Here is a 63,978-nt window from a genome sequence, read left to right on the forward strand (position 1 = left end):
AACTCTACAAACTGCTTACCCTGCACAGCAAGGGCTATGATCTCATTTAGTCCTACCCCCAGGTGCAGTCAGCCATTACTCCCGACCTACTGACGTATCGAGGGCATTCATAACACTGTCCCAAGACTGTATAGCAGTCACAGCCCTGCACAGTTTCCCTAAGTTAGAAGTTCCATAGATTCTATTATTTGATTGCCTGTGGAACTTCTAGACTAAGTCTTAACCTCCTGAAGAATTCACTAGTTTACTCAGTCCAGCAAAGTACTAAAGTCAGCGCTATGACTTTCTGTCACTGATTTTTTTTTTTAAGATCCCAGTAAGGAATCTGAGTGCAATCTGGAGTCAATTGCCAGAGCTTTAACCTAAATTTACCACTAGATGGAGCTAATCTCAACCATCCAAGAAACTCTTGTCAGAAACTATTAAGTTTTTTTCTACAATCATTTTAAAGAACTAGACAGTGTGGTATTAACACAGGCCTTTGCACCTTCCTAAAACTGTTCTGAAGCTCATGATCACAAAGCAAAGGTGAAGCTTTGCATTTTCAGGCTTGTAGCTCAGTCACAACCCTCTAGTTCCTACCTCTGCAACTGGCCAGATGCCTCATTTTATACTTAACCACAGTCAAGACACGGGAGCTCAGACTCCACCCTAATTAAATACTAACTGGTCATCAAGCTAACCCACAAAAGTAGGCACTGTTGTTTAATCCCTTATGGCTAAAAGTCAACCCTACACCAGGCAGTGGTGGTACATGCTTTTTAAGAGGCAGAGGCAGGCAGCTCTCTGAGGCCAGCCTGGTCTACAGAGCAAGTTCAGGACAGCCAGAGCTATAGAGAGAAACCCTAACCCAAACAAACAAAATCAATCCTAAATAATCAGAAAAAAGGGGGGAGACGGTCAACAGCAGAACAAAGTAACCATTGTTTCTATACTTTTCCCAGAAGCCCACCTTAGCTTATTGGAACAGTGTCCAGTCATATTCATCTCTAACACTGATCCATTATCACCTGGAATCTGTGACTGTGTTCCCTCAGTAATGAACTGAACTATTACTGAGGAGAAAATACACTGACTTCCAAGAAAACTCTAGACAGCACTACGAGTGCTTCTGCTAAAAGCCCTCACTTCATACACGGTCCTCACTCTACCCAGTTTCCAGGTTTTTAAAAAAAAAAAATGCTAAACTCTATTTGCAGGCACCTCAATCTGTCTGACCTACCAGTGACACCTATTTCATTCTCCCTTGACACAGAGTAACTGAGACACCTCACTGTCAGCTTTTTTACAGTGTCCTGTTAAGGCGCCTGGACATCTTCAGTCAATGTCTTAAACCAGCAGTTACTTTGGATGGCAGACCATCAGACCCTGCCAAGCAGATCACACTGAGATGAGATCATACCCAGCAGGAGCCATCAACTCGGCAACCAGAATAGTGCCTAAGGCAGTAATTTCACCAGATCACCCGGCGGAACCAGACTCGCTGACCGATCAGTCCACACCTTGACCAGCAGCTCAATTATGCATACCTTCCTACCACACCCGATTCTTCCTCTACTTTTTTTTTTTAAAGCTTCAGTCATTACCCCCAAGGATGGACTTGGAGTCAATATACCACCTTTTCAGTATTTACCAACATGGCCTTGCTAACTAAATCTTTCTTTTGGCACTATTCCTACCTTTGGCCGATATATGGGGGTGGGGGTGTTGGATGGCTAAGATTAGCACATTGGGCCTCCTGGTATCTGATAGAATACTCCAGTGACAGTCTCTCTAACAGTAAGCATGCAGAGAGCCAGGAACTCAGATACTCCCTCCAGAGGGCAGCTCACTGGGATCAGCACTTCAGAGTCAATGCAAGGCAGGCTGCACTAGACTGCCTGCAGGCAGAGGCCGGGGAGTAGAGCTCACAGGGAATACTGCCGGACAGGAAGCCTCTGATTTGTGCTCTATCAGGTAACAGTGTATTCACCTTTACCTTCAAAACCTGTCCTTTCCATTTCAGAAAAAGAATGCCGTGAAGACCCATGACACCACATTCACTGCAGGGCTTTCCTTACCCTCTGGCCACAATGATCTGCCCAATTATCTTAAAACTCCTGTCAGACACAGGACTCTAATGTATCTTTAATAGGCATGTATCTACGGTCACAAAAGTTCTGATGGTGTACTTCCGTGAAAGCAGTCTCTCCATCAACAGCATCCTTTACAGGCCACACAGTCCTCCAGGGGGCAGCTCATTAGGATCATGGAAAGAAAGGCTTCTATGTGCCTGAGGGTCAGTGACTGCTACGGAAAGCATAGTGGCCAGGGGCGTTCCTATCAATAGCCTGCTCTAATGTCCACACCACCCACAGGCAGCAAGACAGTATGACAACAGTCCAGGAAGAAGGCCTGGAAAGCAGCGCTTGGCACTGAGGAAACTAGGATGGGGCCCTATCACTCAAACCTGGGGCCAGTAATGTGAAGGGAAACCCTGGAGAGGGAAGGTCGGAGATGTGGGCCCAGCTGTCATACAGTTGTGTGAGGAAAAGATGAAGAAACTGCCTCATTTTCTTCACCACACACAGAACTAACAGATTATATGAACTACTTTCAGTTCTGTGATTACAAAATACAAGGACTGTGGAAGGACCACGGGACTGCTTGTCCACCTAGCTGTCCTTAGCCGGTTTTAAACTCTCCTTCCTAAACTGACATAAAGTAAAAACCACCTCAGTAGAGGTGGAACTTTGCTCAGTAGTTTGAGCACTGGCTACACCTCCAGGAACCTAGGTTCAATTCCTACCAGCCATTCCTCCAGTCCCAGGGGATCTGCCGCCCTCTTCTGACACGCCCAGACACCACATGCATGTGGTGCACAGATATGCAGGCAAAATACCCAAACATAAAAATATGAGAAACTCTTCCAACCCGCAGTCCCGCGCACGCGCACCTCCACGGCCAGGTCGCAGCTGAAGTGAGGACTCGCTATGCGGGGCCAAGCCAGGGCCGCAGGGTTTCCACAGCTGCTCGGGAGGGGAGTATTTAAATAAAACAAGAGGAAGAGAGAGGAGGAAGGGAAAAAAAAAAACAGGAAAAGAAAATTGATATCTATGCTAACCTCTCTGATGAAAAGGCCCTTTTTTTTTTCAGGTGCCTTGGTAGAAATAGAAAAATTTATCAATTAAAAAAAAAAAAAAAAAGATGAGAAACTGGATGTGAGAGTGCATGCCTTTAATCCCAACAATTGGGAGGCATTCTATGCCTTAAGATCAGCCTGGTCAAAAACAAGCAAGTTCAAGGCCAGCTAGAGCTATACAATAACTGTGTTCCCAAAATAAGGAAAGGAAAGAAAAAGAAAGGGAAGGGGAAGGAAGATTCAAAGTCCCATGGGGGTTGAAAATGGCCTACATACCAGTCATGCCTTCCTGATGACTATGGGTACTACAGCACACACAGCAAATAGAGTGAACAAAGCAACCTATGGGGTATCCAGATGGAAACCTTTTACCCTGATAATGGGTCATGGTATGCACACAGGCAAGCCTTTGACTGCATTAGGAGCAGTTCAAAGTAGGATGAGGCCAGGTGGGGGAGCACTCTCATAGAGGCAGGGGAAGAGGGGGATGGGATAGAGGGATTCCAGAGGGAAAACCAGGAAAGGGATAACATTTAAAATAGGATGAGACCACATGGTTATTCAAAAGGAGGGAGCTGTCAAAACTGTAAGGGAAACTCCAACTAGCAGGCAGGTGTCAGCTACTTGATCCAATCCTATATTCTACAGTACATTAAGAGTTTTATTGGTTTCCTTTAGAGTCTATGTAGACCAGGCTGTGCTGAAACTGTGTAGACCAGGCTGCCCTCATACAGAGATCTGCCTCCTGGGTACTGAGATTGAATGTGTGCACTGCTACACCCAGCACTGCTATACCCAGTATAAAGTGCTTTTGAATACACTTAAATTTACCAAATAATTGAGAATGAATGAACAGCATTTTGAGCTAGCTTAGTGTTTCTTGCATCCTCCAAGCAACAGAATGAGAAAATGTATTTTTGGATGTGGCCCCTCCCACCCCCAACATGCTGCAGCCCAAGAGAAGTCCACTCCTAGGCAGTCAGTGCTCTCTACAGCTGGGTCTGGGATGAGGAATAAGGCTCAACTTGAGTACAGCCTGAAGCCGGAGGTGTGCAAATGATGCGACAGCAATTAACACAACAGTAAATGGCTGTCCTTGTGGTTTGTATAGCACATTACTGTGGCCATGGCTATAGAAATGAAGAAGTAGGACACTTTGCAGACTCACAGTAACTCACAGTAACAGCAGTGGAAAGAAAACACACATGTAGATGTCCAGTTTTTCTGTGTAATTTTGTCCTACGTGCTGAGGCTGGGTGGGCACGAGGAATGGTTTGCAGAGAACAAGGAAACCTAGGAGGAGTGGAACTGGAAGCCCCTTTTCTCACCCTCAGTCTGATGAATCATCACTCCTGATAGGTTAGAGAAAAGATGGCACTTTTCCCAATTACACAACAGATTTCCATCTAAGGAGGAAAGCTAGGAGCAGCAAGGATCAAATTTCAATCTTGGTTTTTCACTCCTTTGTTTGGGGAGGGGGCTCACAACGTGCTGGGGGCATGGGTGAGACTTTCCTCAAACTTCATATATACCCAAGTATGACAGAGAACTTCTGATTCTCTTTGCCTCTAATTACCAGGCACTTAGATTATAGACACATGCCACTGTTCTTGATTTTCAATACTTATGAAGGACCACTGTGTACATTTTGTTTTTGAGACCAAATTGTGTAATCCAGGCAGATAAAGATGACCTTAAACACCTCATCTTCCTACTTCTATCTCCTACATTGAAGATGAAAAATAGGGCTTTAAGCATATTCAGCAAGCATTCTACCAACTGATCATCCACTGCCATATGTAAACTCCCCTAACATACACACACATACATACACACACATCCCACATACACTTATACACATATACATGCACACTACATATGTACACACCATAAAAATCACACAATTTAAATTGTCTTTATGGTTGGGCATGCCATGAGTCTAACTCGCCCACACTACTGAACAGTATCACTCACCTACAAAGCCAAGACTATAAACAAGTTAATTGAGTCAAAGAAAACAGTATTTAAGTAGAAAACCACATTACCTCCTTCTATTTGCTACCCATGTCTTCTAATAATAAGCCAAAATGTAAAGTATTTAAATTTAACTTCAATTACCTGTCACCCTGGTTTTTCTAATATGTATACATCTGCCAGCACTGCCAGGAATGATGGTGTACACCTTTAATCTTAGCACCCAGGAGAAAAAGCAGGTATATATAGCAAGTTCCAGTCCAGCTGGGACCACACAGCAAGACCCTGTCTCAAAAATGTGCTGAGACAACCACATGACCCGTTTTTCCATATTCACTCTTCTTATCCACTGACTATTTTCAGAGCCAAATCTTAGGTTACGCACCATTCCAAGTCAGGCACAGAACAGTAAGGAAGGACTCCCAGCTACTATACTGAGATACTGGGATATAACTCTGTTACCTCTCCCTGGAATGGTCAAAAAGAAGCATGATGCACTGGTTAGCAGCAAGTTGACTCAACTGCTACCAAGCTTGAAGACCTAAGTTCAATCATCGCGACCCACCTGGTAAATGGGGATGAGACTCATACTGGTTGTGCTCTCACATACACTCACAAAATACAAAGAAGTGTAACACAACTGAGTAAAACTTCAATGTGTCTTTCTCAAGCCCCTTCACACACAGGCCCGCTTAGTTCTACTGTAATATGCAGTCATGCCAAGCTTGAATCCCTTAGGGAACCGAGACTACACACTGATCTGGATTGACGTTCTTAGCTTCTTATATAATCAGTATATGCAACTCAAGTCTAATGCAAATGAAGTAAATACATCATTCCTGCCAACCAAAGAAAATGGATCATACTGACAGAACAAATTTTGTAATATGAGACAAACACCAACCTAGGAGCAGTGGATCTCAAATGTGCCTACATTCTAGATACCCAGAAAGCTATTTCTAAGATTTTACTACACAAGTTAGACTTCAGTGCAGGCAGTTCCACCACACTACTGGAGCATGTGAACGCTGCCTCCCATGAGGTGAGATCTGCACGAATATTTCTGCACTTACTACTTTGACTACTCAGCATACAAGCTGAGGAGTTTCAGGGCTAGCTGTCAATTTTGGGAGAGAAGGCATAAGCCTATACATATGGAGATAAACAACTCAAGCTTACTGTCAAAAAATAAAAATAAAGCTTTAAAATTTTATACCAAAATTTGTTTGATGTTGATGTCATGTAAGAGTCCCATCCTCATTTCTAAATATCTGAAAAGTAAGAGACGGAGGAAAATAACCACCTTCAGGCTCACTTGTGAATGGTTTTGTTTGTTTAATACATCTGCAAAGAATTCATATACAAAGAGTTGAGACACAAGAAAGCATCGGTTCGGCACTAATGAATTCACAAGATCAGGACTGGGGAAGGAGATTACCTAAACATTTTTAAAAACTGGAACCTGCAAACAAAATAATCTGATAAAGTCTCTATTAACACTTATAAAGAGTCAACAAGGCTCTCACCATTTTTCTTGAGAGAGCTTCAGCCAGTTGTTCAAGGATTCCTTATAGGCATGAAAGAAAAAAGGGGGATAGCCCTGACTGGTCCCCATGTTGGTTAAAAGTATGCTCCCCACCCCACATGCTCATAGCTTCTTAATGAAGCAGGTCTGTAACCTCATCACCTGAAAGGAGATGCCAATCATCAGTAATGATGTGTTTCCTAACACCATCCCCCTGAGGAACCCTCTGTACCAGGTCTTCAGCTGAATCTAGGAACACTACACAGTGAGTTGTGAATCTATGCTAAGCATATAAGAAAATGACTCACAGGGGCAAAAGAACTTATTTTTTTAATTAGGAACTCAATCCATTTGGTGCATTTTAAAAGGTGCAATACTTTTTTTCATTTATCAATGAAAGAAGTTAGAAATTATTCCCCCTCCCTAAATCAGCAAATGGCAAACAAATACCCTTTAAAGTCACAGTCACATAGAGAGTGCATCCTAGAAAGAGGGGCAAGACAGCTTCCACCCACCTTCATGAGTTTCATCAAAGACTGGATCCACTTAAGGGTGGAGAGAAAAGGCAACTTTCAAGAAGGAGTACGTTATTAAACGAGGCATTTCTATACTCCTTCCTAAGAGCACCAGGTGGGGACATATTTGCTAAACTAGACCTAGGGAGTGGAATGTGGAAATAATCTGTCCTCCTCCCCCACAGGCTGTCCTCTGGTTAACAAATTTTAAAATACAAGTCTAAGAAACAACCCCATACACACCCCAAACGGAGAAAAGGGTTGATGAAAAAAACAAAAGACACTAAGATGCCCCAGATTACTCTCCAAAATGGAACCAGGGAGCAGCTTTGACAGTTTGAATTAGTCTGTTACAGTCAACACAAGCATGCCTTGCTTTTAAACAAAACAAAATGTTTGTGGGGGGTTTATTGTTGGTTTTTTGTTGTTGTTGTTTGGTTTTAAACAAGGAAACAAAAACTAGCACTCATTGCTTTTCAGACAATACATAATTACTGGAAATTAACTATTACTGGAAGGGCAAGGGGGGCCATACTAATGGACCTTGTCTCACATGAGTGCATGTGGGTAGGTGCAGGGCGTTTGTCATTATTGCAGAAACAAATTTTAATTTTTAATCTTTAGTTTGATTTAAACATTGCTTTTAGTATGATGACAACACCAGCTGTGCAGAAAGGGCTCTGGAGATGCGTTCATAGCAGCACACACCTGCGGCTCTTCTTCGGTTCTGGAGGCTCCAGGGCAGCCAATATTGCTTCATCAAACACATTCTTTAGGCCTTTCTGAAAAGGGGTAGAAAGAAGAAATGGGCAATCTGGTTTTCAGTATCACAACAGAACTGGAGTTCATGTTTAAAACAGTCAAACCCCAAAGACAGTGGGCAAAGAAACATTAATAACCCTGAAACCCAACCTAATAATCTTGCTTCACTCAGTGGTCTTGTCAGGGCACAGGAGATATTCAGCAATGCTGGCACAGATGAGCAGATATTCGTAAGTGGTCCTCTGAGATACTTTTTGCAAACCAGTATATGTCACAAGAAGCAAACAAGCACATGTCATTTGCTCACTCGATGAGTTGTGTAATGTGTTGCTAAAACAGTATATATAAGGAACAAGGGAAGCAGTTCTGCATTCAGATGGAGCAGCAGCACGTGAAACAGAGAATACACCTGGGCAGCATCCATGTTGTACGGAAGGCAGGGAATGGGCAGCGAGGGTATGGCAACTGTAAATATAATCACCTTGAACTCCCTTTATCCCATTAATTAGACAGAGTCAAGGGGATTCGAGGAAGCAGGTGGGTACCTGATACAAGAGTGAAATTAGAGCCAGTTATTGTAATAGGAATAAAGCTTCACCAGGCATTTATACAAACAATTGTATATTTTTAATTTCAAAATGTAAAGATAACCACAACTATATGTTTCCCTCACAACAATAGAATCAAAGGCAGGAAAATATAAAGGCAGTAGCTTTACATTTCAACATCAGCAAACCTTAAGTCAGTTGTTAAATGGATGCTAGGATTAGGAGATAATGTGTAACAATGAACTCATAAAGCAGTAAGCAGATACATGGATACCTTCCCCATCCCAGAATGACAAACACTCCACCTACAGCACAAACAGCCAAAGCAAGAGCAACACAAAAATTTCACTGCACACAGGAAAACCATAGGAGAATCCTCCCTTCCCCATTACACTCTACTAACAAGTCAACCCTTTTCATAGTTTGTCATGCAATTACAATTAACAATCAGTAAGAGTAGAATGATGTTTAGCGATACTTTCTCCATCTAGAACTAACATCTAGAAGTGTTAAAACTCTTATTTTCTCCAAGAAGACATCATTCTTAATGCCAGACCACATTCCTTTTGCAATAATATAATTCAACCCAAAAGCTCTGAGCATCAGGCAACTCAAGTAGCAGAAAGTTAAACAAGTCTAATGTGACTACTGATCACAAAAAAACATTCTAATTGCATTCATGATCAAAAATGAATACAGAGTTTGCTCTAAGGTGTTGAGTAAGAAGACGCAGAGGCTTTCAAACAGGATGGTTTTATTCCTTTGTTTTAAATGATCTTTCTACAATAGTGGGACAGGAAGCAGGAGCAAAGAGGGGAAGGAGAAAACAGTTTAGAATATACAGCACTTCCTTTTGGGTTGAGTTTCCGGAGGCTCGAGGGCAGCTAGGATAGCCTCATCAAACACATTCTTCAGACCTCTCTACAAGACAGAGGGAAGGAGAGAGAATAGCAGCCAGGTTAGAGGATTAGAGAGACTAGCAGATAAAATAGCAGTCTGGATTAAAAGAGCTGAATTCACAGAAGCAATGTGTTAAGGAGAGGAGAAGCCATAACGCTCATTCTTGAATGCGGGAGCATTGAGAGGATAGAAAACTGGAGAGATATTTCTGCTCAAAAAGTTAATTAAGCAAGAAAAATATAATGAAAATATACAGTATGTTAATTTCTAAATGAATCACATACTGAAATCTAATATTATATTTTGGTTTAAAATCAATTATATAAACACAAGATAGCTATTTTAGAAAATTGATATTCCCCCAACATTACTATTGATGATGATGATGATATACATATTTTGGAAATAAATTTATTAGAATTCCAGGCTTTTGTGAATTCAGCCCTTGAATAACTAAAGGGCACAAACAGCGACTAACAGGCATGCTACATGTTCAGTGACCTATCTGGATGGGAATAATCAGGATTTAAAAGTCAGCTTCCCAGCCACTCAGGAGTATTCCCTATGCAACAGTAGCATCAACCATAAGAAATGAACCCCAGAAACAGCATGCACTGAGCAATGTTACCAGAGCAAGGAACCACCACCCAAGTCATAAGGAAACAGAGAATGGGGTCTCAGAATGAGTCAGCAAGCAATCCAATGCTTTCAGATGTCTGCATGGGTCCAGCGCATGTAGCATGGAATGAAAACAGAACATCCTCCCATCTAGAGACCAGATGTGAAATAACACTCGCAGCTCTGCCAGAAACTCCAAGGGTACTGCAGTTCAGAGTGGAGCTCTAAGCCCAGACAGGTGGCTTACCCATGAGCCCACAGATTTACCACTCAGAGCAGTTTCACATGTTCTTTGGGGTCAGTTTGATCTTAAGTAAAAATGTTCCCCAGATCTCAGAACATAGCCTCCCAGTGGTGTCAGCCACTGAACTACCCACTACCCCAGTTACTGCCCTCTATGTAGCCTACACCTGAGGAACCATAGCCACACAATCCAACAGCAATCACAGAATAAGGTTTACACATTTTCTTCTTTTACATCCTTTTCCCAGTAGAATATGAGACTAATCCTAAAGTGCCTCTGAAGTCTATCCACGAATCTGTATGAATGTCACAGGCAAATACAAAAAGAAAGAGGGTGGGAGGGGAAATACTTTGTAAAAGCTCTAATAAGGAAAAAGGACTGTTAGAAAGTAGGGTATACTCGATTGAAGGAACTTTTAGCCAGGTGAAGGCAAACAGGAGAATCCTGAGCCTGAAGTCAACCTGAGCTACAGAGTAAAACTTGTCTCAAAACAAATAGACAAACAAACCTTTTTGTAATAATTTTTTTTAAAAGACAGTCTTTTCTTATGTATTTACTTTAGGAAAAGATCAACAAGTGTCTTACGAAACAAAGCTAGTCTTAGCTTCATTACTATCTTGTTACAAAAAAATTTAGCTATAGAGGAATCCACAAACTGAACCTGAAGTTTAAACTTCGGGGCTGGTGAGATGTCTCAGTGGTTAAAAAGCACCTGCTGCTCTTCCAGAGGTCCTGAGTTCAATTCCCAGCAACCACATGGTGGCTCACAACCATCTGTGATGGGATCTGATGCCCTCTTCTGGTGTGTCTGCTACAGTGTACTTATATAAGTAAGAAAATAAATAAATAAATCTTTAAACTTCTACATGTAACCACAAACCCCATTTTTCTATCTTTTATTTCTCTGACTTCTCCAAACTTCAGAATTTGCAAAGGAAAATGTTCCTCCTATATAACTTCCCATGCATCCAGCTCTAAATGACTCAATAATACAATGGAAATCTTACATAAAGCATCCAATTGTCTAAGACAAGCTTCACCAGGGACCGAAACTGAGTCCATGTGGCCTATTTAAGTCTATTTCTCCAAAGCATCCCATCTAAAAAACAGAGAGCATGTCTCAGATACATGCCACTGGGCTCCACATACTTTCTCCTGCACCCCCACTACACATGCATGATCATACCTGTCTGTACTTCTCAGGGGATAAAAATACTAGAACACTTTCTGGTTATTGTCCTAGTCTGTGCTCTAAGTGGTGAAGTTCTTGTCAAGTTTTAAATGTTTGCTTCTACAATGAGATCAACTGCTAAACTGGGCTAGCAGGATGTGGAACTAAGAAACCAGTCCTTAAAATTGTTCTGCAGAATCTGGTTAAGCACAAAGGCTTTACGTTTAAATACACAACCAAGCAAAAATGTGGGAGCTTAAATTATGCATCCAGTCCTTCACACACTAAATCCCTCATAAAAATCTAACTGTGTAGTTGTACATATATATTACTGAAATATATTTGATCAAGAACCCAACAGTATTAAAAATTGTATTCTATATATTAGTAACCTCCATTTTAATTAGATCAGTTCCACCAATGCCAATTATTACCAAAATTCTTTTTTTTCCCTAGAACCACGCTCATAACCAGGAATGGGCGATGTATGGTGAGTAACTACCAACATCCAGACAGAAAATGACCTCTGGGTATGCTTGTGGGGGAAGAACTTGATTACACTGATTGATGTGGGAAGAGCTATCTTCATTGTAGGTGAAACCGTTCCTTGAGCAGAGGACCTGGGACTGGATAAGGATAAAGTGGAACACTAGCATGCTCTCTCTGTTCTGTTTCTTGACTGGATGTAATGTGACCAGTAGACATTCTGCACATAATGAGCTGTACTTTAAAACTAAACCCTTCTCCTTTAAGTTGCTTCTTTGGAGTATTGTGCTAGCTAGAACAAGGAACTAAGAAAAGGAACTAAGACACAGTGCTATTGAATGTGTGTTCACTCTCACTCACTGCTCCCTGAACTCAGTTCCAAGATGACTTGTACAAACACCACTCAAAAATAGCCAGAGGAAAAATTCCATAAGGGAAACGATACCTTTAAAAACAGGAGACTGGAGGTAAGATATAAGACATGTTTTAGCAGACTATGACAAAAGTAGCCCACAGAGTAGCATCCTTTGACTCAAAAGCCTCAAATACTAGGCTTAATCCTACTTCAGTTGAATTACCCTAGAAATTGTGTAGTATCATATATCAGAACTAGAACTAGTAAGGATATCATCTTGACTGTCAGTTACAGACACTTCCACTGGGCTCCTCCCAGGGACCTACCATTAGCACCAGGTATTGGCTAAATATTAAAGGCTTTCAACTAGCCATGTGATTTCATCATCTTAAGATGACCACATGGTATAAAGTAACAATTATAAAACTTCTTAGTCCTAATTAATTCTGTTTATTATTGTATCTAAGTAACAAGTCTCCAATACTTTCAATTGCCATAGGTTTTTATTATAATAGAATATTATATTAACATCCTATATATGTGATTTATTAACATACTATGATTTTCTTATGATAGAATATAACATTATATATGTGATTCAACCCTGATTTAAAATATTCTTTAGATGATGATGAACATTCAAGGTTATAAAGGTCTGTTCTGATTAGCAAAAACTAACTTAAGATGTTTATAGCCACTGCATGCTTGTTTCTGACTGGTTTTGTATGCATTAATAAATGCAGTTTCTTTCTCCTGCTGCCAGCCACCTAAGCTCAATTCATGTCTTGGTTTTTTGGCCACTAGATCTAATAGAACAGGGATTCAGATATTACTTAAAGATGGGTAATACTAAAATTGTTTTATACTGTTCTCCTGCTGTTCTATACTGTTTTACTTCATTGCTGACTTTAAAAATGGGTTACCACTCACCCTTTTACAGACCCAGGCATGTTTTTAAAGCCCAGGGTCAAAAACAGGATTATTGACTTATAAATTATCAGGTATGATTAAAACTCATAACCAGGGTTAGTAATTCAAAGTTTGTACTTAGATATTCTTAAACCATGTGACATGATTCCACTCTAGAATATAAACAACACATGATTATTTGCACTCTTTGCTATGGGATAAAGAGGGTACAAGTCATGGCTTCATGGCCATCTTGACTAAGCTGCAAGCCACACATGTCACGAGCTGACCAAGAAAACAGGTCACCAAGGATGCTTTTCTGTTCTATAAAGATTCACCATATAAAGGTCAGAAAAGTTCCCAGTCTCTTTATAAACTATATAAATAGATTTACAAATTTTATTTTGATTCTAGAAGAGCTTCAATTCATAATCATGATTTTTAAATCTAAACCTAACAGGGATAATATACAAAGTCCTAGTCTTAAGAAAGCTACTAAATTATTGTAAACTGTTAAGGATAATTAAAAATGCAAGTTGAAAAAAAAAATGTAAGTTGATAGTAACAGTATAAATGACCAAATCCTTTATTGTGTTCAAAAATATATTTGAAGTCTTGCTATGAAGTAATGTAGTTAATTACAAGATTATGCTTTACTTAGCCCCATTTTATGTTTGCAAGGAACAGTTTAGAGCAGATAACTAAAAACAGACAAAGATTGTTTTAACTCAGATATGCTTGGTAGGTACTAGCCCTCAAGCCTGTCAGAGGGACAATTGTTTAGAGCGTGGACTATGGACTAGTCTCTGTCATTTTGATTGGTAAGTATACCATTCAGGTTGCAAGGTTTCTGATCACATTGACAGCTAGAGAACAGCAGGCAACCAGCTCCTTACTCAAGGTGATCCACCACTGTGCTAGTTTCTTAGTCAATTCACTCATTAGTTAAAACTACAGGTCTCTCATTAAAAAGACAAACATGTGGGGGAGGAAAAAAAAGATAAACATGTTTGCCTTGCTCACAGGCTTCATGTCTAAAGTTAAACAGATTTCAGATAGAACTTTTTACTATTCCTTTATGTAAAGGAACTCACTTAACAAAGTGATTGCTCCCAGTAATCAACCACCTGTGTCTCATGGTAAATAATTGGATAGGAAAAATATGTAAAGTTTATGTAAGGTCTGAAGATATGAAAGCTTAAATTATGAGGATCTAAGAATATGTTTTAGGTACTAAGGTGTTTAAGGTTGGTAAATGCAAGTGAAAGCTTAAACGGTGATTAGAAAGTGATTAAGGAATGAAAAATGCTTCTGATTTCTTCCCCTCACTATGATGGTGTTGTATTAGGAACACAAAAGTTAAGAGTCCTAACATTTATCATGAAATTCTGATAGTCTAATAACTCTGGTAAAGCCTTCCACTGTATGATCTACTAACACAGTCACAAGTTCAAGATTTTAAATTTCCTCTGGTTGTCTTTTAAATGTAGACTTAAAAGCATTTCTTTCTCACTGTGCTAAATCTATGTACACCCAGTCTTCTGAATAGAGGGAAGGAGCCCCTCATTCACCGTCTATAGTCATACTGAAAACCCAGATCAAGTGAGCATTTATTTGCCTTTTCTGCTCCATAGAAGGGTTCTTCTGTCTTCTCTAAGCTCACCTTAAATAGTGTTCATGCTTTTAACACAAAATCAGTTTCTAGGCCTCTACACTACGTCACAAAGATTTGTGTCTACTGCTTTGTTTTACAATGTAGATTTCAGTATAGATTACGAACAGTGGTACTGCTAACATGCCCAAAACTTTGATCTACCTATCATGGGTCAAATGGACTCTAGATCCCTGTCAATCAACAGCCTAAGTTTCCTACCCACTGCCTATTCCAGGGGGTGGGATCCCTTCCCCTTTCCCTGGTTTTAGGACTCAAGTTTCAAATGTACACTCAATAATAAATTCTCTCCCTGGCCTACTTTATCTTCCACTCCTAATATATATATGTGTGTGTGTGTGTGTGTGTGTGTGTGTGTGTGTGTGTGTGTGTATATATATATATAAAATATTATAGGAATATATATATTCCAGCATCCTGCCAAGTCCAGGTGTTTCCTCAAAATCTGTATCCAGGACAGCTCCAAAGCAGTTGCCCACAGGTGCTCTGATCCAGCCTTACAGATGCTTCAACTGGACCTGCACTTTCTAAGTTGCAAATTATCCCACAGATCCTGGACAGCCACAAACAGCTGATCTCCCACAACTTGACCAGCATCCCAATTTTCTTAGCCCCTCCCCCCAAAGATAACATCACCCCATCAGCAGAAGTAGTCTAAAAAAACCCAATACCCTTACCTAGAGGTAGAGGTGTTCTACCATCACCCCTCCCTAGTTCCTCATTTTTAATTAAACAAAAGGGAGGAATGTTAGCTTACAGGCAATTCCACTAGGCTAATCCCAGAGACCTACCAACAGCTTACATCATCTACTACCAGGTGCTGACTGCATAGAAAAGGACTGCCCACCTACCCCAGCCCCATCGCCACTCCACCAAGTGAGTGTTCAGAGTGGTCTCTCTCCCCCTCTTTAGACCCTCATGCCTCACTCACTGCCTCTACCCTTTCCCAGGTCCTCACTCTCACTCTTCCCCCAAACCCCTTTATACCAGATCTGTTGCATGTTGTAATTACTAATGGGCACCCCTTGCCATGGAAGTCATGGTACCCCTCACTACACTCTATTTCCTAACACTAACCACTCCAAATCATTCAGCAAAAGTACAACCTGTAAGGTAAGCAATGCAGGCCTTTAAGAGACTAACCAGGCTCTCCATAAACAGTCTTCTCACAAAACAACATATTGAAATCAGGCATGTCCTTCTTAAGCACTACTGCCAAACACCACTTCTTTAAAGCCAGGCTTGGTAGTGCAATTCTGTAACCCCAGGATTCAAGAGGCTGAGGCAGGACTGACACAAATTCCATACTAGTCTGGGCTATAAAACAAGTACAAGGTCAGCCTGAGCTACATAGCAAATTAGTAGAAAGAAAAGAGGAGCTAGAGAGACAACTCAGTGGCTAATAATGCTTCCTTTTCTTCCCAGCAACCATTACAGGTGGTTCACAACTCCTGTAACTCCAGTAAGTGCAGGTTGGTAAGTCTGAAGAATGACTTATTGTATATGAAAAATGATTTTCCAATTTCTTTCCTGCTCACTATGCTATTGTTTTATTAAGACTTCAAAACTTCAAAGTTGTAACATTAATCAATAGAGCTCTGATAAGCTATTGATCTAGCCCTGGTAAAGTACTGACTATCATCATTAGGCACAGGCTAAAATTTTTTTGCTTTCTTTTGATTGTTTTCTAAATATAGACTTAAAACTGTTTCTCACTGTGCTGGAGAGATGGTTCAGTGGTTAAGAGCACTGACTGCTCTTCTAGAAGTCCTGAGTTCAAATCCCAGAAACCACATGGTAGCTCACAACCATCTGTAATGGGATTCAATGCCATCTTTTGAAGACAGTGACAGTGTACTCACATACATGAAATAAATAAGTCTTTAGCTTACAGACACTTGTTAACTGCTTTTTCTACAATGAGGACTTCAGTGCAGATTACAAATAGCAGTAAAGCCAATTTATTTAAAATGTTTACCTTTTTTGTAAACTTTGCAAAATTCATATAAGCTTTAGGAAACTGACAGAACCACCTGTCACAGGTCAAATAGACCCCAAATAAGTAGCTGAAATGTTCCTGCCTATTACTGCCTATCTCTTAAGGGTAGGCTCTCTCCTTCCCCTAATCTTGGGATTCCGCCCTTCACTATCACCCCCACCCAACTACCAGGACCACAGGCCTGGAAGTTTTAAGTGTATACCCAAGATAAAGATTTTTCCCTAACCTAATTTTACCTTTACATTCTGTTCTTAGTCTATATCTGTCCCCACAGATTTCCAAACACAAACTGTTCCAAACATGCCAGCCTCAGGTGGCCCTTTAAAATCAGCAAGCCCTTTACTTGCTGAAAGCTGATATAAACCATCTGACTTGAACACTTGCTTTGGACCAGCATTTCAGACTGCTCAAAGGACCCTAACCTCCCTCACCTACCAGCCTTAAACAGGGATCCCTGTTTCCCTGAGCTAAGACAACAATGTCTTAAATTCAGCTAAGAAGTAGTTATAGAAGAGATTACATTGCCCGTATAAATCAAAGACTAGATAGAATGTCAAGACCAAATTCTGACAGTCAAACAAAAGCCCTCATTCCTCAGGAAGCCATTTCCTTATCACTGGCAGATGGAAGAATGGCTACCTATGGTTCCTATTAGCATAACCAAGTGCATGCTGGCCTCCAGACTTGGTTACACATTTCAGAGTCCATGCTGGCATCCTAGCTCTCCTTACGCACTCCTTAACCTAAACTTCTTCAGCTCAGAAGCCCCCACCCCACCCCCAGCTTTTCATCTCCTTCTATTTCAGCCCTCTCTTGGTTCTTCTCTCTCTTCTCTCAAACCGCCACTACCACCATGGCCAAGTCATTTGGTGGCCACAGTCAGTCTACTATTTTCTCTCCCTTCTCTGGTTTCTTTCTGATGTCTCTCCCTCTTATCTACAATAAAAACCTTCCTCTCAACCATGCCTTGGAATGGTCATGTCATTTTATATATTCTACAGAACTACACTCACATAGTATACATTCACAGACAAATTTTTAAGGGAAAAAAGAATAAAAGGAAAAGAGCCTCTGTATCCTAACACTCAAAGCAACTGACTATACACAGACATGGGTTCCAAACCCTTACCTGTGTGAGGGCAGAACACTCCACATACTTGACAGCCTTCAGATCCCGCGCCAGCTTTTCAGCAGTCTCTGGAGTAATAGGCTTCTGTTTGTTCTTGGCAAGTTTCTCAATAGTAGAGGGGTCATCTCTGAGATCAATTTGGGTTCCAACAAGCAAGAAAGGAGTCTTTGGACAGTGGTGAGTTATCTCAGGCACCCACTAAAAGCAAGATTTTTAAATGCTTTGTTAAACCACAAGCCTGGGAAACTATAACAGGGCAACAGAAATTCTGTGCAGGTTTCAAGGGAGCAGAACCTGACTTACCTTTTCTTTCACATTTTCAAACGAGGATGGAGAGACCACTGAGAAACATACTAGAAAAACATCTGTCTGTGGATAACTTAGTGGTCGTAGTCTGTCATAATCCTCTTGCCCTAAAGAAAAAGTTAAGGAGGTCAGCAACTGAAATTTGGTATCTCTGTAGGTCAAGAATTACGGCTATAGCTCTTTAGTATGCAGGGTGATAACCTAGCATGCATATAGCCCTGAATCAATCCCCATACTGCATTAAAACCAGGCAAAGCTGGCACAAGCCAATTATCTCAGCATTAGTGAGACACAGACAGAAAGGCTAAGTGTGACATGAGATCATACATCAAAAAAAAATTATCTTAATCAAAGATGAGCATGGAGGAACTAGCAAGATCACTCAGTGGCTGCCAAGCCTAAAAACCTGAGTTCAGTCCCCAGAAAACAGATGGTAAAAGGAAAAACTCTCCCATGTTTAGCTTCTTGACCTCCACATACACGTTATGGCATGTGCTTTCACATAAATAAATAATGTAACTTAAAAGGAAAAAAAAAATATGGAGATAGTGGACTTGTCCATAAACCCAGCACTTAGAAAGGAGAGGCAGGAGATCACCACAAATGCGAGGTCAGCCCGGGGGAGAACTACAGTTCTGACAATACTTCAAGTGTGTGAGATTAGTGACAAAGCTCCTAATCAAAGGTACGGCTTAGTAATATGCTGTTTGAACAATATTCTGTGCTAATTCTATTTATACATGCCAATAACTTAAATAGCAAGGAAATTGGCATATTATATTCTTTTTACTTTTTTAAAGTTCTTTATTAATAACTCAGTAACAATGTAACAACAATAAACTATTGCTAGAGGTATGGTTTTAAAAAAAATCATACTTCTGACTACATAAAGATCACAGCAAGACCACCACCTAACAAAATATTCTATTGAAGGCATCCACTATTCATAACTACCAAACTAAGTACAATGCTTAGTCCATATATGCATGTTAAAGCCAGTATCTGTAACTGGAAAGGCCTAGAAAAAGTGAACTTGTAAGAATAAAATACTTCTAATTAGAAATTAACCACAGATGAAAGAATCACAAAATAAAAATAGCAAAAACTGCTGAACATAACAAGCCCCAAGAAATGGAAAGACATCCTATGCTCATATGCGAGATGACTTAAAGATATCAAAAATGAATGAATGAATGAATGAATGAATGAATGAATGAATGAATATGCAAACAAATACACACACACACACACACACACACACACACACACACACACACCAGTAGGATATCTTGAAGAGGGGTAAAAAGAACCATGATCTGGATGAGACAATATTAACTAGAAATCTAAGAGTTAACCAAATCACAAACAAATCCAATTTAAAAAAAGGCAGAGGGCTTAACATTTCTCCATAGAAAATATAATCCTCATGCATTATTGACAGGAACATAAAACAGCTACTGAAGAACTAAAGTTCCTAAAGTAACTAAAAACAGAATTTTCACACTATTCAGAAACTCTACTTACAGATATGCAGAGCTAAAAGAACTGAAGGGTCTCAAAAAAGTTTGTTAACTCACGTTCATAGCAACATTACTAACAACAGATAAAACAGAAGCAGTTCACTGCACCAATATTTATAATAGCTTAAAATTGGAGCCAAATGCATCAGCTCACATGTGAAAAACAATTGTGCTATTTTTGGTATTCAGTCAGAGTAGGATAGAGCATAGCAACAGAAGGAACCAATGGCTTATGTTTAAGAATGCTCTCTCGCAGATCAAGCATAAATGATTTATGAGAAATCCCAAGAGTAAAATTACAGAAACCTAGAAGTCCATCTATGGCTGCCAAGGTCAAAAAAAATCTGTAAAAGCACAACCAGAATTTTAGGATATTAAAAGTCGGATGAATGGACAGATATAAATAAATATGAATGGACAGATAAAGTAAGATGACAACGGTAGCTATATTGACTATGGTAAAAATCAATAAAATTCATCAAATCTAACACCAAAATAAATTTAATGTCATACTCAGTAACTTTTTAGCTTGGCACACCTGTAATCCCAGCAGTCAGGAGACTGAGGCAAAGAGATTTTATATTCAAAACTAACTTGGACTACATAAGGATATGGTCTCAAAACCATAAAATAAAAATAAAAAACAACTTTTGAAGAATGGTTTTTAAATACTTACAACTGGCCAGGTGTAGTGGCACATGCCTTAAATGCCAGTAATTGAGAAGCAGAAGCCAGCAGATTTTTGAGTTCAAGGCCAGCCTGATCCACATGAAGAGTTCCAAGATAGCAAGGCCACAGTGAGACCCTGTGTTTTTGTTTTCTTTTGTTTAAAAGACTACACAGAGAAAAACGAAGACGCATACCCAAAGTTAAAAACAAACAAATTAATTTAAATAGCTGATAAAAAAGGCAGTGCTCTCAGCTAAATGTGGTTTATGTGTAATAAGATAATCTCAACATCTGCATTACACAGACAAAATATACTACATAAATTTTCTAATGAAAGAACCACCCTAATAAATACATACCAAGTTTAAAGCATTGGTCGTATTTATACAACTAAAATTATTTCATCTCACTGGTGGTCTTATGTAGTTCAGCCTAGCCTTAAATTTGCTATAAGACTTTGAGCTTCTGATCTTTCTGCTTTTGCCCTGGACTGCTGTTGATTACAGACAGAAAAAAATTTAAGTAGTAATGCTGGGCCTCGTGCATACAAGGGGAGTATGTTACAAACTAAATTACATCCCTAGTCCCCAACTGTGAGACTTGAACAAGGGAGTGAAGGAAAAAAAGTTAAAAATAAAGAAAAAAAAAAAAAAAAAACAGGGTCTCTCTACAGCTCTGACTGGCCTGGAACTCTCTATAAACCAGACTGGCCCCAAACTCAAAGAGGTCCTCCTGAGGGATTTAGAGGTGTGTGCCACCATTATTATTATTATTATTATTATACAACCATCATTATTATTTCAACCCTGTTTAAATAGTAACAAAAGATAAATATATATACTAATTTCTTGGTGTCCAAAAGACACCCAGTAGCAGCAGCTGTTACAGTTACAGATCAAAACATTATGAGACATAAGTTTTCACCTGCAGTATCAAAAAGTCCAAGAGTGTATGGCTCTCCACCAATCATAACTGTGACTGCATAGTTGTCAAAAACCTAAAAACAAAACAAAAATGCACCATTGTTAATGGGTGAGATAGTACAACTCCCAGCCACTTCCTTCAAGAAGGAAATTCATTTTCCCTTAGTTAATTTCTTTTTATGTAACCAATCTTAATAACCATGTCCTTGAATGAGCTGAATGATTAAAACTCTGTCCTGGGATGCCTGTTTGACCCCAGCATAGTACACGAAGTAACCCAAAATCATAAGCATATCACAGAAGTCAGGACTTTGACTACAGAGGACCCTTCCAAGCCTCTTCAACAGGGTTGGGCAGTAAAGAAAAGCTGATACTCATTCTTTCTAACAACTAACGGTATTGAGAAGCTTTTAAATAAAACATTTTGCTAAAGAAAATAAATCAGCTTTAAAAAAAAAAAAAAAAGAACAAAGAAAAATAAATTAGGTACAGTAAAATACTCCACAGTCCCAGCACTTAGAAGGTAGATGCAAAAAGAAAAATAGACCAAGGTCACTCTGACTTACTCAGTGACTGAGGCCACTCTGGGCTATATAAGCCTGTCTCAAAAATAATCATTTTTTAAAATTCCTCTTCAAGTCTAAAAAATTTATGACAGTGCTAGGCTTTAACAATGTCCAATCTGATCTCTAAGAAATACTCATTCACAGACAGTTCCTTTTAACTCAGAACTGAATGAAACTCGGCTAGAGATATAACACAGTCGTTAAGAACTGAACGGTTCTTTCAGAGGACTCAAGTTCAGTTCTCAGCACCTACATGAGGAGGCTCGCAACCACCTATATAACTCCGGCTCCAGGGAATCTAACATCTCTAGCCTCTGTGAGCACTCCTGTGGACATGATACACCACACAAATAAAAATTAATAATAAAACAGGGCTGGAGAGATGGCTCAGTGGTTAAGACTGTTCTTCCAGAGGTCCTGAGTTCAAATTCCAGCAACCACATGGTGGCTTACAACCATCTGTAATGAGAACTAATGCCTTCTTCTGGTGTGTCTGAAAGCTACAGTGTACTCATATAATAAATAAATATTTTTTAAATTAATTAAATAATTAAAGAAAACAGCAGGAATGTGCCAGGTATGTTGGGTAGCATCTATCCTAGTTTAAGGCATAAGGATGGATCACTTGAGTCCCAGAAACCAACATGAACTACACAGTAAAACCTTGCCTCAGAAAAAAGGAACACAACAAAATCAAAATCAAAAAGCACTGAGCAGAGTCCTCGACATTCACGGCTAAACAGTGAGACCCAGTTTTCCAAAACAAAACAAAAACAAAAAACAAAAAAAAGTGTCATAAAAACTTGATTTCCAAGCCTCATCTACAAGTTGGACCTAACTTTTCTCCCATGGAAGATGTGTATAATTTTCTTCAGCTCTATTCTGTAACTGGTAACTCAGTCCACAGATAAAGAATCACTGTATAACAAATGTACTTCCATACCAACAGAGACACCATATAATTTACTTCAGACTATTTACTATTGACTTAAGCAGGCCCATCTAAAAATTTACCCTACTGCTATTCTTTCCCCAACAATACACATACATATAAAACACCCAGAAGCTCACTTTCAATACATCGTATCAAATAAAGCCATGAAAGACTTGGAAATCAAGTTTACACAAAATTCTCAATGGCTACCTCACCTTAAGACATGATCTATATCACATCTCATAAAGCCCCTTGTAACTTCCAAACATCATCTGATTAATAGGCCAACTCAAAACTGTAGTTTTATTACCAAATTACATCTTTAAGTTCTCACCCCTCAAAGAAACTTCATCTTCTTTCCTGTAGCCTTAGCCTTACTCCACCACCAGGTGCACCATTATAGAGGCTAACACTGTGTTAACCTGATAGTTCTACGTCTCTGAAGATTAACCTTAGATTCCAGACTCTTTTTTGACCAATCCCAAAAGATACTAGTCCCACATTAGGCACACTTTGGACCCTTATAGTTCCTAATATTAATCCCCTCCCAGCATTGAAAAGTCAAGTACATTTAAAACAATTATACAAGCCACTCCCGAATAAACACTGTAGCCCAAACAGTCAAAAACATTTCAGTGCAGGCAGGAAAAGTTTTTCCCAATGGACACCACATAATCTCTTTTACTATCAGAAAACCTTTATACTTACAGTTGGTACATATTCTGATGGGAATTTGTTTGTTGTGTAGGATATCAGGAGACATGTTTTACCAACAGCACCATCACCAACAACAACACACTTAATTGTCTGCATGGCGGAAATAGTTTTGTATCCACTTTTAATATGTCAAATTAGATGTTGACCTAAAAAGAAATTAATGACAAGTATTTTATTGATTTCTGCTTATATCATAATTTTTTCCTCTCAAATAGCAACAGATTCAGACACTCGAAAAACAGAACTAGCATTACTGTTATGGCTGAAAACCTCTAAAAAGAAAAAAAATGGCAACATGCTCAGAGCAGCAATTACAAGGGTCCATTTGCCAAGTTTCTGGACCTTGTTGTTTTAAGAATCACTTTTTAAAGTTCAAAGTAGAACAGTGACCAATATGTTTCTATTTTTCTTTTTCCCAAGACAGGATTTCTCTGTGTAGCCCTGGATGTTTTAGAACTCACTCTGTGAGTGGTCTCAAGACATCTATCTGTCTCTGGTAAGAAAGGTGCTATAAGGAAGAGTCCATGTGGTGTATGAAGCATAGTTTGTGAAAGTTGCTTTAGTATGAGCACACAAGCACACACTACATATGAGATTGACTGCAGACAAAGAACACTCTCTATAAATGATTCACTGACCAGCCTTAGAGCTGCAGTAACTTGGGACATAAGTAACAAGCAGCACAGTCCTCATCCAGCATCCTCAGAACATGTCAGCATAAGGAACTGGAAGAATGATCTCTAGTTCTCAGCAGCCGTGTCAGCACCAGTTACCCTAGTTATTACTCATGGGCTGAAGAGTTTCAACCTACATTTTTATAAAGAAAATATCAGCTCTTATAACTATAGTTATTTGTTCAAAAATATAATTACATGGACTAGAAACATGGTGCAAAGGGTACAGCACTTTCCACACAAGCCTGACAACCTAAGTTCAGATCCCCAGAATCATCTAAAAGTCAGGTACAGTAGCGACAGTGACAGTAAGTAATCCCAGGGGGCCCCATCAGGAGGCTGGAGGAAGAAGCTCACAGTATATATGGTACACTAAATAGTAAACAACAAAACCCTGTCTCAGAAAAAACAAGGTCTAAAGCAAGGACTGACATTTAAGGTTGGTTGTCCTCTGACCGCCCCATGTGCATGCATGAACACAATCAACACATACATACATGCCACGCACACACTAACACAAGCACACACATTTTAGTTTCTTTTACTACAGTTTTACAAACTAACAATTACAAATGCACCAAGAATTTATTGTTCTTCAACTTTAGATAAACTTTCCCCTCAAAAAAAATGTTTTAAATCTAGTGTATGTTTTGCTTATGTATATGTCTGTTGTGTGACTGGTACCCATGGATGTCAGAAGAGACAGCTGTGAGCCACAACATGGGTGCCAGAATAGAACCCAAGCCCTTTACAAGAACAAGCGTTCTTAACTACTGAGCCATTTCTTCAGTGAGCCACCCTACCCCACACTAATTTTTTGACCTGGAAAATATGGAATCTTCATGTGAATGTGTGTGTGCCTGTGAATAAGCACACATGCACTGTTTGCAGAAGTGTAGGATAGCCTCAGGTGCCATTCAGCAGCTTCCATCCAGCTTGGGTTTTTTGAACAGGGCTTCTCATTAGCCTGATATTCACAAAGCAGAATAGACAAACTTTTGTAGAAAAGTACCAGCTTTTTTATGTGGGTTCTGGAGATTGAACTCAGGTCCCTCATGTTCTTTACCAAATGAATAATAGCCACAAAGAATATCAAACTCAACAAATACTCTCAGCAGTATTTGAGGAGGTGGAGGCAGAAGGATCAGAAGTCCAAGGCCCACCTCAGCTACAAAGCAGCTTAACTTAAGGCTCACCTTAGTACAAGAGACTCAGTCTCTGGAGACCCAAAAAAAAAAAAAAAAAGCAAAAGCAGCATTTAGACTAGCACAGCAATTAATGAGAAAAAATTCTGACCACCAAGTCAGTTTCTAGTTCAACTTAAAATCATTCTTAGACTGTAAGTGTGATAATAAGCACCCAGTGCTCAGTAGATGCCTTGACTGTTCAACACACATTACACGTTCACTCTTTACTCTCCCAGCCACATTGAAAGGCAAAGATTCTCAACCTGTGGATCACAACCCCCTCAACAAACCTCTACTTCCAAAAATATTTGCATTATGATTCACAACAAGTTAATTAGAAGTAGCAACAAAGACACTTTTATGGTTGGAGTCACTACAACATGAGGAACTGTATTAAAGGGTCACAGCATTAGGAAGGTTGAGAACTACTGCTCTAATATGTCTTCTGCACATTTTTAAAGATGAGATGAGCCTCAGTGAAGTCAAATAACTGATTACAGTCATTCACCAGGTATGTGGTGAAAGTGCCATTTAAATTCAAACACCTAAGGCCCAAATTCTTGCTCTTACACATCACTGTTCTCTCTCTCCCAAAAAATACCATTAGTAAAAACTAAAGGGGTGACTACATTTTCACTTTGATAGTTGCCAGAAATACAAAGATGAGAGGAGAAATAAAGAAAACAAGACACAGGAGTTCATGTCCTGTTTCTTCACCCTGTAAACTGAACTTAAGTGGAGAGAGCAATGCAGCCGCTCTCCCTAACCCATCATCATCTACCTATAAAGTTCCTCTTTTCAAGTTTCACCAACCTCAGCGATTTTTGGAAACTGGTTACAGGTTCCCTGTCAAGAACCTAGGTTATATAATCAGACTGGATCCATCACACTCCATCTATGTAGGTTTGAATTTTTCAGTACATATGAAGATAATAAATACAGCTCTTTCCCAGAGAGTAAAACTGAATAGATGATAAAACTTAAAATGGCCGTATGTAAGGAGTTCTCAGCAAGTAAGAACTTGCTCTGTTCTTAGACGAAACCCCAGCTCAGTTTCCACCCTGTCCCTCCAGATCCAGAAAATCTGACACATATAACACATGTGTACATACTATATATAACTAAAAACAAATATTTGTTTGTTTGAGACAGGATTTCTCTGTGTAGCCTGTACTGTCTTGGAACTTGCTATGTAGGTCAAGCTGGCCTGGAACTCAGAGATCTGCCTGCCTCTACCTCATCAGTACTAGAATGCTCATGCCACCATGCTCAATCTTTTAAAAAAAGGCAGATACATACAGGTGCATGCTGAAGCCAGAAAAGGCCATCAGGTATCCTAGAACTGCTATTCTAAGTAGTTGTGAGGAGGGCTGTGGTGGTGCACACCTTTTAATCCCAGCACTCTGGAGGCAGAGGTAGGCAGATCTCTAAAATCAATGCCAGCCTGGACTATAATCTGAGTTCCAGGACAACCACTACAGAGAAACCCTGTCTCCAAACAAGTAGCTGTGAGCAGTAGGGTACAAACTAGAGTCCTCTGCAACAGCTGTATTCCACCTCAACTACTCAGTCATCTCTCCAGCCCTCGATACCAAAGCTTTTATTTTCTAGTTCCTGCATCTGGTGTTCCAAATACCCTTTGAGAATCTAGGAGTTAAAACCCACAAAGGGGCTAAAGAGATAGTTCAGTGGTTAAATATACTGGCTGCTCTTCTCGAGGACCCAGGTTCAATTCACAGCACCCACATGACAGCTCACAACTATCTGTAACTCCAGTTCCAGGGGATCCAGTACTCTCACACAGACATACATGCAGCAACCCACCAATGCATATAAAAATAAATAAATCTTTTTTAAAAAATCAAGTAAGAGAAGAAATAACTTTCAGCCCCACCCACCAACTCTACAGAAGTGAAAGTCTGAAGATTGGACTTACAAAACTACAGACCAAGGAGCTATGGAGCCCTTCCAAATTAGTGAACATACTGAGGTCTGGACAATCCAATCAAAAAGGGAAAAACTCCCATTCCTATCCATTACCTTCCTTTTTTTTTTTTTCTCCCCCATTTGGCTATTCTTGGTTTGTGACTTTTATAATTAAAGAGCAAACATGATGTTTCCAGAATTCTATGATTTGTTCTATCCAAACACTGAACTATAGTGACCACTAAATCCATAGTCAATGTAGCCTTGGTACCCCATTTGCAACTAGTGGTTAAAGTAAGATAGTCTTTTGAGATAGGCTGGTATGCTATCAAAAGTCACATTAACTGACATGGTATGACAAAAGACATTACAATCACACTAACCCAAAATATACTACTAATGTTGTTTTCATTAAAATACACTTGACCTTAAAGTACTCCCTTCTGTTGAAGATAAAAGGAAAGAAAAGACACTATAGGAAGCCAGAAAATAATTACTCAATTTCACAGGTTCTTCTTGACAATCCAACAGAATGATTAGCCTGGCTACCAGATTAGACATAAAATGAAGACTCTCCCCTGCCTAATCCACTCAACTTAAAGACTGCAGCCTAGGTTATCTAAATTCAGTTTTAAAAAAAGCAAAAAGCTCAGTGTACAGCAGTTGGCCAGTATGTGAAAGATCTTAGGTTAAATCCTCTACACAGAACTATGTGTGAATGAGAAGGTACATGTGTTTGTTGGGGTTCTCCCACACTGGCCACAAGACAACCTGGCCATCACTTATTAAAAAGGAGGGAGGGGAGGGGAGGGGAGGGGAGGGGAGGGGAGGGGAGGGGAGGGGAGGGAGGGAGGGAGGGAGGGAGGGAGGAGGAAGACCAGGTTTCTCCCTGACTGGCCTGGAGCTCACCAAAAGGGCTAGGTTGACTGGTCAATGAGCTCAGGGATGTGCCAGACTCTCTGGCTCCTTAGTGATAGGATTACAAGTGCACACCACTACCATGTCCAGCTATTTTCTTTTGGTGGGAAGGTAAGGGGGTGGAAAATGGTCTTCTCTATGTAACCCTGGCTGCCCTGTAACTCACTATGTAAAACAGAGTGGTTTAAACTCAAAGATTCCCCTGTCTCTGCTTCCCAAGTGCTGGGATTAAAGGCATATCTAGCACCATGACCAACTTTTTATAACATGGGTTCTGAAAATCAAACTCATAAGCTTCCTTGCAAGCACTTTAAGCAACTATCTCCCAAACCTCATGTAGTGATGGGAAGATGGCTCAGTTGGTAAATACTAGCAAACGTGCAGTCCTAAAGTCCTTCTCCAGTACCAAAAGCAGGCATATCTACACACAGTGGTCCTGGCACTGGGTAGGAGACAGAATTATCCCTGGAGTTTGCTGGACAGTTAGTTTAAATGAATCAGTGAGAGACCCTGTCTCAAAAACAAAGTAAGATGGAAAGGGAAGACACTGGGCATCTACCTCTGGCCTCACACATGTTTCTATTACAGAAGCAGTCCATATTTACATGCAGGTGTTCTAGCACATCATCCTATTTGGTTCAGATAACACATGAGCTAATACAAATAGTCTACTAAGAGCACAACATTACTTAGGAATTACTACCAAAAAGTCTGACAGAGTCTCATGCATCCTAGGTTGGCCTCAGAGCTAGGGATAAGTGCCAGAACTTTGTACATTCCAAGCAACTGAACTATATCCCTAGTTCACATAAAACTTTTCTATACCTACACCATAAATGCTTTCTTCCCCAAACAATACATTGCAAATGTTTTTGAACCATGGAATAAATATAACTTACTGTATTATTTCTCCCTCTATTATTCAAAAGAACTAAGACAAAGAATGATTAAGTTAGATATGGAAGATATTTTGATTCCAGCCAAACATTTTATAGGTAAGAAAATTATGGACTGGGTGTGGTAGCTCACACCTGCAATTCCAACACCCCAGAGGCAGAGGCGGGAACATTGCCGAAAATTCCAAGACAGTCTGTTATATATAGCCCTGAGGCTACATAGAGGAAAGGAGAAATTCTGACTTGAATACAAATTTGCCTCAAAGCCAGAAAGCTAAGATATATGTATCCTGACATTCTTTTCCAACTCTAACCTTTAAGCAAATGGTAGTACATTGCCTGTCATCTCAGCAAAAGAATCATGAGTTCCAAGTCCACCTGGGCTATATGAGAACCTATGTGTGTGAACATACCTGCATATATATTCCATTTATATAGAGTTGTTTTGGGTTGGAAAGATAGCTCAGCGGTTAAGAGGACCAACTGCTCTTCCAGAGGTTCTGAGTTCAACTCCCAGCAACCACATGGTGGCTCACAACCATCAGTAATGAAATCTGATGCCCTCTTCTGTTCACAACTGAACCCTGGTCCTCTGCTAAGGCAACAACTACGCCCCACTGAGTCAACTCTCCAGCCTCCTCCCACTATCCCATTGGCCCTGCAGATGATTCTCCCTCACAGCTCAGTCCAAATCACTCACCAGGAAATTTTTCAGACTATCCAATCCAAAATCAGTTTTCTCTGGTAGTTTGAATGAGAATGCATTTCACAGGCTCAGAACTTTGAAGACTTGGTCCCCAGTTGGCGGCACTGTTTGGGTAGGTTTAGGAGATACAGCCTTGCAGGAGGAAGTATGTGGGGGGAAGGGAAGCTTAGAGATTTCCTAGTTTCCTCATTCTCTACTTCTGGCTTGTGGTTTACGACTTGAACTCTGAGTTTATTGCTCCAGATAACATGCTGCCTGCAGCTGCCATGCTTCCCAGAATTCTTAAACCTTCTGGAACCAGAAACCAAAATAATTCCTTTCTCTTGTAAGTGGTGTTGGTCATATCACAGCAACAGAAAAGTAATAAATATACCTCCTCCTTACACTCTGTAGCACCCAGTTTATTTTCCCTATAATATGGTTGTAATTTTTAATTATTTTGCTTATTTGTGTTGCTTCAGTAAAGAAGACAGATCCAGCAAGATAGTTCAGTAAACATGCTAGCTGCAAAGCCTGACAACTTGAGGGTTGGGGGTGCATATTCACTCCCTATTCAACAAAAATGGACAAGGACTCTGCTCTATGTCCAAAATACCAGCCACACAGTAGGTATTCACCCACTGAATAAACCACACAATCAAGCCACCTTATCCTCACTTTTATTCATTCAAAGTTATGATCTTTGAAAGAAGTAGGCTTCCCACCCCCCTCACAGCATCTAATATAATATGAAGCAAGAAAAACCAAATAAATAAAAAAGTTTAATACCAGGGACTGGAGGAGTGATTCAGTCTTAAGAGCACTTACTGTTCTTCCAGAGGTCCTGAGTTCAATTCCCAGCAACCACATGGTGACTCACAACCATCTGTAATGAAATCTGATGCCCTCTTCTGTTGTATCTGAAGACAACTACAGTGTACTCATATAAATAAATAACTCTTTAAAAAAAAAAAAAAAACCTTTAAACATTGATATCAGCCAGGCATGGGGGCAGCACACCTTTCATTTCAACACTTGGGAGGCAAGAGGCAGGCAGATCTGAGTTCAAGGTCAGCTTGGTCTACAGAGTAAGTTCCAATAAGGTGAGAATTTTGATTTCTTTAAAAACACTAAAAAGTTATATGTGATTACATTTTTGTTTTCATCCCAAGTGTGGAAGGGGCTGCTTCAGACTGTTCACGGCAACAGACTGTGATTCCCCTCTTTGCTCTGGCAGGACTATGACTAAGCCAGCTGAAGAGAGTTTACATTTGGAATTCTGGGGACTCTTGAGATATATAAAAATGCTAGAACCCTGAGGCTGATGCAGCTCAGCTAAACCTCACCCCCACCCCCTGCGCGCCCCCCATCTCCTGCTGCTGGTACCTGATGAATTGCTGGTTGCTGACTAGAAATATCCTAACTACAAAGATCAAATCTGCCCCAAGAAACTCAAGGCTCTTAAGAGCAGGAAGTTCCTTTCCCCTTTAACCTTTTTCTCCTACCTGGTGTTGGGAAGAAATAAGGGTGGAGTAGGATGATAGTGGAGGAAAAAAAAACAAAGTAGCCTAAAGTATGGTTATGTTCCAAAACAGCAAGCACTACACAGAGAAAGCCTGTCTCAAAATAAATAAACAAACAAATAAAACAACAAAATTATTAATAATTAAAGTCCGAAAAATAAATAGAATCTAAGCAACTAAGAAATCTGATCTACCAGGACATAAATTAGGAACTAAACCTCTATTGTAATGGGCTTGTTATATTAACTACACAAGTCAGCAAGATACTTACATGCCTTAACGATGGCTTTTACTTTGGCTTTGTCTGGTTTTGTCTCTCTTAAAAAGTTAATTATTTTAAAATTCTAATTAGTATAGGTGTTTTGTTAGAAAAATATTAACTGACATTGTTCTAATAAGCTCTGTTCATAATCCTAATCTACAGCTTTAAAGTTAAACAAGTGTAGAGCCACTCTGCTACCACTCTCAGAGGATAAAACTACAATCATCCTAGATATCTGGGGAGATTGGCTCAAGGATCCTTACAAACCAAACTCTGAGGACACTCAGGTGCCTTTAAAAATGGCAGTATAGGCTAGGCTCAGAAGTCAAAGGTCTCAAAAACTGGACAGCCTAGTTCAACACCCAGACCCATTTGAACAAGAAAAGAGCTAATTCCCTAACTTGTTTTCTGACTTCCACATGTGCACATACACAGTAAATTAACGTGGTCTGCTGTTGTTGTTTTGGAGAACAAGTTTCACTATGTAGTTCTGGGTGTCCTGTAACTATCTATGGAGACCAGGCTGGCCTCAAACTCAAGAGATTTGCCTTTACTTCTCAAATGCTGAGATTAAGGCTTGCACCACCATGACTAACATGTATTTTTTAAAACTTATTCATTCATTCATTATGTATAAGTGCTCTATTTGCACATATGCCTTCATGACAGAAGAGGACATCAGATCCCATTATAAGTAGTTGTGATCCACCATGTGGGTGCAGGGAAATGAGCAGCCAGTACTTTTAACTGCTGAGCCATCTCTCCAGCCCCTCTTTTTTTATTAAGATTTATTTATTTTGGGGATCCACCATGTGGGTGCTAGGAATTAAACTCAAGACATCTGGAAGAGCAGTCAGTGCTCTTAGCCACTGAGCCATCTCTCCAGCCCAATTTTTTTTTAAATGGGCTATGTGCTAGGGATGCAGCTTGGTCAACAAAGTGCTTACCCAACATTCATGAAGCCCTGATTTCCAATACCACATAACATGCCTCTAACCCTATTATTTGGGAAGTTGAAAAAAAAAAAAAAAACAGAAATTGAAAATCATATGTAACTGCACAATGATTTCAAGGTCTGCTTGGGATCCAAGAGACCCTGCCTCAAAGAAATAAGTACTAGCTGGATAACTCAGAGGATAATAGTTTCTACTATGCAAACTCAATAATCTGAGTTCAATTGCCAGAACCCATATTGATAGCATAAGAAAGACCTGACAAAGTTGTCCTCTTAACTCCACATGAGCTGTGACAGGAACCCATGAACACACACACAATTTTAAATCTCTTTCTTACACTTACACACACACACACACACACACACACCACAAGCTCCGACTTTAAGTCATGTTTACAATTTTGTGTTGGGCCACAATAATAACTATTCTTGGCCACATCTGCAGCCCCTGCAAGTATTGGTTCTGTGACAGTGGAAAACAAACATCAAAAATGTAAAGGAGATAACAATCTCTGCTTGGAATTTTTTTAGGATTCATAAGTCTGTAGGAGGGACAGTTTAAAAATAAAATTTTACCTGTGAAATAAATACAGCTAAGGTCAAGGGGTAAAAGGGCCTAAGATATAGTAACAGTGAGAGCAAACACCTACACAGCTCACCTGCAGGTAACTAGTCTTAAAAACAAGTCATATATTAACTGATACAATCTTCCCCACTGTGAGGCAGGTGCTGTTACTAGCCTCATTTTTTTGTTCGGAGTTTTACTTGAGACAGGTCTCATGTAGCTCAGACTACCATCTAACTCCTATAGCCAAGATTTATGATGACCTTAAACTCATCTTCCTGCTTCCTCCTTCTAAGAGTGGGGATTACAGTCATGAGCTACCAACCAGGCTCACTAGCCCCATTTTTCAAAGGATAAGCTGAAGTCACAAGATGCTAAAATTGCATATGACTAGTAAATGAAATCAAGGATTTCAACTCAGTCTGGTTCCAGAATCTATATTTCTAACCATTTTAAGCAGCAGCAGCTCAAGAACACACATCCACAGAACTTGATGAAACAAATGGAAATGAAAAGCCTCAAGAAAATGATGTGTAAAAAATTAGAAAGTGTTAAAGAAAAATAATGAAGAACACAGCCAAGTCACAGGCTCTCATTCTGTGACAGTGTACCAACACTTAATGCTAAGCATTAAGTTGTAAAAGAAAATGATCATGTAATAGACGGACCTCTGTCAAGATCACTTGTTACTCTTGTAGAAGACTCAGTTAGTTCCCAGCTCGAACAACCAGCAGTAATTCTAGTGCCAGGAGATCCAACCACATCTTCTTACCTTTGTGGGCACCAGGCGCGTACACACACAGTACACACATACATATGCACAAGCAGATAAAATACTCATTCACACAAAATAAAATAAATCTAAATAGACACACACTAATTCTAAGCTGGGTCTGGTAGCTCAGGTCTGTAACCCTAGCTACTGAAAGAAACTGGGATAAAAGTAAGGAAAGTTCAAGGTTAACCTTGGTAACTTAGGAGACTCTAATTTTAAAAATTAAAAACTGATATTTTTTTTGAGACACAGTCTAGTAATTCAGACTAGCCTAGAACTGCATGTCACCAAAGTTGGCCTTAAATTTCTTCCACATCCCTCTGTACTTTCCAAGGGTTAAGATTATAGGGATGTGCTACCTTGACCAGCTTAATTATTCTCAACTGCAAGGAAGGACACCATGTAGGTGACAAAACATTTAGAGTCTCTTCATGGAATAAACAGTCTGAGACCAATGTCCCTGGGTAACTAGTGAAGAGAAACTCTTGATACCCTAAACTAACACCAGCAGTGGCAGACGAAGTGGAATAACACCAACAAAAAAAGCTTCAGTAAAAATACTTTGGACAGAGATGAGCAACTAAAAGTAGAAACTCACAAGGGGCAAAACATCACATGACCAGGAAACTTGACACAGCACAGGGGAAGAAGGGGGAAGAAATAAGCTACTATTTGCAAACACAGAAATACAGGAAGATTAAGTCTGGATTTGTTTTAGGAGAATAAAAGAATAATGACCAGATGACTTTCTAATTGATGGCAAATTTTCCAGATAGAACAGCTGCAGACAACACTGTACTAAACAGATAATAAGGTCAAGCAAGAAAAGCTTATCAAGTTTCAGTGAGTCCAGATTTGGATATGAATGATCGGGCACATAAGTAAACAAATCTTAGGAAGCAAACACAAAAGTCTATAGGATGTGTAGTAAATGAGTAACTCTCAGATATTACTACCAAATTCACTCATTCAACAAATATTTATTAAAGCCCACCATATGTATGGCAGTATCCTAGGTGCCAGGGATACAACTAACTATACCAAGTCAAAGCCCTGACTTACCACAACTTAACTTATGTTCTATTAGGGGAAACCGGCAGCAAACATTTTGCAAAGACTGAAAAGGCAGTATCACAGAAATAAAGAATAGTCCTTTTACGTTGAGGAATATAGAGAGCTGTTTATGGGAGAAAAATGCACCCAATATGAATTGTTCCCCTTCATAAGAGATCTTGTAGCCTAAAGTAATTAAATGCTCCTTATCCTCTTAAAAAAAAAAAAAAAAAAAAAAAAAAAAAAAAAAAAACTAAAACTAAAACTAAAAGGAGAACCATTTAAATTATAGCCCTATAAATCAAAGATGTTTGACCTGTGCTTTCAAGCCCCACCAATGCTCCTCCAAAAAGACGAAGTACATAGTTTTCCCCAAAAAAAATTTTTAGCAGTATATATATTATAAAAATAACTAGACATGTTTCATAGATCTTAAGACATCAAGTGTGTCAGTATTAGACTCAGTTAGTCACAAAAAAAGAACAAGAGTTGGGAAGTGGACAGGCTGAGGGGAAGGTTACAGGATAGATATAGGGATGAGTACGGTCAAAATATAAAATACTTTGCACACTTGTATGAAAATCTAAAATAAAACAGTCTATAAAATATTTCAAATACAAAAATACTTCCAAGAAAACAGATCTTTTGTAAAGATTTGTAAACTTTGTAAATTTAAGGATTTAGTCTTGATGGGCTTACATGGATTACTAAAGCAAGAAATGTGTTTATTCAGCACAGGTATTGTCTCAATATGAAAACATCTTGAATTTAAACAAGAGTCTAACAAAATATAAGGCACTTTTGGGTCTTGAACAAATTACTGTTTAAAAAAAAAAAAAAAAAACTCCTTTTAAATACTCAGTTACCAATCTCTTATGTCCTTGCCTTGGTCTAAAACTTACAAATTCTAACTAATTGTGTTTTTAATTTTTTATTATTATTGTGTGCATTCAAATGTACACACATGCATGCAGGCAAGAGTGTGAAGATCAGAAAACAGCCTTTATTTTGTTTTCAAGACAGGCAGTGTAGACAAGTGTGGCCTCAAACCCAGAGTTTGCCTCTGCATTAAAGGCTAGGACCACTAAAGTCCAATGGAGAACAACTTCTGAGAGGATTCTTTCCTTCTACCTTGGGTTCTAGGGGACCCAACTAAGGTAGTCAGGCCTGTCTGACAAGTGTCATTATCCACTGTACCATCTCACCAGCCCAAACTAGTTAATTAAAAAGAAAAAAAATACAAATTGGTGCACATATAAACTTTTAAATACAGGCTAAAAAAAGTAAGTATTTTATATTTTATATTTCCAATGTTATATTCCTAGATGTCACATTAAGGCTAACATGTATTTTGGAAGATTCAAGCTCCACACCTACAAACTACAGAAAGCCAATTTCAATCGACCACTCCAGTGTTTTTAACAATCGATACTGTTTTCTATACAAATGAACAATAATGTAAAGTCTTGTTCAAATATGAGCCACCCTTAAAGGGATGCACTACACGCTGGATCTCATTTGCTTTGCAATGTTGAAAAATAGTTCAACACTAGTGTATACTATAATCAAAGGACACACAATTCTAGTGATCTAAAAATATTACTCAATTTTTTTGGGTCATAAGTTAAAACCAAGGGTGGTAATTTAAGAAGCTCATGCCTGTAATCCCAGCTCTTGAGAGGCAGAGACCAGAAGGTCCCTCTAAATTCAAGGTTAACTAGAGCTACATATGGAGACCCTGTCTCAAGATTAAAAAAAAAAAATCCAAAAGCTGTTTTTAACGGTAAAACTAAAGCATGCAACTTTGAAGTTGCAATCCTAACAAAGACAAATCAGGTGTATAACTAAACTCTTTCAGCTCACTCTTCAAACCATGCACTGAATCTGGGTTCTTTACATCAGGTAAGTCACAAATGGTGTGGCAAAGAATTGCTTCTGCAATTCACCCGAGTACAGCCAAGGGGCCCTTTGAAGTTCATACCTACACAAGTGACTGCAGACAATGTGTATTCCCTGACCAAAAATAACCTAAACCTGAGATTTTGAACCTTCCATATTTTAGGTGCATCTCAGGCAGTCTGAAGACAGGCAACAGGATTTCAACAACAAAAAAAATTTTTAAAAACGCCACCTTACTCTGAACTGATGTGCTGGGTGGAGTGACCCACTAAGGCCAAAAGGTGCTGTCTTAATTTGGTGAGCCCTGACTTGTAGGAGTTAAAACTCTCACCCCTTTATGCTGCGATGACGTAATCTTCCACACTGAATTTCTCCCGGAGTTAAAGGGGTGGAAAGAGGAATTTAAAAAATATAATAACCAACAAAGAAAATTTCCTGCTAGTAATGAGGAACTGAGTAAGTGGCCAGGCGGGGTTTCGGGAGGTGCTTAGGAAGGTCCCGGAAGGGAAAGGGGCCGGCCCCGTCAGGAGAGCCCGGGGAGCCGCGGGGCAGGAGAGGACAAGGCGCGGGGCTGGAGACCGCCGAGGGGCGCAGGCGCAAAGCCGCCCGGTCCGTCACCTCGGCCCCGGCCCGGCCCTGGGGCCGCAGTTCCGTTCCCCTCCCCCGCCAGCCGCAACTCGTCCGCGGCGGAGCCCGGGAAGCAGGAAGTCGAGGCCCACAACGTAAGACAGCCCCTGGCCTCCGACCCGGGTCCCGACCATACGTTCCCCCACCCCGCGCCCCGGGGCCTCCGGAGTCCGCAGGCGGCCGGAGGGGGAGGGGAGCGGGTGGGATGGGTGTGCCCGGTCCTCTCGCCGCCGCTGACAGCTCGGCCGGGCTGCACCCTCAGCCGCCGCCATCCCTGGCCGCACCTCGCCGCCATTCAGGCTCCAAGCCCCGCCACGACCCCGCCTCGTTCCCCTCAGAACCCGGGCCGGCGGGAGCACGCGAACCCGGCAACCCCTCCCTCGCGGCCCGCCGCCCGCAAGCACCAGGATGCCCCCACCCGCGAGCGTCCTCGAGGACCGGGAGAGGACGGGAGGACGCGGGCAGGGGACCGGGCGGCACTGAAGACGCTCCCGCAGGGAGGCTACTCGGGCCCCGCACTCACCTCAGCTTCTCCGCCGGGGCGTTGGCAGCACTGCGCGGGGCCTCCTCGGCTGCCGGACAGGGGCACGCGCCTGACGTCAGCACGTAGAGGACGCATGGTTGGGTGACCGCGGAAGTGGGAGGGACAAAGAGAAAGAAGGGGCTGAGGCGGCCCGGGCTCCGCCCCTTGTCGCGCACGCGCGGGCTGCGTTCTTTGCGTGCTCAGGTTTGATCTCTGTACCTTTTACCGGTGATTTACTAAAACTGTGAACAGAAATGTGCACAGCTTTTAACTAAAGTTTATTTTGATTCTTGCAACTTCGTGAAGAAAATGTTGTAAATATATTTTATTTTGATATTTTTGTTTATTTTATTGAGAGATATGGTGTCATTATGTAGCCTTTGCTGTCCTAGAATGGCTGTGTAGACCAGGCTGTCCCAGAACGCACAGCGATCCTACTGCCTCTGCTCCCTGAGTTCTGATATTTCAAGAAATGTACCACCATGCTTGAGCTGTCTCTGGTTTTGTGTGTGTGTGTGTGTTTGTTTGTTTGTTTTGTTTTACGAGACCAGATTTCTATGGGTAACCCTGGCTGTATTGGAACTTGCTGTGGAGCCCAGGCAAGCCTGGGAACTCAGAGATTCCCCTTGCCTCTGCTTCCTGGGATTAAAGATGTGCCTCACCATACCCGGGCTTTTTTTTTTTTTTTTTTTTTTTTTTAATAACTTGATAGAGTCTCATTTAGCCCAGCCTGGCTTTGAACACAACTAGGTAACAGAAGTTGATCTTGAACTGCTGATCCTCTTGCCTCTGCTTCAGAAGTGCTGAGATTGTAGGCATGCACCTCACCTCCACGCCCTACCTCTTTTTTGCTTCTCTTGAGAGAAAAAATGACTTACTGTTCACAGCTTTCTGAAGTCCACAGGCCTCTAAAAAATCTGTTTTGGAGAGTTGAATATCACCCCTCAAAAAGCCCTGCATTTACCTGAGTGCTCTCCCCTGGCCCCTTGGGTGGGATCTAACCTCTCAGATTCTCTTTCCTGTCATCTTAACGTCCTGTTTGGTGGTGTCTTTTCTGGTGGCGTAAAAGCTGCTAGAGAACAGAGATGCTATCCTACTGTCAAAAGCTTCCCAGCATTAGAGGAAACTTCATCTGAATAAGGTTCATTTTGGGGCTGGAGATGTAACCTAGTTGGTAGAGAGCTTGCCTTGCAAGCATGAAGCCCTGAGTTTGCTCCTCAGGACCACTTTAATAAACCAAGCTCTGGGGTAAACAGCTGTAATCCCAGCACTTGGGAGGTGGAGGCAGAAAAATCAGCAGTGATCCTTGATTGCATAGAAGGTTTCAAGTGTCTTAGGATACATAACATAACACCCAACCTCAAAAAAAAAAAAAAAATCATTTAACTGGGCGTGGCACTGTATCCAGGAGGGTATGTGATTAGATGTCAGTAATCTTAGCATTTGGAAGGTAGAACTCCGAGACTACAGATGTGTGTGCTATTGCATCCAGCTTTATGTGGGCCCTAGGGATTAGAACCCAAGTCCTCATGATTGCACAGTGATCACTTTGCCCATTAAGCCACCTCTCAGCCTGCAATTTACTTCTCTCAAAGGTACAGCATAAACATGGTTCTGTGCCAAACGAGGCTCCTCTTAGGAAGGCTGCATTCTACCCTGTGAGCATTACCCTGTTGGGATCTAAGTTGTCTTGCCTTTCTCTGATGCCAGGCCCACCAAATGCTCAGCAAGTACTCTGCCACTCAGCCATACCCTCCACTCAGACGACCATAAATAGCAATTTGTGATTTAAAAACAACGACAACCTACATTAATTTCTTCGGCTTGAGAGAAAGTGTGGCTTTCTCTGTTCCCAAGGCAGGTTGGCTCTGTCCTTTCTTTAATCCTGCCTCACAGTCTCATGAATGTCCCAGACAATGTCTGGCCCTTCCACCGGCTGCTGTATCTTGATGGGATGTCACCCAACTGTTTGGCCTTTCCACGTCTATTCTGAGGACAAGGACTAGCTCAGTACTTTGTCTCTTGGGTTAAGTTTCTGTCAGAAAGCACCCTTGACCTTGACCTTTCCACCACCCCAAGTTGGAGTGGGATTACTCCCTGACCTCACTCTACCCTACCCCTTGCTGCCAGCCCAGACACCAGTCAGCCCTGCCTCCTTCCCACATTCCAGTCTTCCTAAATGAACAGGGTGGCAGCCTGCAGGGTTTCTATTGCTATGATGAAACCCCATGACCAAAAGCAACTTGGACAGAGAATGGTCTGTCCAGCTTATATTGTAGCCCATCACTGAAGGAAGGCAGAACAGGAACTCAAACAGGGCAGGAACCTGGACACAGGAGCTGATGCAGACACCATGGAGGCATGCTGCTTACTGGCTTACTCCCCATGGCTTGCTCGTCCTGCTTTCTTACAGAACCCAGGTCCACCAGCTCAGAGATGGCACACCTCAATGGGCTCCCCCATCAATTACTAATTAAGAAAATACCCTACTGACTTGCCAGCAGACTGGTCTTATGAAGGCATTTTCTCAACTGAGGCTCCTTCCTCTCTGATGACTCTAGCTTGTGTCAAGTTGACCATAAAACTGGCTATCACAGGGTTCCCGACTCTCCCTCACCTGTAGTTTTGGTTCAAGCATCTATTCCTTGTCTCTCATAATGACAGTATTGCCATTTCTCTTAAAGCAGCTCAACTCCAGCTTTAAAAAAAAAACTAGTTCATTTATTTTTATTTTATGTGTATTATGTTTTGTCTGGATGTATGTCTACGTGAGTGTGTCAGATTTTGGAATTACAGACAGTTGTGAGCTGCTAGGTAGGTGCTGGGAACTGAAGCCTGGTCCTCTGGAAGTCAGTGCTCTTAACCACTGAGCCACTTCCCAAGCCCCCTCAATTCCAGCTTTAATATGGTGCTGGAGATGAACCTGAAGCTGTTCCTACCTGTAGGGATGAAAGTGTAACCTAGGCTTGATCAGTCACAGCAATGCTGAATCAGCAGCAGGCATGGGGCCCAGTGAGACTGCCCTGGGACCTGGTGAAAACTGTCCGGCTAAATGAATGGGGACGCTGAAGACAGGTGTGGTCCTGCCCCAGCTGAATGAACCCTGATAAAACACTTTCCCATGATTCATAGAGGGTAGAAGTACAAGAAGAAGCAACCACTATCATAAAAACAGCATCCTAGGGGCTGTCCATTTGGAAGGGAATGGGAGATGCTGCAAGACAACTCGGGGCTTGAGGACCAGGGCACAGACATTTGCTTCATGATCATCCATCATCTTTGCGTATCTGTTTTCTAACTTGTACTAAAATAAAGTATCTTCTAGCCAAGCGCAGTGACAAGCACCTCTAATCCTACACATGGGAGGCAGAGGCAGGAGGATTTCTACTAACGCTAGGCCAGCCTGCGCTGGCCTTTTTAGATAGGTGAGAATGGTCTGGCGGTGGTGGTGTACACCTGCAATCCCAGCACTCAGAAGGCTGAGGCAGGTGGATCTCTGTGAGTGTGAGGCCAGCCTAGTCTACAGAGTGAGCTCCAGGACAGGCAGAGCTACAGAGAAATCCTGTCTCGAAAACCCAAAAAAGAGAAAAGAAAAAAAAACAAAAACAAACCCAGGATGATCGATAACCATGATTTCTACCCCATCAAAGAAGCTCCTCTTTGCAACAGATGGAGACCACTACAGAAAACTTCAACCAATCAAAACGCAGAGTTGTGCAGTGCCAGTGGATACATGTGTATGTGCCAGAGAGTCGGAGACTTTGCTGAGAGAATGTATCTCCTGATAACATCAGAAGCTATGCAGAAGCAGGTGGATCTCTGAGTTTCAGGCCAGCCTGGTCTATAGAATGAGTTCCAGGACAGTCAGGGCTACATAAAGAAACCCTGCCTCAAAACCCTAGCAAGCATGTGGCTCACTTGGTATAGTTTTAATGTGGCATGCACAAAGCCCTGGGTTTGATCCTTAGCACCATGTAAAACTGGGAGGGGAGATACTCTGTCTTAGCACTTGGAAGGGAGTGGAGATAGGAAGACCAGAATTTCAAGGCTATCCCTGACTACCCAGCCCAGGCCTTGCTAGGAGCCCCACCTTGCTGCTGGACTCCAGATGCTCTCCAGGAATGGTGGGCCATCCTATGTGGCTATGCAGCTGCTGCTGCTCCATGACCCAGGCATCCACGCCCTGTGCAGCCCCTCCTGCTAGCTTCCACAATCTGTGCCTACAACAATAGGCTTGTCCAGGGACCTGGACCTTTCCTGGAGTCAAAGGCATGAGGACTCACTGAACCTGTTCTCTGACTGACTTCCCTTTGACTGGCCCAGGCTTGCCCATTTCATCTCCAGATGAAACTAGGTGACCGAAGACAAACAACATGGTGGGCGAGGGAAAGCAAAGAAAAAAGGGGGAAAAATAGCCAAGCATCTCTGCCCTTATCCAGTAGGATTCGGTGAGACCCCACCCACATAAAGGTAGATCTCTAAGAGGAAAGCAATCTAAGAACTGTCTTATGGGCAGTTAATTGTCTTTATTCTGGAACGTCTGAAATACCTTCAGCATTCATAGCTCCTCCTGACCTTTGGAACAAAACCCGGAGCCTATAATCTGTAAGACCCTCAATAGCTGGCCTTGTGCACCCCGTGACCTCATCCGGACCACAGGCTTGCTCACTGAGCTCCAGCAAGCTGCCTTCTTTGCTGTTCCTCACACGGAAGTCCGTGCCATCCTCTTCTGTCACCCAACTGGCTCATCCCCTATCTTGGCCCGGCCGGAAGCTTGCCTCTTTAAGGACATCCATTCCTGACGGGGTGTAAGTAGCGCCCCAACCCTGCACCACACTGCTTCACTTCCCTCTAGGGGTTTATCACAATCTCCAATGATCTCACTTCTTTATTTTGCTTCTGCTTTGTCTCCTCCGGTTAAAAAGACTTGTCCGAGGACTTCCAGCCAGGCAGCCGCAGAACAGCGCACTCACACGCAGCCATGCTCATCTGATGTTCTGTTCGAGTGGCAGAGTCATGGAATCAGCTGACGGCCACCGGCCAGTGAATGGGAATAAAAATGTGGCACGTGTATCCAACAGAATATTGCTCAGGCATAAAGGGAAACTTGGAGAACATCATACTGAGATAAGTCAGGCTCAGAAAGATTGATACCAGATGCTCCCTCCTAAACGTAGACCCTCCCCTCTAGTTGTTACATGTATGTATATCCATGTGGGAATAAATGGGAGTGAGGGCAGGAGACTGTGTAGGAGCCTGTGAGAACTGAGGGAGAGAAAGACTACAGAGAAAAACACAAGAGGAGATACAACAGGGAGAGAAGGTGGAGGTGAGATGGGGCAGTGTTAGAAGCAGTTGCTGCCAAGCATGACAACCTGAGTTCTACCCAGGAACCACATGGCGCACAGAGAGAACAAACTCCTATCCGTTGGCCTTTGACCTCCACATGTGAACTGCGGAATACTAGCTATTTACAAATACGCCAAGTCACTGGGAGAGTTGTAAGCCTAGAACTCAGTGTGTGAAATATACAAACGAGACATTAAAAATAAGAAAAAAAAAAAAAAAACTAGCACTCAGGAGGCAGAGACAGGAGGATCTCTATGAGTTCAAGGTCAGCCTGGTCTACATACCAAGTTCCAGGACAGCCAGGGCTATGTAGAGAGACCCTGTCTTAATAAACAAACAAATAATTAGTTAAATAAGTTGATGACTTTGAAAGGGGGACGAAGAGATGGCTTAGTGGTTAAGAGCTCTTGTTGCTTATAAATGGGATCCAGGTTCAATTCCCACTACCCACATGGTAGCTTTTCCACCATCTGCAGTTCCACTGCCAAGGAATCAGAAGCCCTCGTCTGTCTTCCACAGACACTGAGCATGTACATGGTGCACGTACATCCACACAGGAAAAACATTCATACAAAAACAATAAATAAATCTTACAGAAAAAAAGGCTCTAGTTAGGGTGACACAGACCTCTGACCATGGCACTCAGGAGGCAGAGACTAGTAGATTTCTGAGTTCGTGGCCAGCCTGGTCTATGTAGAAAGTTTTGGGCCAGGCAGACTGTAATAATAATGATGGTGACGATGACAAATGCCAAAGAGGGAGGGGGAAAGAGAAAGACAAAAACAGAGACAGACAGAGAGAGAGACAGACAGAGAGAGAGACACACAGAGACTAAGACGGAAGCAGAATCAGAGGGAGAGAGAGGAGTTATGCTGTAGATTGCCTGGTTTAGGAGCTGCTCAGAACAGGATGCAAGAGGCAGCTGAGAAAGAATGACTTGGTCCTCCATGAGCTGCAGGCTCAGACACTACCACCTCGGGTGCTGAACTGAGATTCTCTGAACCTCAGATGCTATTCTAGGCTGCTCCTACCTGAGAAGAAGACACAGGAAGGAGACAGACAGAGGAGTTCAAAGAAGAGGCACAGTGTGTGTGAGCTCATATACCCCATAGACTTGAGCATGGGGCCCCAAGATGTTAAGCAGCTGGGTGTGGTGACTCATGCTTGCAATTACAACGCTCCAGAGCCTGAGGCAGGAGGATTGCCATCCATTGGAGGCCAGCTTGGATGTCATAGTGATTTCCAGAGCATCCTGGACTGCTGTTATGAAACCTTGTTTGAAAGAAAACAACAACAACCCCCCCCCCCTAAGTATCAGCTACTAGGGGGCGGAGTTTGTGGCCAGAGGAAGTGGCTGCTTGGGCTGAGTTAGTGGCTTCCTGCCTCGGAGACACACCCAGCTTCTGTGCTGGGCAGTCAGAGTTGTTGCTAAGTTGTCAAGAGCTCTCCAGCTTTCAGACAGAGAAGCCAAAGCTGAGAAGGAAGTAACCACTGGTGAACCCTCCCCCATTCTTCTTTTTCTTTTTTAAGATTTATTCATTTATTATATATAAATACACAGTAGCTGTCTTCAGACACACCAGAAGACAGCATCAGATCTTATTTCAGATGGTTGTGAGCCACCATGTGGTTGCTGGGATTTGAACACTGGACCACTGGAAGAGCAGCCAGTGCTCTTAACCGCTGAGCCATCTCTCTAGCCGCTCCCTCCCCCCATTCCTCTTCTTCTTGGTTTTCTTTCTAGCCCTATCCCCATCACAGGAAGCAGCAGTTTCTTTTACTTCTTGTTCCCACCCTAGTGTAACATTTGATGGTCACCTTTAAACTGAGGTTCTTTGTGATCGCCTGAGACCAGGGAGCATTAAACCAGGAGGATGTGCTACTGCTGCAGAGACAAACCTAGAACAGGATGTGTGAGGTAACACTAGGCGTACAATCCATGTTTGCTGAGAAGGGACTGAGAAAGAATCGAGTCCCACGATGTCACAGTAGCACACGGGATGGTGCTTCAGGCCAGAAACTACAAAAGGAGCCACTAGTGACTGTTACAAATGAGGGACTGGCCAGATGTCAGCATCACGTGCCTCTAATCCCAGTATTTAGGAAGCAGAGGCCATCAGATCTCTGTGAATTCAAGGCCATCCTGGTCTACAGGGAGAGTTCCAGGACAGCCAGGGTTACACAGAGAAACCCTGTTCCAAAAATCAAAACCAAAAAAAAAAAAAAAAAAAGAAAGAAAGAAAGAAAGACTGAGGGGCTGGTTGGGAGCTGTTGAAAAGGCTCAGCAGTTAAAAGCACTGGCTGTTCTTGCAAAAGACCCAGGGGTTTGGTTCCCAGCAACCACATGGCAGCGCACAATCATCTGTAACCTGTAAGCCCAGTTTCCAGGGAATCAAACTCCTGCTTCCAGTATCCATGGGCATCATGCACACTTGAATTACACACAGGTACATGTAGGCAAGACACACATACACATAAGTTCTAGATAGCATTGATAAAAGGAGCTGGCTGTTGCTCAGTGGCACAACGCTTCCCTAGCATGCAAGAGATCCAGGAGGAGATGAAGGGAGCCAGGCATGGCAGTAAACACCCGTAATCCCAGCTCTTGGGATGCTGAGGCAGAATCATAAATTCTAAGCCAGCCCACACTATAGAGTATGAACCAGTCAAAAGAAAAGGTGAGAAAGGGGAGAGAAAGCTAGAGGCACTGCCAGCACCTGTAATCCTAGAACAAGGCCGAAAGATGAGGAGTTTAAGGTCACCCATGGCTACATAGCAAGTTCAAGACCACCCTAAGGATAATATGAGACTGTCTCAAAAACACACACAAAAACAAGGAGCCAACAAAGAGTCTCATTGGTAAAGGTGCTTTCCACTGGCACATGCCTCTCTAATCCCAGTACTTGGGATGCAGAGGCAAGTGGAGCTCTGTGAGTTTGAGGCCAGCCTGATCTTCAAAAAGAGTCCAGGACAGCCAGGCCAGGGCTGTTTCACAGAGAAACAGTCTCCAAAAGCCACCCCTACCTCCCCACCGCACCCCGCACAAAAGATGTTTGCTGTATAAACCTGAGACCTAAATCCAATCCGGGGACCCCTGCAGAGGTGACAGGAAAGAATCAACTCCACAAAGTTGTCTTCTGACCTCTGCACACGTGCTCACAAACTAATCGTAAATAAGCATGAAAGCTAAAAGGTGGGATGGGAAGATGGCTCCGCGGGTAAAGTGCTTTCAGGCAAGCATGCGGACCTGAGCTTGCATCCCTGGTACCCAGGTAAAGACAGTAGCAGCAATGCTTATCTGTAATCCCATCATCTTATGGCCAGGTGGGAGCAGGAGACGGGAACTCTCTGGAAGTTCTTGTGCCCGCTACCCTGTCATACGCAGCAGAAATTCAGTAAGATATTTTGCCTCAAATAGCATGAAAAGCAAGGATAGGGGTTGTTCTCTACAGTATCATAGTCCATGAACAGCACATGCTAAGAAAGAAATCTTAGCGTAGCAACACAAGCTATAGTCTGGACGCACGGGGCGGGGGTAGGGGAGCGAGATCTGGCGCTGGGTCTTGAGTTTAGGAGCTAGAGGCTAGTATAATCATCATAGTGAAATTCCAGCTATTTAGAGAGAGAGAGTCGGCTGGCAGAACCCGTAGGAGGCGAAGTGGGGGAGAAATGTCCACTACGTGCATGGCAGTGGGCAGAAAAAGAATGTGACATGAAATAAGGCCATTCATTGTCCATCGCCTTGCTGAGCTGCCCATGGAAACCAACAACACGTGACACTTCCAGAAGACCATCCAGTGATCACGGTCCCATCGCCATGGTGGATTTCCTCAAGGCCACTCCCCTGCGACCCCTGGAGGTGGACTCCTCCCCCACAGGCAGCCGGGACCAGGCATCCACCTGTGTTCAGGAAAGTACCGACCAACAGGTTGTTTTCCAGGCACCAGGGCACGGGCCAATTGTGAAGATTCTCAGATGACATGTGACGGCAGCACTGGTTTTGACTGACGGTCATTAGGTAGGATTCGTTTTCAACAGTGAGAGACGTTTTAGAAACAAAAAACGTACAGGTATTTCTTCAGAGTTCTGCTTCCCCATCGCTTGCAAAGGTACACGTGTTTAGGGTTCTTTAGAACTGGGGTCTATACTGACTCAAGAAATGGTCTGAGGGTGGGCGTGGATGGAGTTCAGTCTGTGGGTGCAGTGCTCACCTGGTACCCACAAGGCCCTATTATCCAGCCCCAGAACGACATAAACTAGTCAGGGTGACACATGTCGACAGTCCTAGCACTTAGGAGATGGGAGATGGGATCAGAGGTTTAGTGCCATCTCCAGACTAATATTGAGTTTGCTTCTGGTCTGAGCTACATGAGACCCTGTCTCAAGAAATGATGTAAGAGACACAGGCAGAATGAAGTCAGTAGAAGAGCCATCTCAGGGATCAATGAAAATGTAAGGAACCCTGCCTCCTGAGAGGGCTCAGGCCACACAAAATAGACAGCCTCCTCATTCCCCTGGGGTGGGTTGAAGACTCCCTTGTAAACTCTTTTTTTTTTTTTTTTTTTTGCAAAGAGCTGGTATTACTAAGTTTCTGTGTGACAGCACTGGTTTCCTACTGTATGGAGCCTGGGCCCCGGCTCTCTGTCCTTCCCCCTATAGCCCCAGCTGGGCCTCAGAAAACTGACTCTGAACTTGTAACCTTATTTGTTCCAGAACTGAACCCATCCAGCCCTTTGAGCACACTACACAAGTCCTCTACCGCTAAGCTGCATCTTCAATCCCCCTTTTCTTCCATGAGACAGGGCTTACCTTACCAAGTTTCCTAAGCTAGTCTTGAACTTGCAACCCTCCTGCCTCATCTTCCTATGTAGCTGGGGTTAAGTACTAGCAATCACACCTGTGCTCACTTTACATTACTTACTAAAAAGGCACATAAGTGCTGTGGTGGCTTGAATGAGAATGGTCCCCATCGACTCATATGTGTAAATACCTGGTCTCCAGTGAGTGGAACTGTTTGGGAAGGATTAGGAGACACGATCTTATTAAGGTAAGTATGGCACTGTTGGAGGAGGTGTGCAAGTAGAGGTGGCTTTGAAGTTTCAAAGCCCATGCCAGGCCCGGTCTCACCTCTCTCTGCCTAATGACTGTGGATCAGAAATGTAGCTCTCAGTTACTTCTCCCCCACCATCCCTGCCTGCCTAACTCTCTAAAAGTTGTAAGCAAGGTCCCAATTAAACAGTTCTTCTGCCTGAGCCTCCTAAATCCTGAGATTATAAATGTATGTATGCTACCATGCATGACTCAAATTTAATTTCTCTTTTAAAAAAGCAAAGCTCTGCTTTGTAGTGGCACACACCTTTAATCCCAGCACTTCATAGGCAAAAGCAAGCAGATCTCTGAGTTCAGGACTAGCCTGGTCTACAATCTCAGAAAACAAAGCAACAAAAGCCACCACCAACAAAACAACAAAACTCAGAAAAGAAAGAAGTCAACTTTGAGCTAAGAATATGGCTCATTATCAGAAGTCTTACCTAGTATTTAGGAGCCCTAACTTCACACACTGGTAACACACACACACACACACACACACACACACACACACACACACAATCTGAGACCTATCCTCTATCACCTCCTCCCTCCAGTGTCTATTTTGAACTTGCCCTCCACTAAGCCAGAATTTTTTAAAATTTATTTATTTTATATATGTAGCTGTTTTCAGACACACCAGAAGAGGGCATTGCTTCCCATTACAGATGGTTATAAGCCACCATGTGGTTGCTGGGAATTGAACTCAGGACCTCTGGAAGAGCAGTCAGTGCTCTTAACCACTGAGCCATCTCTCCAGCCGAAGCCAGAAGTTCTTAACCAGCATTTTTTCTTTTCATGTGTGTATGCATGGTGTGCATGAATACTTTTTTTTTTGCATGTGGGTGGGTGCACATACACATGTTTATGCATGCATGCAAAGGTTTAAGAGGGTTGATATCAGGAATCATCTTCCAGGCTGTTCCACCTTATTGATCCAGGAAGGGCCTCTCTCTCAAACCCAGAGCTCACTGACAAGGCTAGTCTCTGTTGCCTTTGGTCTCTAACTTCTGAGACTAGAATTACAGGTGGGTTCCCATGACCACCTGGCATTTACATGGGTTCTGGAATCTAAGCTCCAGTTCCTATGCTTGCCTGACAAGGACTTAACAGCTGACTCACCTTTTTAGCCCCAGCAGGGGTAATTTTATGAGCCCAAAGTTGACAGTACTGGAGATATGTTAGGTTGTTGTATGTGGGAGGAAATATTAGCATGTGATGGGTATAGGTAAGAGATGCTACTGAACATGTTCACAAGCATGGGACAAGCCCCCATGCCAATCAAACCTTGTCCAAAATGCCAGCAGTGCTGGGGCTGGAAACAGTCCCCAGCACGACTCACTCTAGAGAAACCTTTCAGCCCCAGTCGCTTCTATGACTTATGGATCTGAAAATCTGCCGCAAGCTTGGCATCCCTTCAGGCTGGCTTTCTGCTTGGGAGTAAGGTAGCATTCGTCCTGCTGATGTCTGTGCTTCCTATGTTTCCAAGGTCCATTGTAGTCATGACACTTGGGAGGTAGAGACAGGAAGTTGAGTTTAAGCCCAGCTTGTGCTTCGGAATAAGACTCTGTCCACAATGCCCTCCCCTAAATTTTTGTCAACGAAAGAAACTTCAGTGGCCTAGCCATAAAAATTTCTGAAGGCTGGGGCTATGGGCTAGTTGACAGAGCACTTGCTCAACAAGCCAGAAGTCCTGGTTTTTGGGCTAGAGCGATGACTCCGTGGTTAAGAGGACTCATATGACAACAACAACAACAACAAGTCCTGGTTTCAATAGCTAGCCCTGCATAAATGCAGGGTGGTGAGGCTTGTAATCCCAGCACTCAGGAGGCAGAAACAAGAAGATTCAGAAATTCAAGGTCACCCTTGCCAATGTCCCACAGTCCAGGCTGACCTGGGCTGTGAAGTGAGATCCTGTCTCAACCAAGCAACTACAGGGTTAACCTGGAGCTGTGATCCAGCTGAGGTCCACTGGATGTGGATTGGAAGATGTCACTTCCCAACTTGGTTATACCCTCTTGTCCCTTTTTTTATTTTATGTATGTGAGTACACTGTCACTGTCTTCAGACACACCAGAAGAGGGCATCAGATCTCATTACAGATGGTCGTGAGCCACCATGTGGTTGCTGGGAATTGAACTCAGGACCTCTGGAAGAGCAGTCAGTGCTCTTAACCGCTGAGCCATCTCTCCAGCCCTTTCCTCCCTTATAAAAAAAGATTTGTTTAAAAACAAGAAACCTGTTGGGGGTCATGACCCATACCTGAAATCCTAGCACTTGGGAGGATCAGCAGTATAAGGTCATCCTTGGTTACATGGTGATTTCTAGGCCAGCCTGGGCTACATGAAACTGCCTCAAAACTTAAGATGAAGAAGAAATTTCCACACAATATCTGAAGGTTTTCTCTCTCCTCAAAAATTACTTATTCCCTTAAAACTGTTTTTTTTGTTGTTGTTGTTGTTTTTTGTTGTTTTGTTTTGTTTTTTTGTGGTGGTTTTCACTGTCAACTTGACCGAATCTGGAACTTGAGAAGGCAAGCTTCTCTTCAGCCTTTTGGCATACCGATGAGGGAGGGAACATCTAGATAAGGGATCTCTGTGGAGGATTATCTTGATCCGGTAAATTAGTGTGGGGAGACTCTTCTTAACTGTGGGCAGGATGCTGTCTGTGGGCGGATCCTGGACAGCGTAAACTATAGAAAGTGAGATGAGCAGCGGCTTCCATTCATCCTGCTGCGTTTCCTGGCTTTGATGGGAACAGCTGCTTCAAGTTCCTGCTGCCTTGACTTCCCCCATCATGATGAACTCTACTTTGAATAGTAGGCTAGAACAAATCCTTTCCCCTTAAGTTGCCTTTAAAGTTTTTATTGCATTTCTTAACGTATTCATATGAGCTCACATTTTTACTGAGGTACCCAAGTCTCTCCTTCCATCCCGTGAGTCCAGGCCATCAGGTTTGGTACACGTGCACTGGGGAGCTATCTCGAAGGCCCTCTTTAAGTCGCTTACGTCTGAGAATATGATCATATCCACAGGGACGGAAACCGAGACACCATGTGTCTATATCCTAGCACCTAGACAAGTCCTGGAAGCCCAGGAGTCTTGCAGACATCAGCAGGATGAGTGCTACCCCACTCCCAAGCAGAAAGCCAGCCTCAAGGGATGCTACACTTGCAGCAGGTCTTCAGGCCCAAAAGTCATGGCGGCCGCTGGGGCAGAAAGGTTTCCTAGAATGAGGAAGCAGCTACTGTCCACTTAGCCTGCCACAGTCACTGCTGTGTGGGCTGCTGACCAGAGAGCAGGTCTCCACACACTGGAAGACAAGGCTGCCCTGCATTGTGGGCAGGGCGGGGCGGGCGGGGCAGGGCAGGGCAGGAAAGCAGGCTTCAGAGCAAGTCCTCCACAGGAAGACAAGCAGAACAAAGGGATTGGAAATGCAACAAGAGCAAATGGGACATGCCTTTCCCTAGACTGCCTCACCTCTGGTGACCCTGCTTTCTGCTCTTCTCACTCAGAGAAACGTAACTGCTCCTAGTTTGAAAAACTAAGGCCAGGACTGTTCCTGTTGGCCAGCTAGAGCTCAGCCACTAGGGCAGCCAAGGCTCCTGTTTCCTGAGCATTCACCCTCTTTCCTCAAAGGCAAGAACTAAACTGATCTGTTGCCACAGGACATTTTCTGGTTTGCTTTGCTTGAGTCAGCGGTTTTCAGTTAGCCCCAGTTGACCTTGAAATTGCCTGTCTCTGCTGCTATGGAATTGGGATTACATGTATAAGGTACCAGTATCCATTAGGACATTGTAAAGGGCCAAACTTTACTTGGGAGGCTGAGGTAGGAGGATTCCTGCAAGTCTGAGGCTAGCCTAGTTTACATTAGGTATTCTAGGACAGGATTACATAATGAGACCTTTTCACACACACACACACACACACACACACACACACACACACACACACACGCACGGGTTGGGGGTGTGAGTGGAGTCTTAGTATTTTCAGGACACTTAAAATGAACTACTGGTGGGGTTACAGAAGGTTCCATCCATACCAAACACTGAAAATCATGAACTCCAAGTTAAAAGGAGTCAGCTAGAAAAACAGCAGCAGGCACACTGTCCTAACAAGAGGACAAAGAGACTGGGCATTCAGTCCCAAGAAACAAAGTTTCTTAGCCAAAAAAGTACAGTCACAGCTTGGTGGATTTTTATCTCAACCTTCAAAGCCAAGCTTCAAGAAGACAGCAGCTCAGATTTCTCACAGCCTCAGTAGGATCTTGCATCAAAGAAAGCCTTTGGTGTACCTCTCTGGAGCAGAGGCAGAGCAAGCTGAAACAAGCTCCTGTCAGAGAGTCTGACTCCAGGGCGACATCTTGGACACCTGAGCTCTGAGACAGAGCAGCTTAGAAACGGCCTCTGTGCCAGCATTTCCCTCTGTGCCAGCATTTCTCCCATCTTTTCCCTTGCTGTCGGCTCTCAGCCACTGTTCAGCCTATGACTTTACAGGAGTCCTTAAGGACAGTCCCAGGCGCAGCTGCAGAACCACAATAGACAGTCCTGAGGATGGGGGATGGGGGCTTTCATGTCATGATCTCAAGGTCCTCAGCAGTCTCCATTGAGGCTCCTGGGTGGAACCTGGACCCGGGAAGCCAGTATTAGGACAACTTCTGGCTCTTCAGCCACCTTGTCATTTGGCCATGACCTTATTTGACCATCTGGACTGCTCTTATTTCTTGAGTCTCCATCCTAGAACTGGGGCAGGGGTTGGGGGGGATGGGGGTGCGTTTCAGATTCCTGAGCACAGAGCAAAGTCAAGGTCAGCAAGAGCAGTACAGACAGACTGCTGAGCCACCCTCAGCTCTTGGATCTATATCCCAAGCCTAATGAGGTTTATTCACAAAACCGCAACAAAGTCTATTTTTATTTAGCTGCTTGCTGAATCATTAGAGACAGTTGAGAAAATGTGTTAATACTGGCTGAGAGCTGATTTTTTTTTTTTTTTAAATAAAAAGAAAGGCAAACGCTGACCTTTTTGTTAGTTTGTTTGTACCTTTGCCTTACTTAAGAATCCTGGCCTTGCTGGCAACTTGCACACATTTCTCCCTCTTGCTATGCTATGTTTAACACTAGGTTTAGGGACGAAAACAACAACAGAACAAACAAATGAACAAAAACACCAACACGGATAGAAGTGTTTAAACCAAAGCTAGAAACTGTGGCATACACTTTTGATCTCAGCACTCAGAGGCAGGTGGTAGATCTCTGAGTTCAAGTCTAGCCTAGGGTGTGTGTGTATGTGTGTGTGTGTGTGTGTGTGTGTGTGTATGTGTACATGCATGTGAGACACTGCACAAATTTGTGTGCATACCCAAAAAGGGCATCATATGCCCTGGTGCTAGGGCACCAGGGCTGGGCACTCTCTTAACTCTGAGCCAAGTCTCCATCCTGACCTTGAACTTCTGATTCTGCCACAAGCTCCTGTGGAACCCAGAGCTTCCTGTACTGGGCCAGTACTCACTCCCTGAGCCTCATTCCCATCTCCTTACCCAGCCATTTTCAGGGAACACTGCTGGCCAGTTCTGAGGTCATATGATGAAAATCAGAAATGTTCTGACTACTTACATCCACACGTCTACTTGGCTGTTCTTTGTTCTTTTTTAAAAGTCACTCTCCAGCTGTTTTGTGATGGAAGAACATCAAGAGTTTATAGTAAAAAGATCAATCAATCAATAAACCACTGCCATTGAGACCAACAGGATGGTTCAGAGGTACAGGTGCTTGTCACCAAGCCTGACAGCCTGAAGTTGATTCTTTGGAACCACATGGTGGAATAAGAGAATTACCATTAAGTTGTCCTCTGGTCCCCACACATGAGCTGTGACACCCCTAAGCAAGGGTGGGCACGCACCCCCACGAGTACAACACACACACACACACACACACACACACACACACACACACACAGTTTTAAAAAGCATAGCTTCTACCATGATGCTGTTTTTCAAATCATGTCCTTCATTAACATGGCCCCAGTGAACTGCCCACTCCCTAATCTTCATGGCAGGAATGTTGGCATTTAAAATTCCTTCTCCCTCAGCCAGTTCCTCAGGTTTGTTTCCTAGGCAACAATTGGCACAGTCAAAAATCATCAGCAGTGGCTAGGCCTGGTGGCCCACACTGATGGTGCTGGCCTTTGGAAGGCAGAAGCAGTTCAAGGTCATCTTCTGCTACACAAACCAGCTTTTGCTATGGGAGACCTGTTGCCAGAACCACACTGGCCAGGTGGCCATAGTAATCCTCAGTGGATCTCTGTGAGTTTAAAGCCAGTCTGGTCTGCCCATGAATTCCAGGCCAGGTAGGACTACACAGTAAGACTGTCTTACTGTCATAGTTTCTCTTCTGAGGCTCTGAAGAACTATTCAATTTTTAAGGCTGGGCATGGTGGGGGTATACCTTAAATCCCAACACTCAGGAGACAGAGGGAGATGAATCTCTGTGAGTTCTAGGGCGGCCTGGACTACAAAGCCCAGGATAGACAGGATCTATTTCACAAAGAAACCCTGTCTCAAAAATAAAAACAAACAAAAAACCAACAGCAACAAAAGAGTTGTCACGGTCATGGTGTCTCTTCATAGCAACAAAACCCTAACTAAGAAAAAGCAGTCAATGCTCTTAACCACTGAGTCATCTCTCCAGCTCCGTATGATGAAATCATCTGATTGGGGCTGGAGAGATGGCTCAGTGGTTAAGAGCACTTGTTCTGACAGAAGGTCCAGGTTCAATTCCCAGCACCCACATGGTGACTCACACCACTGTATAACTCCAGTTCCAAAGGAGCCAAAGCCCTCATCTGTGTGTACTAACATGCACATGGTGTACATACACGCATGTGCGCAAAATGATCATACACATGTAATTAAAAAATATTCTGACATAAGCAACTTAAGGAGAACCTTGTTCTGGTTCATGGTTCAAGAGTATATCCCTCACTGTATGTAAAATGAGGCTGCAGCAGCTTGAAGCAGATGGTGGCATCCTTGTCACAATCAGAAATGGAACAGTGAATACATATATTGCCCAGAATTCTGGACAGAGAATAGACTGTCCACGGTGGGCAGGTCTTCCTATCTCTATTAAGGCAATGAAAATAACCCCCACCGGAATGCCCACCTCCCAGATCACCCTAGAGGCTGTCAAGCTGACATTTAACACTAACCATCACAGCCACCAATACTCACTACCTGTCCTGCATTAACTATTTTCTGATTTGCATGTGTGTGCATCCGAACCTACCTGAGCACACATTGGCCCTCAGAGGCTAGAGGCATCAGACTCCCCCAGAGCTGGAGTTATAACATACACATGGTTGCCCAGCATGAATACTGGGAACGAAACTCAGGTCCTCTGTAAGAGCAGTACAGGTTCTTAAAGGCCGAACCGTTGGTCCAGTCCCAGCGGACCAGTTCTTAGCAACTGGTTACTAAGCTGCTCTTGAGTTTCCCTGACCCACTTCCTAGAGCTTGAACTGATGCTAGTCCCTGTTCTTGGTTATTCCTGGAATACAGGCCAGTTCTCATTATCTGGCCTTAGCCCACTGAGCAGGGTGGGCTCATCCCTCCCAAGGTTGCAAGTAATCTAGAATGAGAGGCAAAGGCAGAACACCCTTTGTTCTTGGATTATATTTCTCGCTTGTTATGTGAAGGTATCTGTGAAGGTCAGAAGACAACTTTTGGGACCTTGTTCTCTCCTACCATGTAGCTCCAGGAACTGAACTGACATGTCACACCTGGCAGCAAATTGCCCCCCCCCCCCACTGAGCTGGTGAGCTGGCCTATGAGTACTGCTAATTTAGAAGTGATCTAGGTTGCTAAAGAGATGTTCCTCCATCTCCAGGGGTATCTGATGCTTCTGGCCTCTAAGGGCATCTGCACCACTATGTACATATACACATAAATAAAAGAACAAATCTTTTTTTTTAAGGTGGTTTGGTGGGATGTAAAGTGAATAAGTAAAAAAAAAAATTAAGAAAAAATTTAAGCTAAAAAAAAAAGATGGTGTTCCAGGGTGGGGGAGGGGGTATCATGTGTTGGAAACTGGATTGCCAGCATGGTCAGGAGAGACTTTTAAGAGGTAGGACCTGGCCAAATGTAATGGTATATCTCCTGCAACCCCAGCACTCAGGAGGTAGAGGCAGGAGGATCAAAAGTTCCAGGTCAGTCTCTACTCATACCAAGTTGAGGCTGTCTTTTTAAAAACACAGCATACTGGGGAGGACCTGGCAGACAATTAGGTCACTGCCTATGGTCCTCCCCTTAGGAAGGATTACTACTACTTTCCTGGAAGTAGTTCACTGTCTTAACTGTTTTGAGACTGTGTCTGTGGCTCAAGCTGGCCTCAGACTGACTTTGTAGCAGAAGATGACCTAGCATTTCTGACCCTCTGTCTTTCCCCAAGTATTAAGACTGCAAGTCATTGGGCAAGCACACCCACTTTATGCAGCGCTGGGGATGAAAACCTTCTCCTGAGTACTGGTTAATCGCTCTACCAACAAAGCCATATTCCTGCCTGAGCTGGTTCTTTATTATCTATTATTTGTTTGTTCTTTGTTTTTCAAGACAGGGTTCCTCTGTGAATCCCTTGATATCTTGGACTTTGCTCTGTAGACCAGGCTGGCCTCCAACTCAAAGATCTACCTGCCCCTGCCTCCCATGTGTTGGGATTATAGGCATGCATCACCATGAACTAGTTCTTGAGCATGAGGTCGTAGAATTGCAAGTTTGTGCTACGGTCTCCTGCCTCCTCATATGATCTTCCCACAACACTCAAGTTCCTACCAAAGTAATGTCACCCAAAGCTCAGCCTATGGCAGTACCTCCAAACCCATGAGTTAAATGAACCTCTTTTCTCTTTTTAAAGATTTATGTATGTTATGCATGAGTACACTGTAGCTGTCTTCAGACACACCAGAAGAGGGCATCAGATCCCATTCCAGATGGTTGTGAGTCACCACGTGGTTGCTGGGAATTGAACTCAGGACCTCTGGAAAAGCAGTCAGTGCTCTAAACCGCTGAGCCATCTCTCTAGCACAATGAACCTTTTTTTTTTTTTTTTTTTAAATCAAGTGCCTTCGGTCTGATATTTTATATAATCAGAAGATTAAAAAAAAAAAAAACAGAACCATGGAAACTTTAGATAAAAAATAAACTATTTAGTCAAGGAAAATTTGAATGAAATTGGTAGAAAAAAAATCTTGGGTACAATCTAAGTATCCATCAACTGGCAAATCATTAAAGTGTTACCAACTATTCAGAGGACTGCCATGCAGCCTTGCAGCAAGTTCAGTAAAGCCCATGAGGCTAAGTCACCCACAGCGTATCAGGACATAAACAACATACAGACCAACAGCTGCATGAAACTCCGAGGTGTTAGCAACCAGCTGTCCCCACCGACTGCCCCCTGAAACCAAAGGAAATTCCAATTTTCCAAACCTCAAAGGCAGTCCATATCCAGATACTATAGGAGAACTTCTAGTGATTAGGTAAAAGCCAGCATTCCTCAGGAACTCTTAGAACTGGTTCCCCTCTACCAAAGGGATGGTAGAAGGCTGGCATCCCTTGCTATCTCAGAACTGGCAGAAAGTACTACCCATGGGACCTATCAGCCTATCAGACCACATGCTGGCCTCCAGGCCCCAGTACCACAAGTACCTGTTACACATCTCACTAACATCCTACCCTTTCTCCTGCTCCACTACCCTTATCCTTAGAACCTTGCTATCACGATGTTCCTCCCTCCCCCTTTCCTCCCTCCCTGTTCTCTCTATTCTCTGCCCCCTGCTAGGCTCCTCTTTCTCACACACAGATAGCCCTGGCCATGTACAGTTTGCAGGCTGTATTCAGTCTACTTTTTTCTCTCTGCTTTGGACCCTTGCAGAGGACTGTTCTCTCTCTACTATCTACAATAAAAACCTTCCCCTTAACCGTATCATGGATCAATCTGAACGCATCTGAAGACATTATACACACTACAGAAGAAATTATACACACACTGGAGAAAAATACACACTACCGTATGTATAGCACATCCCTAAACCATGCCTGGAAGTTATTAAATTAGCTGTGCTTCTGAATACAAGGCCAAGGAGGGAAATCTTTTCACTATGCATCTTCGTGGTTTATTATTATTTAAAATGTGTTCTTTTCACAAGAAGCCAAGAGGAACATACTTTCAGGTTTTTCCCTCTTGCCAAAACCTTTCTGAGTGAAGATCCCAAACCCACTTAGAAAAGCACCCTTGTTCTTCTCCTCAGGTAAATACTCAACAAAATCTTTTTCCGCCGTCACATTACCCTGAGCACGTCTTATCCACCCTCCCTGATACTATCTTCAACCTTTGCTCTTAATACAATTGCAAGCCCTGTGGTCCACATTAACAGTTGTTGAATTTTAGAAGCCACTCAGCATTCCCTTGCCCAGTTCTCTTGCTAACCCAGAGTTATAATTTACTTTTTTGTTTTTTATTGCTTTGTAGACAGGCTTCGTCTAAATAGCCTTGACTGGCCTGGAACTCGCTATGTAACTCAAACTGGCCTCTAACTTGCAGCAATTCGGCCTCTGCTCCTCGATGACGGAAGTGCGCCACTACGCCCTGCCAGCGGTTGTACTCTGTCCGCCCTCAAACACTGTCGTCCACACTCAAGGACACGCAGTAAGCTGGCAGAGACCTCCTCAAGGGTTCAAAGATAGGAGGTGCTGCGAGGCTTCAATTCGGCTAAGGACGCCTGGCGTGAGGCCGGGAGCCGCCCAGAAGAAGCGGAAGTGGACTTCCCGCCCCAGGGAGATCAAGGCGGGACCAGGCGCGGAGCCGTTTACAAGCCATGGCCCTCGCCCAGGCCAAGACACGTAGGAAGCAGATGGAAGGAAGGAGCGGAGCATCTACCTCCGCAGGGGCCACGCCGTAGTCCGAGTTAACCCAAGTCAGGAGATCGAGACCACAGCCCGCTACCGAGTCCGGAAATGGGACGCCAACGCTCAATCGCGAGACTTCCGGTTTGTTGCCGGAAGCGGAAGTTCTTTGAGGGATTAGATCAGCGACAGCGTCGCTCTAGACCTCCACCGTGTTGCGCTAGTCTATGGTTTTAATTCGTCTCTTCTCCAAGCATCAGGGCCGAACTCTCTGTTCAAGCCCAGATGGCTTCTGTAGCCCGGGAGGAGAGCTTCGTCTTCCACCACCCGTTGGCCCAGCGGTAAAAAGAGAGGAGCAGGTATTCCTAAATTTCCGTGGCCACACCCTGGAACCTCTGGTGCTACTCTAGAAAGACAGAAAGGGATAGTGTCTTGTTCCACCTTGGGTGGAGTCACTCCGGTTGAGGCTTGGCGCAGTCTATTGGACAAGCCCAGTGTCCTACTTTGCTTTCAGTTGCTGTGATAAACACTGGCGTCCGAAGCAACTTAGAAGAGAGTTTGTTACAGATGACATGTTACAGTCACATCACCCTAGGAAACCAGGACAGGAGCTCGGAGCTGAATCCAAGGAGTAACGCTGCTTACTGGTGTGAGGATGGTTTTGTTTGTTTTGATTTGCTTTTGTTTGCTTTTTTAAAATCAAAGATAGCTAGCCCACAATACTCCGCGAATCTCTAACACCTTGTAAAACCTTCATGCAAAGGAATTCGAATATTTTCATCCCCCTTCCACCTCAACTAATAAAACTTATTTGTGCAAAAGCTCCGCTGCAGTCCCAGTATTCGATGACCCAGAGCAGCCGACCACCCTGCCCTTTCTTTCACGTTGATTATGAATTAGCCAATCAGATGGGATTGTAGTATCCCCCTGGCACCAATGGGCAGCGATTCAGTCGCCACCTGCTTTAGAATAAAAGCTAAATGAACTTCGTGCCCCAGTTTGTTTATTAGCCTGGTTTAGGCTTAGACTCTACAAAAAGAAACTGTTTTGTAGAGTTAACTTCCTCCTTGTGTGTTTCTTTGTGCAGCTCCACGAATATTCTTTTTCAACACTAACTTGCTCTCTTGCTTGTTTGTTTTTTTTTTTCCTCTAAAATGTCATGTGTATGATTGTTTACCAGCTTGTATGTCTGTGTACCACATGCATGCCTGATGCCTATGGAGGGCAGAAAACAAGCGGTGGATACCATGGAAATGGACTTAAACGTGTACGACACCATGTGGGTGCTGAGAATCCAAGCCAGTTCATCTAGTAGGGCAACTCTTAACCTCTGAGTCATCTCCCAGACCCCTCAGCCAACTTTCTTACACAACTCAGGACCACCTTCCTAGTGATAGCACGACTGTATCAGTTAGTAATTAAGAAAATACCTGAGCTGGGAGGTGGTGGCCCACAGCTCTAATTCAGCACTAGGGTGGCAGAGATAGGCTGACCTACAGAGTAAGTTCCAGATCATCCAGGGCTACACAGAGAAACCAGAGAAGAGTGGGATGGAGAGGGAGAATGGATAAAGGGACCAAGACTCTTCACTGTGGCCCTGTTCTACCTATGGGAACAACAGAGTGCCCTTCCCCACTCCCCTCTATAATCTGTTTCCACCTCCCACTACACTCAATCTCATTTCCCTGCCTGCAAATTGAGAGGGTGGACTAGATCCTAGACTTCCAGCGTTCTCTGTGGACTGCTTCAGCAGACTGTGGGGGTTACCCGTGAGAGACACAGTTTGCATTAAAAACAGACCTGGTTTTGTAGGTTTAGACATTTATGTGAAAGTGTACACGCTGGGGCTCTGTGCAGAATGCCTGCTGCTCAAGGTAAGTTTTGCATTGTGTGTGCTGAGCCCCACTCTCCCGTCCTCCCATCCCCTCCAGGGACTCTGTTCTTCTTGTCATTTTTTGCAAACCTGAAAAAAATCGTCAGCTGGTCCCCAAGTGTTCTCTTTCCTGAGACCTGTTTGCCCAGGATCCAGCTCAAATGTAGCATTGCCCCTTACAACCTGCACCATTCCCATCCACCCAGAGTGCACTGTCCAGTCCCTTTATATCCTGTGATAGCCACCAGCCACCTGGTTTTGGTTAATAATGGACCACCTATGCCACAGTGCGACTGTGAGGTAATGCCACCTAGGCCAACTATAGAGGTGACTGAAATGATGGAGGAGGGGACATAGCAGATAGGACTTGTCAGGATTCTGGGTATAGGAAGTCCACTTCTGCCTAGAAGTATGTTCTAGAATGTGGGAGCAGAGACAGAATCAGCTAATGACCCATATCCTTGTGACTAAGAGAAGAAGGAAGACCTAGAGAGATAGCTCAGGAGTAAAAAGTACTTGCTGCTCTTGCAGAGGACATGGGTTTGATTCCCAGCACCCATATGGTGGCTCACATTCATCTATAATTCCAATTCCAAGGAATCTAACACCTGTCCCCCTCAGGTACTATATGCATGTGGTGGACCTATATACTGAAGATAGAACATACATCTAGAGTAAAAAATAAATATTTTTAATTTAAAAATACTTATTGGTATGGATATTTTGCTTCCGTGCATACATACATGCACCTCATGCATGTCTGGTGCCATGGACCCACTCCCCCCTGAAACTAGAGTTACAGTCAATTGTGAGCTGCCATGTAGGTGGTGGGGATTGAACCTGGGTCCTCTGGAAGAACATCTAAGCCATCTCTCCAGTCCTCTGCCCTTTCATTCATGTCTTTTATTTTTTTTAAGTATTTATGCATTTATTTTATGTATCTGAGTATCTGAGTGCTCTATCTGCATATACACCTGCAGGCCAGAAGAGGGCATCAGATCACTTTATAGATGGTTGTGAGCCACCATGTGGTTGTCTGGAATTGAACTAAGGACCTCTGGAAGAGCAGTCAGTGCTCTTAACCACTGAGCCATCTCTCCAGTCCCCTTTCAAAATCTTCTCAATAAAGTTGCATCCTTTAGGCCAGGCTTGGTGGCACACACCTTTAGTCTGTACATTCAAAAACACAAGAACAGGGTGGATCTCTGTGGGTCTGAAGCCAGCCCAGAAAAAAAGAAATCGAGCAGCATGAGGCTCTGTCTCAGAAACTAAAAAACACAGCATCCTGTACTTTGGTGTGGAATACTCTCCATACTTAACTGCTGAGCCATCTCTCCAGACCACTTAAAAACATCTTTAAAGAGAGTGAGAGAAGAAAGAATGCCTCTTTGTTTTTAATCTCATTCATCCTACCCAAAAGGGTCCATGAAACCAGGGATCCTGCCCATCTTGTCTCTTCCAGGCCTCCATCAGGCATCTATCTGTGTCCCTGATGCTACAAGGATTGAATTTAGAGCTAGCTTTGTGCACGCAAGTGCTATACTGCTGTGCTGGTTCTTGCTCTCTCCTCATTCTCATCCCTTCTTTACTTTTTTTTAAAATTTATTTATTTATTAAAGTACACTGTAGCTGTCTTCAGACACACCAGAAGAAGGCGCCAAATTCCATTACAGATGGTTGTGAGCCACCATGTGATTGCTGGGATTTGAACTCAGGACCTCTGGAAGAGCAGTCCATGCTCTTCACCGCTGAGCCATCTCTCCAGCCCACCCTCTTTACCTTTTAAAGCTACATGTATTCATTTCTTCGTTTTGTTTGTGTGCCTGTACACATTCCTGTGCCACAGTGCTCATGGGGAGGTCAAAAGATAAGTTGCAGGAGTCAGTTCTCTTCTACCTTGGGAGCCCTGTCAAGTTTGTTTGTCCATCAAACTTGGTAGCAAACACCTTTACCCAATGAGATAACGGTTCACAAAGCTTCCCAGGCTGACCTTGAACACGTGATGCTTCTGCCACAGTTGAACTGTGCTCCTCGTTGGTTCTGAGTCATACTCTTCTGCTCCTGGTCCTGACTGTGACGTCAGGCCTTGCTCTGTCCCCAACACTTAAATCCCAAGCGTGGGCTGTGTGCACATTTGCAAACGGGGATAAAGAGGGCTTGAAGTTGGCGATGAAGCCCGCGTGAGGGAGCCCACCAGGAACAGGGCTGGACTCGAACAAGTTAAAGTCAGTCACCTGGTGCAGCAAACAGCACAGAACAAGCTGTGGTAAGTCTTGCCAAAGGAAAAGATGGGGCTCTTGTAGGGTTTGAGGGTAAGTGGGACTGAAAAAGTTGAAAGCCGACAGTGTTGGTTGGGCCTCAGCAAACTTGGCTGTATGAAAGGGGTTAGCATCTGGCTTGAGATAAATATTAGACTCATGATTCTGTTTCCTTGGACACACAGTTAAGATAAATATAGATCGTTTTGTTTAAAAAAAAAAAAACAAAAACCCCTTTCTGACACTTTGCACCTGGATTGGGAATCTAGGCTGCTTCTCCGTGGGATTTGGCACCAACACACTGACAAGCAGACTGTTCTGACCTCAAGGGCGCAGTGTCAAACAGCAAAGTTTTGATGCATTTGAAAAGTACGGGTTCTCAGCACTGCCTGTGTCTTTGTTATGAGCAGGGTTTTCTCTTCTCTTTCTTTGGTAATGCTGGGGACTAACCCAGGAGCCTTCCTGACTGTACAAGCCCTCTTC

The 63,978-nt window shown here is 42.9% G+C and overlaps 1 protein-coding gene across 4 annotated transcripts; it reads right to left on the bottom strand.

Moving 5' to 3' along the window:
- Positions 1 to 6,416: 6,416 nt before the first annotated feature.
- On the bottom strand, positions 6,417 to 38,199 carry CDC42 (cell division cycle 42). Of its 4 annotated transcripts, none has more exons than XM_080921140.1 (7): positions 37,927 to 38,021; positions 24,202 to 24,370; positions 23,555 to 23,709; positions 21,348 to 21,420; positions 18,232 to 18,341; positions 17,929 to 18,126; positions 6,417 to 7,917 (listed from the first exon to the last, which is right to left on the bottom strand). In XM_080921140.1, the coding sequence occupies exons 3-7, from the start codon at positions 23,657 to 23,659 to the stop codon at positions 7,828 to 7,830; spliced, it is 576 nt and encodes a 191-aa protein (XP_080777266.1). In that variant the 5' UTR covers positions 23,660 to 23,709; positions 24,202 to 24,370; positions 37,927 to 38,021; the 3' UTR covers positions 6,417 to 7,827. The 4 variants fall into 4 exon arrangements, with proteins under 4 accessions (XP_080777266.1, XP_080777267.1, XP_080777268.1 ...); XM_080921143.1 differs by lacking the exon at positions 6,417 to 7,917 and adding an exon at positions 7,964 to 9,366; XM_080921141.1 differs by lacking the exons at positions 24,202 to 24,370; positions 37,927 to 38,021 and adding an exon at positions 38,032 to 38,199.
- Between the last annotated feature and the right edge of the window lie 25,779 nt (positions 38,200 to 63,978).

Source organism: Micromys minutus (assembly GCF_963924665.1).
Source record: "Micromys minutus genome assembly, chromosome: 9".
Taxonomy (NCBI): Eukaryota; Metazoa; Chordata; class Mammalia; order Rodentia; family Muridae; genus Micromys; species Micromys minutus.

Excerpts from the sequence above, each read along its gene's own strand:
- CDC42 (XM_080921141.1), bottom strand. The coding sequence starts at position 23,659 with ATGCAGACAATTAAGTGTGTTGTTGTTGGTGATGGTGCTGTTGGTAAA. Across the intron at positions 21,421-23,554 it reads CATCAGAATATGTACCAACT|GTTTTTGACAACTATGCAGT; the intron begins GTAAGTATAAAG and ends TTTTGTTTTTAG. Across the intron at positions 18,342-21,347 it reads TGGACTTTTTGATACTGCAG|GGCAAGAGGATTATGACAGA; the intron begins GTGAAAACTTAT and ends CTTTTTCTTTAG.